Raw genomic sequence first — 72,089 nt, forward strand, 5'->3', positions numbered from 1 at the left:
ACATGCACAAGGAATGAACAATGACTACAAAAGTCTCTGCAGAAAGCAGCGGATGAGAGTGAGATGTTGAAATGACACCATCATCAAAGTCTAGTTTTGATGGGGTGGGGAGGAGGTGGGTGGGATCATTCTAAGTCTGGTTTAATAGCTTGATGAAGTTTTCTCAAGCAATAAAAGTGACTTTGTCAGTCTCAGGGAACCTACTTATAATTACCACTGGCATTTGATGCCTTCGGAAATGACAGGGATCACCTGCTGATGTTTTTCATCAGATCTTCACATAGATATTCCTTCACATTAATATTTAACATACTCTATTCTTAGCCCCATAGAAGGCTGTATAAAATCAAGAACAATAAAAAAAAATAGTTAGTGCTGGAAATAACAAGGCAATGCTTCCATGGAATTTGGACAAGGGTAGGAGATAGTATTATCAGTCAAATGATTGCATTGCTTTGGCATGATTTTTGATGTCTTTCCTGGCAAGCCACATTTCTGTACAAGAGCACTCACTATATCATTTAATTCTTCCTTAAACTGGAAATGATTGTTTAAAAAAAAAAAAGGTTAGTATCATTGAACACTGTTTTCAGTCCTCCTTTGTCAGTCATGTGATGCCTTCCTAGGATGTCAATGAGATCATATGGTGGGTAATGTGGGTAATATAAAAACTCACATAATCACAAAGAAATGCACAAAGCAAGAATGGTAATGTATTACCATGGAAGAAAAAAACAAAAACAAAATTGGAGTTGATAAATATGCAACTAAATTGGGGCAATTTGCTCCAACCGTAAGAACACTATTACATGTATATAGAACATATCTATAAAATACACACTAAATATAGCTTTTCAAGTAAATTCTGGCAGTAATGATAACGCAATGAAATTTACACAAGTCTAGATGCAGCAAATATACATCCACAGGATAGTATCCATAAATAGATAAAAACAATCACATTAACGGCCTTCTTACTTGATCACATTTTCTAGGACTCTCAAAGTCATACGTCAGTCCATGGTGCATAATTACGTCAAGGCCGCCAGCTGACATGTTAGATATTATTAATGGATAAATTATCAAACTCACACCCGTAGTCTACCACAGCAACATAAACTCTGATGCACAAAATTAATGTAAGCAGCAGAAGGGGGCAAGTCTTAAATTCCTGTTTCTGGTGTTGTCACCTTAATGTTCACATCTGGGTGAGGTTACTGGGTTTTCAGTGTGTTTTTAGAATAAAGAAAGTTGCATCCTTACTGGTATTGACCTTTGTTTTTAATACAGATAACATAGATTCATATCAAGTGTCATAAAAGGGGGGGGGGGTTCATGAGAATTTTGCCTCCTTGGCAAACAACTTCATCACTCAAGACACCACACTGTACTTTACACTAACTGCCAGAGTGTTAATCATTAACTCCAGAAAATTGTAAAACACAAAGGGCTATTACACCATGCAAGTTTCACAGCCAAGTGAGATTTGACCTTGAATCATGTTATCTTGAAAGTGCGGCTCCTCTATCTCCTACAACAGATGAAGCATTTTGCAGCTGAAGACACTATAACTTGGTAGTTGGGATGAAGTTTATTTTATATAATCCTAGAACCTTCCTGAGAATTTCTGAGATAGATCTCTATGATCCTATTATTTTTAAACCAAGCAACAAACCAACAAACAAAACACAACAACAGAAAGAAACCCTATGAATGTCACGTACAAACTCATATGGAATACACTGGTTTTTAGTATGTAACCAGAGAAGTAAATATGGATCAGGAGTCCATGTGACAAATACAAAGTTTTGTTAAGAAATTCAGAAATATCCAGACCTGCAGAATCACTATGATAATGCAGTTGTCTTTCTTTCCCCAACTTTTTAATTTCCTTATATACTTCAAGAACGCAGAGACATTGTATGATGCAATATTAACAAAAATTATCATGAAAACTCCCAGATAAGAGAGATGATACAAACAGAGTGGAGAGGGAGATATAAAAATCTAAGATTGAGTGCTTCTTGGGACATACACTAGCCCTTGGTCTGTATTTCATATCCAGAAAAAAATGATAAAATCATGCCAATCAATGAATAGATGTTTTGTACAGCATACTCAAGGTACATAATTATGCCAACGTGAATTCCATTTGGCTTGATCTGGTGAGATATACACATGCAATCTAGGGTTTAATCAGGTAGATAAGTTTCCCGTAACAGCAAAATATTAAAACAAAAAACACACAAACAAATAAATACACATTTCCTTCATATAATAGATGAACAAAATCTGAAATATACTTGACAGCAAATCCCTACCAAAGAACACAATGAAAATGTCATACAAATTATATGACTTAATGAGCAGGTATGCAATCAATGTAAACAATGCCAGCTTAATTGATTAAGAAATTCAGAGAATGAAAGTATGGGGAAATTCTTGCTCCAAGCTTTCCAAACTCAACACTTCATGCACAAGGATACAGCAGCATCAACAAAAAATTATCATTTTTTTTCACTAGAATCATTTCATTGGTAAGACATTGATTACATGGAAGCTTGGAGCTAATCTGCATTGAAAAATTGTCTTGCTTTTGGTCAACTTCAGCTGTCGGTCAACCAAAGGAAACATGCAAAAATGTACATCTGTCTGTGCCTATGGATGAACTATCCGCTATTATCTATGTGACAGCAGACATTCCTTATCACTCATTGCACATTTTTTTTTTCTTGAAAGTCCATCACCTCAAGGCCATATCATTACACTGACACTATTCACCTTATTTGACATATTTCTATGGTGTTACTCATATGTGACCGCCCAGCTCAAAACCCACAAAAAAACGGTCACAGATTACGATTCTATGTAACAGACCAGAGCATGTCATTTGAGTTGACCGGCTCAAATTTTTAAAGTTTGTCTTACCTGGGAGTTATCTTTTCTCTACCTACCTTCAATATCGAGTGGCTTAAAACAAAACTGATATTAAGATACTAGCTGTTTTTCTAGACTGTGTTTTCCTTTTTTTCAGACAGTTGTTTTCACTTAGAAAGAGAACATGTTTCCATATTACTTATGCACAGCATGCCTGAGTGACCTCAATCTTTAAATCCTCTTTTCTCCATTCTCTGTAAAACTACAAGTACATCTCCTAATTCTTTCTCATTCTAATCATTTTTTAAATGGGCTAGGATACCCAAAACAGACTAACCCCGTTGAGGACGAGTCCTGAGTGAACTCAGGCAGGTGTCTATGTGAAATGCGTGTTGTAGCAAAGTAAGCCCATCCTCAATGGCTTTAACATTACAAGTTTCAATACTTAGAGCTTTGATACTCTTTTAAACTATGTAAAAGAGAGGAATTCATTTTGGCCTAGTTTGGGGGATTTGAGCTGGATGGTCACTTATGAACTGTCTTTAAACTATCACACTATACACATATAATTCTACACATATAATTCTACATTTCCCAATATGCATCATGAGCTGTCATTTGACTAATGATTTCAAAAGCATACCATTTAAAAAAAAAAAAAAAAATGTTGGAACAAGGATGGTGAAACAATGGCAACGTATTACTCAAAATATGAGCTAAAATGAGAACATAATCAGATATGTACAATAATATAATCATATTTAGTAAATAAATTTGTTGAACAAAGCTTCTTCTAGGCAAATAAGGCGAGCCAATCTGGGTAATTGAATAGCATTACTCTTACAGATGCTCCTCCAAACATTTTTTTTTTTTTTCATGTGCATGAAGACTGATTCAAACTCCTCTAGTGAAATGAAGATAGAAAAAAATAATTCATTTTACTCTAACCATAATCGTGAAAAATTACTCCATTGAAGAGTAATGTGCAACATAGGACAAATCTAACAACATGATGTCACCATTAGCAGTTACATGATCAAATTGGTTGCTACATGTAACGGTACTGAATGGATGAAACGTTAAATGACCCAACAGCCTTGAAATGACCTGAACTTTGTCACAACTTCCTGAATTCTCTTTCACATGATTATTACATGATCTAATGCCTTGAATCACAGCTTTTATACAAATTATCTTTCCCTCACATTTTCATTCTCGTAAAGTGATAAATACAATGACAGCACTGGAAGGTGGACAATTCAAATCTATCAATCAGAACCAAACTCAATGACTGTCACCAAGTTTGATAATAAAATCATCTCTAGGAAGCAGTACATGAAAAAAATGTTGTACATGGCATGGTAATTTACCTATTTCAATTTTACTACCTATTTCAGATGACTTTAATCAAAATTATGCCTTTTGCAAAGACATCAAAATTCATCTATACACATGATCAACAACAAGCAATCTTTACATCCATATTATATTTGTTTTCATAAATAAAGATGTCCATACACAAATCTTCATGCTAAAAGGACAACAAAACAAAACACAGTCAGTATGATTGTGTATGCGAGGGTTTACATGTTTGCAACATGGGGCAAGTGAAATTCCTCAGTGGGCAAGTAATGTGAAAGAGCAAGAGCCTTTCATAGGGCAACCATTTTCTTTTATGTCAGGAATCATTGTCTATCATTCAGGAAGTACTGTATAGAATAAAATAAAAAACAAACAAACAAAACAAAACAAAACTTGCATTACGGTTCACTCATTCCAACGTACAGCACCATGTGCCTGGTTGGTACCATTTGCATGACTATTGCCGGTCACCTGGGGTGAACCGCAGGAGGTCAACATCATTCACTTGTTTTCTTGTGTGGGTGGATAGGGAGAACACTTCATGTGGTTGGCACCCTGCTCTTTGTGATGAATGAATGAAGCTGGATCTTTTGGTTCCGTGGCATTTGCCTCCTAAAGACAATTGCTCCCATGAAATATACGATGCTAAGCCAAACATAATTTCTTTTTTCCCACAAATATAACTCCAATCCTAATCCTAATCCTCACATCAAACCTAACCCAAAACCCTATCACAACCCTATCCCTAATCCCAACCCTAAGTCCTTGTAGAAAATAAAACTGGAACAATTGTCGCAGAAGCAAATGCCATGTCACCAGATCTTTTATATGCATGAGTCGTGATTAATTCTAACACAGGATCTCCGTTTCATGTCCTATCAAAGACACAGTGTTTTATCTCTTTAACAATCTTCAATAGGTATCTCCCCATTGCTTTAGGGTAATAAAGGACCCAAATAGACATTACTGGCTTTCAGAACTGTTCTGCCACGTAGCTGTGTGTTTACCATGATGTGTATGTGTGTTTCCTGAGGTTCTATGCATGCAGTACACACATGTACACACTACATATACATTTTGTAGGCAAAATGTGCACTTTATAATGCTGCAGATTCATTAATCATTTGGGAAAACTTCAAAGTTCTTGAAGTGATTTTGGAATATCAAGGCATATGTTGCAATGTTAAAGGCATAATTTACCATTTGCAGATGAAACAAAAACCCAGCATTAGTGCTGCAAAATAGTTCTAAAATTTGAGTTAGGGATATAAAGAACCAATGTAAATATTTGAACCAGTATACAAAACGTGAACAATAGTTATGATAAAAATGTTTCCAGACTAAACCGTCTACAGTTATGGTTTAATGAGAAAAATAGTGATATCTCCTTATATTTTTGGCTTTATTGCAAAAAATTCATATGGTAGGATGTTTTGTGATACAACTGACCTACACATATGCATCAGAAGTGATACCCTGAACATTTTTTAGATCACTGCTCCCACAGGTACATAAACAGGACCTTTAAACTAGAAACTTTCACTGTTATACACACAGTCACAACAAAAACAACACAGCAAACAGATGAATTATACTCTTTTCTCTGATAGTTAACAGATCTGGGAAGAAGACTGACATTGATAAATTTGCATTAAAAACTGCTGAGGTCAACATCGTAATAGATAACCAACAAAACAATGGATATCTGGCAAATGATGAACAATTTTGAGGTATGAGTTTTCATCACATACATTGACCAAAGCTTGTCATAGCTCTAATAACAAACATGGCGTATTGCAAGCATCTGCTGTACCCTGTAGGCAAGGACAAAGGTGGGGTCTAGACAAGAAACAGGAATGACATTTTAAGTCTGCACAAGAAAAATAAAAGCAATATAGGCAAATGTGGTCATAAATCAATATGAAAGTTGTACAAATATCAATAATCATAGCAAAGAATGAGAAAATCATCATCATCATATTCAATATCAGAATCATAATATCATGCAATTACATCAACCAAGCATAGAATCCAAACCCTAACTCTCATATTTTCTCTTTGTAATCACAAAATTACAAATATTAATGAGCATGTAAGCTACATGTATGAGTACTTACCAATTTCAAAATCATATATTAAAAAAAAAATGCTACTCTGCATGAAATTTTGCAAAGAGACTGTTGTTTGTCTTTTTTTGTGTGTGAGATAGTTAATGAGACTAACATTTTACTCTTTTAAACTAATAAAGTGTTGTAGAAAACAGACATTAAAGCATTGCATGTTTCAACTTTTGACAAGGTGCTTGATTTTGAAAGTACATGTACACGTAATTCTACTTCCATATATTCTTTATTCATGCTAAGGTAACTTGAAGTGCTATTAAATGCAATACACACATTTTCTGAATAAATAAATTTGCATTTACATATAAGATATACACAAGATGTGCAAATTAAGACAATTCTAGAGTACATGATCACCCTGTTTAGCAAATACTACACAAATAATTAATCTTGGCATGATTTCCTTTTTTTTTTTACTACTAATAAAAGATAAATATATATCATTACAAAGAGAACAGGGTGGAAAGGAGAGGAGATAGAAAAATAAAAATTACTGATACTTTATTTCAGATATTTGCCTTGAAGAACTCTAGGCCATCCTTTAGCATCAGGTTGCCAATCTTAAAGTTGATCCAGCCTTGCCAAAGGATGCCATGAAAACATCCTGCGTAGTTCACCCATTCAACATGGTTGCCGTCCTGCTCCAACCGCTTTGCGTACATGATGCCATCGTCACGGATGCAGTCAAAGCCGCAGGTGGCGACGAACGTGCGCGGCATGCCACGCAGGTCGTCGCGCATCAGTGGGTCATGGCGGGGATCGGAGAAGATCTCCTTGACCTTTTCCCACAGTGCCAGGTCACCCGTGTCGTTGGGAGGTGGCTTGTAAAAGTCTGGTACCAGCTCCTTGGGTATAAGGCTGTGGTTGATGTTCCGCTGGTATCGGGCCGACTGCTTGAAGGACGGCGCTGTGTGATTATTGGCCATCAGCTTACCCATGAAGTCCAGGTCTGCCCGGCCAAAGTGATACATACTGCCCAGCCACGCCAGCGTCTTCTGGGTCAGCATGCCATTTTCGCCAAAGACCGCCTTGCACTTTTGGTACGATGGCGTGCTGAAGTCGTACATCTGAGTTCCCGGGTAGAAAAGGATCTGAACCTTAATGTCGGGGAATTCAGGCATGTCATGGATTTGCTGGGCAATGACTGCTGCCAGGTAGCCCCCAGCACTGTCTCCAGAAACACCAACTCGCCGGGGATCCACCCCAAAGTCACTAGCGTGAGTCAGGAGGTATTTGGTAGCTGTCAGGGAGTCTTCTATCTGAGCTGGAAAGAGATACTCAGGTATCAATCGGTATCTGAAAAGAAATCAGGATAACACAGAACAACAACTTATTACCCTTCATAGGTGCTTTCATTAGGTACTGTATTCCAGAATGGAATGCAAACAAGTTTTGTAATACTGGCTGACCACACTGCCCTTTTGTTTCATCATTTTGTTATTCAAACTAATAAATTATGCAGAAATTTATAGAAGTTTATAAGGAGGGGGGAAAGAGAAGAAGAAGAAGATGAGTAGATGCAAAAAAAAAAAAGTTGTGGTTAGTCAGGTTAATTGTATGAACAATAGAGATTATCCATGAAAATGAATTTTGCTTCTATATGTGTAAGTTTTTAAAGTGTTTTAATATGAATATAATTTTATATATATATATATATATATATATATATATATATATATATATATATATATATATATATATTTTTTTTTTTTTTTTTTTTTTTTTTTTTACAGAGAAGAATATAACTGATGTTTTATTGAAAGTTATAATGCCCATGCACTCTGTGTTTTACTATTCAAGTTCAGCCTTTTGCAGGCACGCCGAAATTTTCTCTCTTTGATAAAACACTCAACTTTGTTAAAAACTGCATGTTGATTCACCATTGTTAAGGTGTTTTTTTTTTTTCTCTCTCTCTCTCTCTCTTTGTATTGATGTGTTTGAATATGGGCCCTCCATTCATTCATTTATTTCTGATTTTATCTCAATTTTTTCTCATTTGCCAGAATTGTTTAGTCTTAAGCAGACTTTTTAGATCAGTTTAATTACCATATTATGTTTCTGTGTTCTGTGTTATGTGAAATATGAAATTTGGTAGTTATGAATAATTTTATTGATACGAAACTAGTGTTTGGTATAATACTGTTGAGTTTCAAACAAGAGTCAATGAATCAGTCACACCAACATAAAATCATTGCATTTACGGAGAGAACATTTATTGGCGTCTTGACTTGAGGAGGACCAAATTCAGACTCACTCCCAAGCAGGAGTTTTAGCTTGGCATCATTCCCAGCCAAGTATACAAACAATTAACCAGTTAGCTACTTCCATAGTCATAGAAGAGATTAAATGAGAAACTAATACAGGTACAATCGGGCAATAGGGTGGTAATTGGAGGGAAGCATGGCTACAACAATAGGACAAAGAGACATAAAGTTGAGACTATTACAAAGGGGTGACATCAAACGTCTTAGCTACTAGGGGAGGACAAAGGATAGGAAGTTGCATAGTCAGTATAGTAAATGAAAAATGGGCTATACGATTACTGCTTTATTCTAGGCACCAACACTAAGCTTATACTTGTGTGTCTTGGTTCAATTAACACATAGGGGCTAACGAAGCTCTCCAGTTTATGACTTTAGGACAAAGGATATTCAATCTGTACAAGATATATGTGTGGGAGAATACTGATAAGAATTAGGACATTGACCCTGACTATGATTCAATATGAAGTGTAACCAGTATCCAGGACAAGTTACTGACCTTAACACTACTCCCCCCCCCCCCCCCCCCTTTGAAAAGCGGTATTGTCCTCAATACACAACCTACGACGGGGTGAATTTAGCAGTACGGATACATAACATGGAAAGACAGAGAGAGAGAAGACACTTGACAGAAAGAGAAGACAGAAACAGAATCAGGAGGTGTAACAGAATGATAGTGAAGATTTCGTACAAGGTGTTAGAGAGGTTGTCACATTTATCCAAACTATAATCAATAAATAGTCCAAAAAAGTAATATTTTATAACTCCCAAATAATGAACCCATCACAAAACAACTCAAAAATGTATTACAACTGACAGCGATGTATAATCATGTACATGTATGTACAAAAAGTAATGACACGAACAAACAGCATGTAACAGAAATAACAACCCAAATTTACATTGTTTACATTTTCACTGTACGTCCATCTATCAACAAATAGCGCTTACCTTTAATCTTACATTATACAGTTACACTATAACATGCACATTGAAAATCAGAATAACGGCATTGATTATTGAAGCTTCGACAATCTAAGTTTTGTAGAAAGAATGAAACATTGCAGAAGAAAAGATAACGAAGAAGTAATAAATTATTGTAAGAGAAGAAAGAGAAGAATAGACAGTACCTCATTCGAGGTAAAATATTAAACGGAAGAGATGCTACTTTGTAAACACATCGAGATCAAGAGTAAAACGACATGTACAGTGTACATACAATGTGGTCGCCATTGACAAGAAAATTAAAGGTTAACCACGAACAGGAGTTAACAGATCAGTACTGTAGGATATTAATTCATTTTAGAACCTTTTGCAACATAAGAGCATGGGTACTACACCAATTCCTGTTCATAATGCATAGGACTGGTGTAAACATTCTGGTCTCTCAGTGTACAATGTAATGAAATAAAATAAAAAACTAGAGTGAGGGATGGAATAAACAGAGACAACAAACCCTGATGTGAAACTTGGATCCTCATGCAAATTAATGCCAGCATCAACTGAACAATTCATCACAGTGTAAAACCTAAATTGGGTGACAAGTGGTGACGCAAATCTTGATACCCTTAGTCTACTTCAACATTCTATGAAACAACTACATGCAAAACTCTACAGGAATTTCTCTGCGGCCCGGATATATCCGGCTAAGGCATCTTTGTATAGATGCAGGGCAGATTGTTCCTTAGCCTCAACACAAGTTTGTACACTCTACAAACCTTGGAGCTTAACCTCTACAACACTGGCATGTATCTTTTGTACACAACTAGTCAACTCAACTAAAGGGGTACTGTAATTGCATTCACTTGACATATCCAACTAAATTCTATCACACATGTAAATGTTCACCTAATCACAAGTATGCCACGCCAGGAAAGATAAGATGCTGTCATAATTTTCCATACGGTTTACTGGTACAACTGTATCTATAAATATGTTTAACTACCAGCGACCCTTCGGAGAAATCGTCTTGTTATGTTTTCGATAAACTGTAGCTTTATTCACATACGTGTGCTATTACACGTTGGATCATTGCTGCCTGAAAATTTCAGCTAAGGCAACTTTGTATAGTCGCAGGGCAATTCACCAGTAAAAACACCCATATACGAACATCAATGCACATTACTGAATTATCTCTATAATTCATGACATCTAGGCACCTTTACTCACTATCTGATTGACAACCTCAGGGTTTCAATTTCATCTGTTGCTTCATTTTCGTGCCAATAGCAAAATTTCATCACACATTTCTTGTTTTGCACGCTTTCTCTACAGAATATCGAAACACAACGCATTACCTTCAAGAAGCAGTTGTGAAACTAACTGAATTTCACCAATATCTTTAAATAATAAAATTAATTACAAGTTACAAAGCCAAAGAGCATGTGTAGCTATGAGAAACGTACCGGAAAGGAGAAAAGCTATTTTGTCGATCAGTGCACTCATGTCGTGGTGTGGCCAAAGTCTCTTCGTTGTCATGGTGATATTGTACGTGCCGAGTGGTCTATCCAACGATGTGCTTCCCGTCCAGTCAAGATGTCTCTATGGTGCTGCTCCTACTTATGGAGAACAGCTATCTGCCCACGTTCCTGCCAGCGCCTGCCATATTCATCCAGCCAGGTCCGCGGTGGTTTGGCCCTAAAGCCGTCATCATCATCTCTGTCGCCATCCATGCCATCTCGCATCCAATGTAATCTCCACGAGTTAAGTCCCCGCCATTTCTCCCCATGTGCACTTCCTTGCCGCTGGTCCCTATCTCATAAAAACATTTTTCTGTGGTCATTGGTCCTGCCGACGATTCAATGATATTTCTGACATCTGATGACAAAACAAAGTACATGCAGACCAGAGCTACTGCCATCAACAGAAAAGTACGGGCCTTCATTGTCCTTGTCGGCTGTCATGCAGACCTTATAGCCCACCTAGAAGTCGCCAGCCTTCGCCTTGTGGTCCATCTCAATTTCAGGTCGTTGACATTTCATGATGTCTTTAAATTTGTGGCATTTCGGTTACTTAAACTACTGTATTTCTTTGGCGTGTATAAGTTTGGATCCCACCGCTGCCACCAGTGTTGTGTTTCAAACAAGAGTCAATGAATCAGTCACACCAACATAAAATCATTGCATTTACGGAGAGAACATTTATTGGCGTCTTGACTTGAGGAGGACCAAATTCAGACTCACTCCCAAGCAGGAGTTTTAGCTTGGCATCATTCCCAGCCAAGTATACAAACAATTAACCAGTTAGCTACTTCCATAGTCATAGAAGAGATTAAATGAGAAACTAATACAGGTACAATCGGGCAATAGGGTGGTAATTGGAGGGAAGCATGGCTACAACAATAGGACAAAGAGACATAAAGTTGAGACTATTACAAAGGGGTGACATCAAACGTCTTAGCTACTAGGGGAGGACAAAGGATAGGAAGTTGCATAGTCAGTATAGTAAATGAAAAATGGGCTATACGATTACTGCTTTATTCTAGGCACCAACACTAAGCTTATACTTGTGTGTCTTGGTTCAATTAACACATAGGGGCTAACGAAGCTCTCCAGTTTATGACTTTAGGACAAAGGATATTCAATCTGTACAAGATATATGTGTGGGAGAATACTGATAAGAATTAGGACATTGACCCTGACTATGATTCAATATGAAGTGTAACCAGTATCCAGGACAAGTTACTGACCTTAACAATACATTGCAATAGTATATTTTTATGAATGTATATTGATTGATATTTTGTGATAGAGAGTAAATAGTATTTTAATTTTTATGATGGAAAATAATAATGTGTGATTATGATAAGGATAATTTCAGGGAATAAGAAGAGGTTGAAGGAGTGAAAGTGATGATAAGGATGGTAAAGTTTATAAGGAGGGGAACAGAGAAGATGGAGGAAAAGAAGATGAGTAGATGAAAAGAAAGTTGATTTTTTTTAGTAAGGTTATTTATTAAACAAAAGGGATTATTCATGGAAATAAGAACAGAGATGTGAATAATTGTAATTGTATTTTTTTTTTAATGGTAAAGGTTGATTTTATTGTGCAATAGTTAATATTTCTAATGTATGTTTGTATATCTGAATGTATTCATGATGATCCTTGTAAAATGTCCGCAATCCAGCCTCCTGGCTGCAAGAGATGTTATTTAATAAATACCTTTCAATTCAAAAAATTATGTGACCCATGCAAAGAAATGTATACATTTTCACACACAGTGCTCAGACTTATGTATCACAACTACAAGCACAAACATTCAAACACACAACTTGGTGGCTGTGGAAAATTCATTGGATTTTATAGAGAGGAGTGGAGAGCAAATGTAACCTACAATGTATTACAAGTGTAATGATACGGTACAATGATTATGAGCTCATCAGTGTACGTTGTAAATGGTTATTACATTGCACATTTGACCCCATGTGTTCATAAAAATCCCTTGATGAAAATGATTGATTAATGAGTAGGTGTTTGTTGTTTCCATGGTATAAAAAAGGGAGGTGATGAAATGACCTTCCTATAGATGCTGCATCAGAGCAGTGCACATCAGTGAATATGTGACCGTGCATCACAAAACGAACAAAAAGTCGCACACATTGATTTTGTGTGACTGAAAACAGGTGAAACGGGTCAACCTAGCCAATCTTGAGATTTTCATATTTTTTAAAAGAGCAAGTCTTCTTCCACATTATACAAAGTTTAGGATCATAAAAACAAGAAATTGTGTTTTTAGCAGTTTTTTCTTGAATGCTTTTTGGTAGAATAGTGTAATGAGTTGTGTCTTACAGAGTCCCCTTTTCATTCTTAAAGACCTAATAAAATGCTTGCAAAATGTTTTAATATGCAAAAGAAATGTAAAATATATGTCATGATTATCAATGTAAATATGTTGTCAGTGTCGTTCCAGTTTTTATCGCTTCTAGAAACTCCCCCAAATATCACATTTTTGGAGGACCCCGTTGCAGCTTTTGCGAAAAAGTCACGTGACCAACACCCCTGAACCGATTGATGACGTATAAGCACGGAGTTGTGCTCAGTTAGCAGACGCCGCTCAGCACAAGCACTCAGATTACTAGCTTGGTACACGCGCGTACACGATAGCTAGCCCGGCCAGGCCCGGGCCGGCCCCGCGGGATGTGCGCTCCCGGTCGACACACTGACTGTCGACATACGCATTACCACGTACATTATCACTAAGTTAGCTTGCACAATACCTGGTACCTCGAGCATAATGTCTTCCACTATATGGGTAAACTTCGACATTGATGATGATGATAAAGACTGCAGCTCTGACGATAGCGGAGAGGAAGACGAGGCACATAAAGTTGAAGGGGAAGATGGGGAGGGAGAGGCAGCCGATGAACCAGAACGTTATTGTGGGGCTGCACCTTACCGATATGAACCAGCTGCATCTCCCCCGCTGCTGCCAGTGCAAGAGCATATGAACATGGCACCAAGCCCGAGAATAGACCTCACGGAAACGATCGCCTGGGAAATACAGAGTGGTATGTCTGGTATGCCCCCATATAGTTTAACGTTAGAAAGGATATACTGTATTCTACATGATTGACATTGTAAGTTGTAACTGTCTAGTAAGTAGATTAGAAGAACAGGCCCAGCTCGCTCACAAAGTGAGCGGCTACTCCGACCGCAGCAAGCAAGCGGGAGCGTCCCGGCCGTGGCCTGGCCCGTCGGCCGGCGCTTACAAGTTAAACTACCAGTAGTAGTCTAGTAGTAGATCTAGTACAGACTGTAGCAGTCTACTAGTAGTTATAGTAGTCTACTAGTAGTAGTAGTCTACTAGTAATACTACTACCACTACGGCACTAGGTCTAGTAGACTAGTAAGTAGTAATAGCAGAATCTTTGGTAGTAGTACAGAGGCCACACTCTAACGCCTATCACGGTTAGGGGGATATGTTGTTACAGGGTGGGTCGTGGCTAAAAAAAAAGAAAAGAAAAAAAGAAAGGCCTAGCCAGTTTCCCATAGTCAGTTTCTGCAATATGATCAGTAATTTAGATGCGTCATTTTCTAAGAAAAACGATACCAAGAATGATCGTCAATTTTGGTCGAGTAGTTTTTGTTTTATGCTAAAAATCATACTGTGGAAGGAAGCCCAAACGCCGTGCTTATCTACCGATGAATGCCACGGTGGGGCTGGATTCACGAGTAGGTCTAGGCCGCCAAAGAGATTATAATCTCTTTGGTCTAGGCCTATAAAGCAGGCGAGTCGCCGTAGTATTACTAGTACAGACACGCAGTGGTGGTGGGGCTATCGTGAAATAGGCCCCACCACAGTGCGCGTGCACCGTACCCGTGCGTTTATAGCAAGCAAGGGTAGGTCCTCCTAGGGTTTAGGGTTAGGTAGGGTTGTATTTATGGTTAAATTGGCCGTTAAATTAGTCGAGCCGAGGGCCATATTATGAAGTCATTTTCGCCGCATTCACGAGTATTCACTGTGGAAGGCAGCCCCACCGCCGTGCTTACCTACCGAGATGAACGCCACACGGTGGGGCTGAAACAGGCGAGTCACCGTAGTATTACTATTAGGGAGCTTTAGATTTTAGACGCGCGGACGTTCAAAGAGAAAAAAACATGATCTGAGCGTGCGCAGTAACTTGATCCGCGCTATTGCGCACGCTCAGATCATGTTTTTTTCTCTTTGAACGTCCGCGCGTCTAAAATCTAAAGCTCCCTATTAGTACAGACACGCAGTGGTGGGGCCTATTTCACGAGTTTGCCGAAAATAATGGATATCCAAGCGTACCACAGTTGTAATCTGTATTATTGGCAGTATTAAATCCGATACAGTTCATTAAATATTCTTTTGTCTAAAGGCTTAGCCAATGACAATAGTGCAGCGCAGCACCTGCTATGCGCTCGCTAGCTCCCTCCCCCGCCAGCGCTAGCCAGTGCAGCCGCCGGCCGGCTGTCGCTGCGCTGCGCTAGCATAGCCTTGCCAGCTCGCTGGCTACGGCTAGACTGGTCGTGGACGACTCCGTTCTTAGACGTCATCACAATTTAGAAGTGATAGTGCGCCGCATGTGGTGAAAGTATAGCAAGTTTTCCAAAACCGAGGAAATTGCATCCATTATGTTAACAAATATAGAACAAAATTCAGAACAGTAAAAAACCCCACACAACCACAGAATTACTTAGAATTTAACATTTAATATTATTACATCATTGAGAAAAAAATGTCTAAACCATTTTATTAGGTCTTTAAAAACCCTGTCCATACTCTTTAATTTCAACTCTAATAACTTTAGAAAGGATGACGCTACTGCTTTGAAAGTTAGCATCATCTACAGAATGTCTTGATAAAGCATGCTTAATTTCAGCTTAATCTGATAATCCCTTCATTGTTGTTGCTACGGTGGTTTACATCCTGTTTTTTCCTCCATTCATCACACAGCTAGCAAGGTTTGGTAGTGTACTTCAAAGCCTCTTTTCTCCTCAGTTCATACTTCCCAGAGTACTGTAATGCTTTCTTTCCAATGTTAGGATAGGTGAGGAGAGTCCATTTGAATTGAGTTACACATCGTTTTAAAGCTTAAAGTCTGCTCTTTCAGAATCTGCTCTTAACTGAAAATCCATGTCAGGCGACTTTTTGTTGGTTTTGTGATGCAGGGTCACATATACTCTAAACCTCTTAAGCAACAGACGTGGGTTCAAAACCCCAACACTGAATAGTAATCAAACAATATGTTTTATCCACTGTATATTGTATGTCCAGCTGAATTAATGCAGGTGCATAAAGTGTGTGTATGTTAGTTTCACCAGAATAAACTGCATGATTGTATGAACTGTACCCATTTTTGGCACTTAAAGTTTTGGTACCTCAAAAGTGTCCTTGAATTTCCTTGTCTTAGTTTGTGTTTCAGGTTAAAGTACCTTTCATATAACTAACACTGTGAGACTTACTCTCCCCAAAGTGCTCTCATGTCTTAGTAATCATGCAATTAACTGCGACCAGCAGCCCCATACGCATAGCGACCAGCAGTCCCATACGCATAGCGTACATGTGTGTAATGGGGCTTCGCATTGTAGCATTCAGGATCATGACAGAATTAGTATCGCGGGTAAATGTCAACTTAAAATCCAAAAATTTCTTCGATTTGAAGACTTACCAATTAAGTTGAAGTATTGAAAACAGGCTTCGGGCAACGTTTGGTTCTGCCTATAGTCCCTTTCTGTTCGAATTGATGACTGAATGTGATTCGGTCGACAGGACCTTAGGAGAGCTACATACAGTACACTGAATACTACAGCCAGTGCATGCGAACACATCACATGCGCACAAATTTCAAATCCATGAACGGATGAGATGTTTGTGTGCGCATGCGCTGGCCATAGTATCCAGTGTATGTACATAGCTCTCCCAAGGTCCTCTCGACCGAGTCACATTCAGTCATCAATTCGAACAGAAAGGGACTATTGGCAGAACCAAACGTTGTTCGAAGCCTGTTTTCAATACTTCAACTTAATTGGTAAGTCTTCAAATCGAAGAAATTTTTGGATTTTAAGTTGACATTTACCCGCGATACTAATTCTGTCATGATCCTGAATGCTACAATGCGAAGCCCCATTACACTATGCGTATGGGGCTGCTGGTCGCAATTAGCTATGCGTACAATGGGCTGCACGCTGCTGGTCGCAGTCAGTGGTTTCGTACAATATTTATCGACGCCGTACAGCGTCGGCTCTCTGGTACGAAACCATTATTGCATGATTACTAAGACATGAGAGCACTTTGGGGCGAGTAATTCTCACAGACAACATACTTTAACCTGGAACACAAACCAAGACAAGGAAATTCAGGGAAGCTTTTGAGGTACCAAAACTTTTTATTATCTTTAAGCTTATTATTTTGGAAAAAAAAATACACTGTACATTAAAAACGTGAATAGATACAAAGCACATGAAGTCAAAGACTCTTGACAGTTAAAAACCTGGCCCTAAAAACGCTCAAATTTTGTGTCGTTATTTAATACTGCATGGGAATGAGGTAAAACAACAACAACAACAAATATCAGGCACTGTCAAACCAAGGTGACATGTACTGAGGAGGCAACAGCAGCATTCATCAGTAAGCATACATATCTATAAAGAAATCAAAGTACAAAGAGCAGCAATGTAAATAAATCTGAAGAGAATACTAGTAACCTGGGAGAATAAGACAGTGTTGATAATTAAACTGAGACTATGTTACTGGTATTGTTGATGCTCAGGAATATTCCATTGCCCCCCAGGGAAAAAAAAAAAAAAAAAAAAAAACTTAATGACTGGGAGAAGGACCATACAGCTGTATGGCCTTGAAGTTTAGATTACACAAGTTTTGCGATATCTTGAATGAACTTGAAACACAGGCCTGATAAGATAGTCAATATTGACACAAGTCAAATATTCGGTCAGTGTGTAGTGTGCAGCGTTCACAAAGATAACCCATTTCAAACTTGAGTGTGTACAGTGTTCACAGTGATAACCTACATAAAACTTGAGTGCTGGCTCAAAGTATCAGAAACACTTACAAAAATTGTACGTTCATGTCAGGTATTTTGGATAAAGAGTCGCTTTGTTCAAGCCAATTGCATGCTTGTTTGGGGTGTTGTCATTGTAATATCGCTCAAATTGCAAGAGAGTTCCATATTTTTTCACTACTCTTTATAGCAATTCTAGAACAATTACCGGTACCCCTGGACAATTACTCTACAAAGTGTACACCCTTTACCTGATCCTAACCCTAATCCTAATCCTGAACTTCGTCCTAACCCTAATCAAAATTTAAACCCTAAACCTAACCCTTACCAAAACCCTAATCTTTACTATGAACCCTATCACTATAACTTGTGTTTGTTTGGGGTGTAGTCACTGTAAGTCGCTGGACAATTACCCCACACCCTTTTCCTGATACGTGTATCTTAACACTATCAATCCTGAATTTAATCCTACTCCTAACTTAAATTCACACCCTAAACTTAACCCATACCCTGGCAGGCCAGGCCTCGTCTACTATCTTTAATACTGTAAAATGAGGAATGTTCGTGTGCATTTTAATTTCGCAAATTTTGCAAGAGCCAAGATTCAGAGAGCCAAGATTTGCGGAATTAAAATGCACATGAAAGTTCTTGTCTGCACTTATTGTATATGCATTGAATGTTAGAAGCAACTCGCGAAAATGTCATGCTGCTAAAAAGGCCATTGGCTCCAATTTGCAAAAATTTAATGCCACGAAAACATTGTGTCTTAGAGTATTTGATAAATGCTTGAGGAACTTGTGATATTCTGAATACTGCAAAATCAACCAAAAATTAACCACAATAGGAACGTCAAACCGTCATCATATTTGCATGGCTTGCTTCATTTGACTGATTTCTCTTAATCATTAGACAAGTTCATTTGTTTACATTTTTGGCTTTACAGTATTTGCACAATTACTTCTGTACACATACTGTGTACAAGTATGTAGGTGATGAAATATGTGCATTTAAAGATACCATGCATGTTTTTCACCAAGAATGCAGAAAAATGGCAAGTACCATAGAGCATACACTGTATCACAGCTCTTAATGAACACTTGTATCCTTACACCTTTTCAGTAATGTCTTGCCTTTGCAGCTGAAATGTAATAAAATATTGTGGAAGGATACTGCCTTTGATCATAAAAAGTGTTCCATAGTTCTTGGTACAACATACATGTACACTGTACAGTGTACGTATTGGTGTTAATTCTAGTTTGGAACTGTGAGGGCACATCTCTGTAATAATGCAATACTGCCATACACAGTGCATAATCTTATGTTGTATACAGGATCAAATTATCACATTAAAACATATATTGCTGTACCAGTAATAATATCACATATATATGCCTAGATTCATCACTCAAGACAGACTTTCAAACACCTCCTCTGACAAAAGTTTCAACCAAGAATGATATCTAATATGATACATGTATATCCTGGTGGTCAGATGTAATTACACACTAAAAAGCATATGTTTCATATTTGTATTAGAATTATAAGGGGAAGAAGTGTATACACTGTAGGTGAAATATGTACAGTATGCAATACAACCTACATTGTGGCAATCCCTTGTAAGCAATATCAAAATCGTGGCATTATTTTCATCTATAGTTTCCTCTTTCTGGACTGCATGGACACCGAAACTGTGACTACATAATTCTATTGTTGAGTTTTTGTAGCTCATGCTTCATTTTTTTTGTGTGTGTATTATACAGTACTTGCTTTCTTTCTCTCCTTCCTCTTTTTCTTCTTTCTTTTTTCCTTTTTCTTTTATTTCTACTTCTCCTTCTCCTTTTTCTTCTTCATTTTAATCTCCTCTTTATAAAACAACCTTGTGAAGTTTCCTGCAAAGTTAGAAAAATCTCACACCGACTTGCAATTTTTTTGTGCAAAGTTTATGGTGGAATTTGGTACATAAAACTTTCATCAAACTGTTATTGCTGCAATTGTTCAAATTCAGAGTAAAATCATGAATATTGCTAGCCACAAACAAACAAACAAACAAATAAATAAAGAGATAAATAGATAACTAAATAAATAAATATGTGGATAAATAGACAGATAAATAAATGAATAAATCAATAAATAAATCAAAAAATCAATGAATAAATACAGAAAAAAAAATGTGCACACAGAAATCTGAGCACATTTAAGAGCATCTGTGTATGATATACGTATGATATGTAAAGTCAGCATTGTTGCATGAAGACTTTCAAAACCATTGAAATTCTCAGTGTTCCTAGCACTCTGTGATACTGGTCTCCATTGTGTAAGTAGATGCCAGGAAGACATCACATATGGACATTCAAAATAGCAACAACAACAAACAAAAGAAAAATCAGTGAGAAGGGAATATCCACCTCTCGGATGCTCCACATCGCCATTGGGTCAAACCCCCCTCTGCAAAAAGGTAGATCCACCCCTGGTACAGGTTGTGATTTAAAGGATACTATCAGCCAGTCACTCAGACACCAATATCATATCAATCTTTTGCCAGGTGGTCGCTCTGTAACGATATATCATTCCACGCTATCGATGTCAAAGGGAGTGATATCTCACTGGTCCTTGCATCCAGCCACCGCGCTTCCATGTTTGATAAAACTATTGCCACCTACTTAGACTTTTGTATGCCTCCCACACATTCATGCATTCAGCCAATCCTTTAATACACTGTACTTTTATCAAATGATACGATGGACACAATAATTTGGGAGCAATAAGCATTCAAGTACAACTATGCATACATGTACTGTATAATGTGTAAAGTGTGTATCATTAAAACACTACAACAGTCAAACATAAATTTACATTAAAAAAATTCCATATCAAAATGCCATCATTAAAGTCATGACTTGTCTTTCTTTTCTTTTCTTTTGTTCTCAGAAATAATGGCCATGATATACACTTATTTTGTACATGTAGATATTCAACTAGTGAGGTTACTGTATAATAGCACTTTTGACGCAGGGTATAAACCCTTAGAGTTCCAGTGATCATTTATAATGTAAACTTTACTGTATAAAACCTAAATTCACAAAGGTACATGTACAATGTAATTAAAATCAAATCCATGGTTTACGTTTGGACCATGGACTAAATAAAAGTGCAATATAGGTGTACAAATGTAATTGTATACATGTACACACATCAGCATGTGTTCATACATTGTAGCTTGATGTCAGCTGCAGTATATATGATGTGTCACACGCTCTAGCACAGCAAAAAATTGCATTTTTGGACTAGAATCAAAATAGCAACTGTTGTGAATTCTTGCTTTTGAGAGAGTATGGTTCATAGAGTGAATTTAGGAGATGCCAAAGATTAGATCGGAAAAAAAAAAAATAAAAGTGGAAGTTTCTAGCGTTTACCTTTTGGGAAATACATGCTTCCAAAAACAAGAGAAGGAAACACTTCACGAGTTTTGTCATGGAATCAAATCATCATTTCACAGCTAACATCATTCTACTGAGAAATGTGTTTTTTTTTTTTCTTTTTTGTGCAATGTTGCATTTTCTAGATACAGGTCAAGAGGAAGGACAATGAGGCGGTGTTCTACTTTAAATCAAAGATGCTGTTGGCACCTTCCTGATAAAATGTTGCATGGGGCTAAAAATTTAAAGGACAAGTTCACCTTCATAAACATAAGGATTGAGAGAATGTAGCAATATTAGTAGAACACATCATTGAAAGTTTGAGGTAAATGGGACAATCCGTTCAAAAGTTATGAATTTTTGAAGTTTTTGTGCAGTAACCGCTGGATGAGAAGACTACTGCAGTGTATGAATAACTTACTGTAGATGTCACATTCGTACAACAATATAAGGAAAATATAAAGAGAATTTCACAAAATTTCATCTTTTGAAAAAAAGTACACATTCCCTTGACTCGTTACTGACGTATGTTAGGGGTAATATTATTCCCCCTGCCTTTAGAAAGAGGCAAGTCAAGTGCTCTTTTATTATGCGGAAAAAAAAGTGAAAATATGTTGAATTTTCTTTACATTTTCTTTATACTGTTGTATGCATATGACTCACAAGCTGTAGTAGTCTCCTCATCCAGCGGTTCCAACACAAAAATTTTAAAAATTCATAACTTTTGCATCGATTATCCAATTTTCCTCAAACTTTCACTGATGTGTTCTAGTATTGCTGCATTCTCTCAATCCTTATGTTTATGAGGGTGAACTTGTCCTTTAAAGGCATAAAAAAATTTGCCACATTCCTTTACAGTTTACAACTTAACTAGCAATTTAACAACAACAAAAAAGAAGAAGCACTTGTGAGCACATATGTACAGTATATAGTACAGTTATCAACAGCACAGTAGACCATGTTTTAATCTGATACCATATATCACATTGACTCTTTGTCTATTACTTTGTCTATTACAAACAGAGAAATATGGAAAAACAGAGAAAGGAACTTACTCCACAGACACCAAGACAATGTCTAGCTCTTCTGCCATGCGACGGGTCAAGCGGTCATAGACATCTGTTTAACAAAGGTCAACAAAAGAAGCCTGAGTACAAATACTGACTCAAATTGCAGTGAAAGGGCAATAATACACAAGCTCTTTGATAATATGATGAGTAATTCAATAGCAAAACAGGCAAAATACATGTTGTAGTTTGTCACCAGCCAAAGCTGAACATAGTCTGTGGCCGTCACACAATGCTTCAAGTCACACTTTTCACTACATAAGGTTTTTGCGAATTGCCACTGGCATGCAATGCACTGTAGTGTAGACAAGAACTTTTGTGTGCATTTATGCTTTGACACAAGTATCTTGGCTCTTGCAGAATTCGCAAAACTACAATGTGCATGAAAATTTCTGGTTTTACATTATACTGGAGGAAAAAAATACATGCTAGGAGGTCACTTTGCCAAATTTATACAAATGTCATTAACATTTCAACTTTTCTTGGGGGTACTTTAAGCAGCTTTATAAACCAAAAATAGACATGACTTTTATAGACAGTCCGGTACTAAGGCAGTTTCATTTATACATAATTTAGAACATGGAACCCTACAATGAAGGTATCATTTACAGTAGAGTATGACACAAATATTCAAACACACACACAATTAGTGATTTTATCACGCACAATTACTCTTACACGGTGCATGCACAAATCAAACAATTGGGTAGTATGGTTTGACACTAATAAAACAATTTGGCCAGGCCTTTACCTCTTATGAAGGGCACAATGTATACAATTTGTACACATTCCATCTTTACAGTAGGTTTCAGAAGGCGTGAACAATCAATAGGAAGTACATGTCTAACTGCTGGGTTGAATTCGGTCAGGGCCTGATACAACCTGAGACAGGATTTGGTTGTCATGGCAACAAAACCCACGGTGCTTTGTGTTTGCAGCACATACACGATGTATGCATTTGACAATTGCACCAACACGTTTTCTGGTTCTCAATGTGATTTTGTCCAATTGGTACATCCATTGGATTACTTTCTTCACAAACTGGCACAGATGTTTACGATGTTGTAGTTCCTGCATGATCCTACTTTACAAGTACACTGTATTAAATGTTTATGAAAATGAGTAAAACTATAAAACAAAATGGAAATCTACTGCCTGAAATTGAATATTGAACATGAACACAGAATGCTTCACAGCGTTAACATTTGAGAGTGATGGGATTCCAACTTGCATGTGTACAACTGTATAGCATGTATGTATTGCATGCTCTTACTTTATAGTCATTCCAGATACAATTAAATTCACCAAGCCCTTGTAATGCTACAGTTGTAGATTTTTGTGACAGTAAGGTTCACAGCATTCATGGATTTGGTCATAAACTCATATATTTTTTATGCCTCCGCCAACGAAGTGGCCGGAGGCATTATGTTTTCGGGCCGTCCGTCCGTCCGTTTGTCCCGTTTTGTTTTTGTCGATATCTCAAGAACCGTGTGGTGGTTTTACATCAAACTTGGTATGAGGGTATATCCTGGGGGGATAATACTTTGTTTGGATTTTAGGGTCACGGGGTCAAAGGTCAAAGGTCACGCAGGTTATTTTGTGAAAAAAAGGGTTGAAAATTCATGGTTTTCTCCGTATCTCGCAAAATAATGGTTCAAGGTATCTTCATGGAACTTAGTATACACTTGTATGCTTGTTCCAATGGGCAGTGATTATCCAGGGAAGTTGGGGGTCATGGTTCAAAGGTCAGGGGTCAAAGGTCAATGTCAACTCCTCAAAATAACACTACTTTCCTTATATTTATACAATGCCTGAAGGTTTTTTTTTTTTTTTTTTTTAAACTTGATGTATGCATGTATTACCCAATATATATTCTGTGGGAAGTTTCTTGCCAAAAGGTCAAAGGTCAAAAGGTCAAAGGTCAAATGAAAGTGCTGAATTGCACTTTTTCCTCCATATCTCAAAAGTAACTGTGAGGTCAAAGGTCAAAGGCTAGGTTTAGATAATGCTATTTTCCCATTTGATAATGAAATTATACTTTTTCTCAATACCTTGAAAATTACTCAATGCATAAACTTATAAAAGGGTCAAAAGTCAAGTAAAAATCATCAGTTCCCCAAATACCTGCACTCTGACATTTTAATCATTCATCCAATTGAACCTAGTTCTAGGAAAGTGAACATTCAGCACATTTGTGGCAAACCTGTCATTTTAATATTTTGCCAATTGTGTGAAACTGTCATCACACATTGTCACGACATTGTACTATAGACCTATTAGGAGAACCATGCATTATGGCGGAGGCATGTCAGTCGCCGTAGCGATATATCTAGTTGTGCATGTGTTCAAGTTTTGCCATTCTTTCTTCGCAGTGTGGTCTTCTCTCTTCGTATCAACGATGCAGCAATGTGCTGTTCATCTCGCGCTGTCACAGCCTACTAGGTTTCTTATCAGCACTGTGAATGCCATGGCAATCTTTTGGAAAGTCTAAAAATCTCATCTGACATCCATGGCAATCAAGACCTGCTACTTTAGTCCATCCTGCCCCCTGCAGTGTCTCACATCCATCCCAGCTTGTGGCCTGAAATGTGATGCGCCTCAGCTGCCAGGAACATACAACAGTAATTATGTAAATTCAGCATTCAAGGAATGATTTACAAGTGTAACTGCTTCTTGAACTCATACAACTTTATGTTCTGAAAATAAAACAATACCATTGATAAAACACAGAATAACACACAAACAGACTAACATACTACCCCCTTCGTGCTTACCGATACTCGCCAGAGCTAATCCACCCCCATGCATGAAGATCATTGCAGGCACCTCCGCCTCCTTCCTCTTGATTGGCTCATAGACCCGAACTTTGACCCCGTCAAATGACATGACCTCTGACCTGATATTGGAGCCAGGAACGATCTCCTTGGGTCGATGCTTGCGGTACATTCCACGATACATCTCAATGAATGTTTGGTTTCCGCCGACAAACTGGTATTTGACAAATGCCTGTTTGGACACAAAATAGAGGAAAGAATAATGACTACAAAAATATCATTAATTTATTCATACCAAAACTTTATTACACATCCATGTATTGTTAATAATACTATTTCCATGGTATCATTTTCTCTGAGCATCATGAACATGGTACTCTTCTGGAAAACAGGTTATTAAATCAACATTAATTGTATCAACTTGTACAAAAAAGGGCTGGCATCGTAGTGTTGTATTGGCTGGAACCTTATCATTTATTCAAATCCTTCCCCCCCCCCCCCTGCATTTTTGCTGAAAGGGTGTGTTCGTCAAAGCGTCATATCATATTGTGTTGACTGCGACACAATGCCACATAATGCCCTGCTACATAGTGATAATGTATTCCAACTGGATATTACATTGTACTCCCAGTAATTGAAACTGGCTTTGAAATACTGAAAGTTGCTACAATTGCTGTTACCATAGCAATGACTCTGATATATTGGATTAAATTGCTGCATGGCTGCTGCCATACAGATACTACAATTATTGCACTCATACAGTAACTAAGATTGTAAAAGAGCCTTATGAAATGTTGCCCATTTGTACCATAGTAAGTGAGTATTAAAGATCTACCATAAAGCAAGATATTTTCAGGACATAACATTTTCCTGAATGGGAGATGACAGCCTTTTTCGTGGCATGAAATTTCACAAATTGCCACTGGCATTTAATGCGTACAGTGAAGACAAGAGCTTTTGCATGCATTTTACTAGTAATTTTGAGTATTAAAGATCTACCATAAAGCGAGATATTTTCAGGACATAACATTTTCCTGAATGGGAGATGACAGCCTTTTTCGTGGCATGAAATTTCACAAATTGCCACTGGCATTTAATGCGTACAGTGAAGACAAGAGCTTTTGCATGCATTTTACTAGTAATTTTGCAAATCTTGGCTCTTGGCAAAATTTGCAAAATTAAAATGCACACAAACATTTATTGTTTTACAGCGGTCTACAAGCAAACCATTCTGCCTGAATCCATTGGTCCCACCTCACAGTCGACAGTGCTGGCATGTTTTCTCCAGTCTGTCATTCTTCATCCCAAACTTTCAAGGTATCTGATCTTATTTCCTGTGCTTCATGACCTGATCAGGACAATCTCAAAAACTAATGAATCCAAGAGCCAATTGTAGGAAAGATATTGTCCCTCAGAAACACTGATGACATCTTATATGTAGTGAAGTTGCTGGTGGCAATTGACAAGATTGGTGGATTCCTTCTCCAAGTTACAGGGTACAGAACTTCCCTTGACATGGGCATGAGACTGGATATCACAATACAGGCATCATTCTTTTACCTGCCATTATTACCTGAGCTATCAAGGGCAAGGAGGTTGTGTTTTTGTTGGCATGATTGGTTTGTCTCGTTTGTATTTTTAAAATAACTCTATAAGCTGTGAATGGATTTGGATGAAACTCACTGGAGAAGTAAATAAAAGCACAAGGAGCAAATTATTTAATTTTAGATAGTAATCCAAGAGTTTTTATGAATTTTTGAAGGATTTTTAATCTTTTGGCAAATATAGTCAATGAACTTGTGAGTTGGGGCTACACATATTTGAGGTTTGCATGTGGTGTACTTTTTGAAATATCGAGCAAAATACACCATGTGCAGTTCTTCTTTAATCTGTCTAAAGTTTGGGAACATAAAACAGTTGGAAATTGTCTTTTCAGGAGTTTTCTTGAACACTTGTCTTTGTTTCAGTCTGAGTGATTAAAGGATGTCTTAGATTCCTTAGAGGTTAGTTTTCTTTAAATCTCTTCACACATCCTTTCATTTCACCTCGAATAACTGTTGAAAGGATGATGCAAGAGATTGAAATTCAGCATAGACATGAATAACAAGCTGTTGTACTTTAAATCAGGTGCAGAATTTCAGCTTTAATACATGTACCCCCCCCCCCAATAATCCCTTCAAAGAGGCTTCTATATATGCATGTACATTGTAATTTCGTATCCCCTTTTTGTCCCATTGATTGCACAGAGCACAGCTGGGTAAGATTAAAAGCTTGAAAAGAATCTTCACTTCAAAGCTTATTTTCTCTTCCAGGGGTACACTTTCCTTTCTCTTCATTTATTAGTCATGTTAGGAAAGTCTGCTTGCATAAATGTCATTTTGCACTTCTAAAGTAAGCTCTAAAATATCAGAATCTGTCCTGAACAAAATAGCCATGTCTGGCAATGTTGTGGTGGCTTTGTGATACAGGGTCACAAATACCGATCCATTCTCCAAAATGATAAAACAGAGTTCCCAGATTACCTGTATGCATCCTTGGTGCTTTCTTTGCCTGTTGTTGTCAATGAGAAGGGATCAACACTAATCCTGCCATTCATTAATTACCAGGGCTGGGGCCATAAACTGGCTTTATTTTTCTCAGGTTGTACAAAGTACATTGTAGGCCCTTTTACATTGTAATAATATTGTTGATAATCTTGCATACAAAGATTTTAATGAATGTCACTAGTTTTTGTTTTTGATTTTTGTTTGTAGGCTGTTTATGCTTCACCAATTAATGTCCATTCCCATATTTTAACTGCAAACATGTGACCCTGCATCACAAAACCAACAAAAAGTCACCAGACATCGATTTTAAAGGGGAAGTCCCTGCAATTTTAATAATTTCATATCATGCTGTACATACAATAAGGGAGGGGGTCTCTTCCCACCTCCCTGATACAACGTAAATGATTATGGAAATCGATACCTCAGTATCTAGATTTGTGGAATTAATTATGATCCTTGAGCAGAGAAACCAATATTCTGAAAATGCCAAACAAATTACACTGAACAAGGATGATGATATGTAGGAGACTTCAGAAATGTACCAATGTATTTCCACACAATACCATAATTAATATGTTATAGTTTCACCTGTCTGGAATTTACGTATGCTTTTTCTTTTGCTCTGCTTCCTTGAGCCCCACTCCTGCATTCTTATGGTGAATCTTCTACATGTACATTGTATGTCATCATCCTCGTTCATTAGGAACTGTTTAACAAAAATTTTGAAAACATTCTTATTCCTAACCGCAATCACTATAAATTCTGAAACTCTCTACCCAGTATATAGTAACCAGTTTAATCGTTCAAATGTAAGTCCGAAAGACCATGTGGAGTTCTCCTATTAGTTTGAGGTACCTTAGTTATGGGTAAACTCAGACTGGCAGGCAAACTCGGCCCCCAGCGCGCACATAATACAAGTGGCCGAGTTTACCAGCTAGGCCTACAATTGTACATAAGTATAGGTCGAGTTTACCCATAACTATGGTACAGCTATACATACACACGTGTACAACTACATAGTAGATTCTAAAAGAAAAGACTCAAAGTCTCAAGCTTTCAGTACTCCATAGTTATCTCCTACGGCATGCATCAAACAAGGTCAAGGAATACTGCCGCTGTGACATGTTTTCTACACTTGAGTGAAATGTCAGAATTCCTAGATGCTACTAATATTACTATAATTGTACACACTGTAGTCGTACAGCAGCTACTGTAGCACTGACGCTTTTCACATCATGGAGGACAAGTACACCTCCCTACATACTACTGATACTACAGCCTACACAAAAGATGGTCAAGTATAGACGCACAAATTTTACATGGCCACAAATAGTGAGATGGGATGGATTCCCGCTCTGTGCCATGCGTGGCTCTTTTTATTGTCGATTAATACTGGGGGAAAAGGCCCGAGTCTACACCCTATCTTGCGATGGGGTTTGCAAAATATTAACTCATCACCCAAGATAATCAAGTTATTCGTAATAGGGTGTTGTGTGCGTGTGGCTTACCAACACTCGCGTTATTTTGGCGACGCCTAGCACCAGTCTGTACTTCCACGGCTCGGCCAAGCCCTTGGGCACCGGCGGGTGGAACAAGTACCCAGAGAAGGCCCCGACGATCAGGACAAGAACGAAGACATACCGCGATACGCCCATATTGTCGCTGATTCTTTCCGACACCTGATGAAATTCAAGTCGACAGGTAACGCATGAAGTTTAGATTGTGTGAAATCACGGCAATCATAAATATCACTTTTATCGTCTAATTTCACAGTAGCGCTGGAAGCCGCCTTTAGACTTAGAAATACCGGTGCAACCGCAGCGTTTGATCTAGTATACCGGGATGTGATACCGACCACTCTCGTATACAATGTGCATTTGTGCCGGATCATCACGGGATGGAATGGGACGGCATGCGGCCAAGTCAACACGCTTATCTCCATTAATACTCGCACACTCCGAATGTAAACATAGCGTATGTACAATGTACTATGGATACTCATCACACTGCACGCTACTGAATGTCAGCACAAAGATAATCTAGTCTGCCTTCCAGACTTCTTTTATCCATCTACATTGGTCACTGCATGAAAACTGGTCAGTGGCCAGTCTTACACATTTACCCTCTCTCGAAATCGCTGGCCGCACTGCAGAACTCAGGACTTACGGAATTCTCCATACAAAATCAAATCAAATCAAATCAAATCATAAACAAATAAAAAAAATCCGAAGGTGTTTTTTTTTTGTGTGTGTGTGTGTGTATAATAACAATTTGATTTCTTTTAATAGTGTTTGATCGCACAAAGTGTTGTATTATGATAAGTAGACTCACTAGGGGACATCTCAAAACTCGAACAAACACTATGTAGGCCTATAGTAGTCATAACAGATCCCATCTGATTTGAAGTCATCAAAGCAAAGTTGTGTTTAATGACTTCATGAATAGTAGTTTTGATGTACACAATGTCATGATATGTGTAAATAAAATTTGCCTTTACAGTTTACAGCAAGTTTTGATTTCAACAAGGATATTTAAAGACGTGATTATGGCTAAAAGGTCACATATTCGATCTTTGCATATTTTTGCCTGGGCACAAAAATTCCATGGTCCATCAAATCCTTCATTTCACCAGATAAGCCCTATATAGACTGTCATCTATCAGGGGCCTCATGTGTATGTAATGAATCCCTTTTCTCTCATATAGTTTAAACTTCACTTTCACTCCGGGGTTTTCTGCTCTTAGGATAGGCCTACCTCCGCTCAGCTGTCCTTACATGGCTCATATCTTTTTATGTCAGTGTTGGTTTGTTAAGAAAAAAAAAAATGATGGGGATATATTTGGGCTGGTCCTTCCCATTTTATTTACAGGACTGGTGTGAAACCTCTGAGTGCCTGCCACTATGTTTTGAAAATCTGATTCTTGCATTCTTTATAATAATCAGCTTAAACAGATCTGAGAAATTGACTGAAATGGGTCAAATAATGCGTCATATATCACAATTATAAGCCTATATAGGTGATCTAGCGAGTCAGGTGATCAAAACTGTATCTTGTGTTAGTATTTAGGTCTATTGCGGAAGTGAGTCATCTTTGCATGCCATTGGATGGCACGATCGCATTATTGCATGTGATTTCTGAGTAAGGCTAAAATGTGATGTGTCATCCACTAGCATTGAAAGCCATTTCGAGTCAGGAAAATGATTCTTTGGTCTTTGGCAGAATAAATTCGCAAGATGCTAACAGAATAGGACATGCCAAGGGCTCCACTGTGAACAGAGGTCCCGTGCGCTCACAGACTTACATACAAAAAACTAGAGTGCGCATTCTCCCTTCATTTCAGGCGCGCGTGCACCAAAGAGGTCAACTCATGAACCAGGAAGTGCCCATAGAAATGCACATAAAGGATTGATTTGAAGCGGACTGGGGTTGGCAAAAATCATTATAATTAATCAATATATAATTATATATCCACTGCCGCGATATTTTTTTTTTCTCTAATAGAGAGAAATTTTCACCACATGTTTAACACTGTGTTTTGATAAAACAAAAGACTTGCTCTAGATGTGTAAAACAAGAATGGTATAATGAGCCGCCAAATGAGGGCAAAAAGATAATGCAAGTACTTCTGATTCTCTTCCTGCACCAAGAGCTTTATCCGTATTCTTTCTTGTGTAAAAGCTTGTTATATCTCAGACAAACATTCTTTAACCATTGTGTACAGCGCTATGCCATTTTTAATCCCACGCGTAGTAATGGTGAACTCTGCCCTGTTTCCTTTCAATACAAAATAAACATTAGACGCATATGCAAATAACTCACTTACACACACTTTTTTTTTGTATGCTTGCATGTTCTTGTCTGCATAATTTTGAGTCCTTCACAAAACATTTTTTTTTAAGTTATAATGGAAATGATAAAGTATCTCCCGTAACTGCAGTGTTTCGAATGAACTATCAATGGAGGAAGTAATGTTTAATAAGTATTGTTTCAATGCAGTAAATCAATTAACGTCAATAATTGTGATGAGTATCATGACGAAATTAAATTCTACATATCTAATGACATATGATTTTAAGATTGCAGAAATACTGTTGGTTATTAAGTACCAGTTATACACACATGTACTATAGAACAGTTTACACACCCACCCACACACACACACACACACACACACACACACACTACATGTCCTGGAATCTAAACATTACTCAAGGCACAAATCGGGAAAGCACTAGGATACAACATTTGAATATTCTGGAGGCCTTGTGATAGGATGACTGTATTATTATTTTGGACTGTCAAGAATGTGTGATTCACAAATAGGCACTATTATTTTTTTGTGTCACTTGCATATGGCAGGAAGGAAAAACAATGTTTCATGAAAATTCGTGATGAATGAGGTTTTCATGATAATTACTGATTAAATAGTAAGTTTGCAAGAACCATTTATGTCATTATTCAGATTATAGTAATGTAATGGGGCTGTATTGTACATTCATTCAGGCTTTCTTATCTCTAGCCGCTTTCTTTCGCTCTCTTCCTCTCTCTCTCTCCCTCTCTCTCTCTCTCTCTCTTTGCTAATGGCGGCGCGGCAGTCCGTTCGATTAATCCCGGTTCTATGCGCCCGGTGCGTATTCTATGCTAATATACAATCTCTTTGGACTCGCTACACTACGTACGCAGACAAAGCGCACACAATTTATATAGATTTGGCATCGCGCGCTTACACCCACGGGGATATAGCTCAGTGGTAGAGCGCTCGCTTCGCATGCGAGAGGCCTCGGGTTCGAACCCCGATATCTCCACAATACCCAATGCACGAAAGGTTTTGGTGCCACTTTTGAACTTTATATCAGTAATAATTTTGATAACTCACTATAATTACCTTCTATGCATTGTACAAAGAATACCGTGTGCAGAGCATACCGGTCTGAGAAAACGGAAAGACCATAGTTTTATCGAAGTTACCCGATGTGATAAGAGTCTAGCCTTTTACCACTTTATGCTCGCCATCATCACACTGCACTGCAACTCTCGTTAAACTGCTATGCCCCGGCCATTCCAATAATAATTATGAATAACATATCAAACAAATTCACATAAACATTCGCCAACAATAACACAACACCAACAACGCCAGCAAGAATTGCATGAATACGTACAGCAACTTTGATTTAGCACATCATAAATCAAAATGATTGTGAGTAGACAAAATTTATTTCCACATCTATTATCACAAAGGATACATTCGTCCATATTTTAATCATCATTCATAAAACCGTATTACAGCAGGGTGTCTTATTCGCCTTTGTGGTAACAGAAAGATATCCCATTAAACATATCTCTTTGCCATTACAGCGAAAATAATAACATCGGGTTGACGAATAAAGAATACCTATAGCTGTCAACATCGACCCTTTTATCCCAGAAGAATCTCTCCATAAATAATAACTATAATTAATATGACAATGTGCTGGCAATCTCATGTGTTGTTATGCACACACACACATATATACACGCATACAAACCACCATCACCACCACCACCAACAACAACAATCTGAGCTGTTACCTAGAAAGTTCCCCGCCCCCTTCAGTCGGTGACATCACAACGGAATTGCTCGAGTATTTTTAATGTGCTAAGGTCACTCTGATCTCGGCTTTACGTTGACAAAAAGGAGAAACATTGATGGAGGCCAAACTGTGGCACGCTATATTTGGCCTTTTTTTTCTTTTTATTTCTTTTTCTTTTTTTACGACAGCAGCAAAATATAATACTGTAAAACAAAAGCTACGGGATCGGTGGGATCAAGCTGTGGTTGTCTTTTTTTTTCTTGCATATGACTTTTCCATTTTCCAGAGCAATTTGGCCATATATTCGCAAAAAAAAACAAACAAACAAACAAAAAAAAATCTACTCTAATTATTCACTGATTAAATTTTGCTCCATAAACACTCTGTGCTAGTTGTTGCAGCTGCATTATTTGTTTTCTTTGGTTTTGTGGACCCTTTTATTGTCTCAACTTTAGGGTACACAAAATCATTACATACAATGTAGCAATACACATTGATCAGTGGAAATCAATCTCAAACCATATTGCTCTTTTCTTTAATCCATTCTGTAAATGATTATACATTTTTTTTTTTTCTATTGCTGTGGCTTCATGAGATCGAAAAAACTCATCATTTAAGCCACTACTGTAAAATACTTTTTTTTTTTTTTTGGTTATCAAAAAATCAATTAAAGAACTTTTTTTTTTTTTTGGGGGGGGGACTGGTCGTCTGACCTCCATTTTCCTGGCATAATAGAAAAGCAACTCTTTGAGAATGCCAGGGGAACAATGTAACCTGAACATGTTTCAGCAACAAACAGGATAATTATATATGAGAATTTCATTACAGTTGAAAGGTAGTCTGAAAGGAAGTAATTTTTTTTTTTCTTAACGCAACGATGAAAATTTTGATCAAAATCGAACGTAAAATAAAGAACAACCGTGCATCACAAAACTAAAAAAAAAAAGTTGATTTTATGTGAGGACTCAAAAACAAAAAAGGTGAAACAGGTCAACCAAGTCAATCTTGACTTTTCCTCTGAAAGAGCTATCCTTTTTCTACATTATTCATAAGTTTTGTATAATTCAGCATTTTTTTCTACAACCCCCCCCCCCCTTTTTTTTGGGGGGGGGGGGAAAGTAGCGAGATCGGGTATGTCTTAGAGGCCCCTATTCATTTCTCAAAATCGTTTGCACACTCTTCACTTTCAACTCTAATAACTTTTGAAAGGATAATGCTATACTGCTTTGAAAGTTGACATTAACTATGGACTGAATGTGTTGATAAAATATGTTTAATTCCAGATTAATCTGATAATCCCTTCAGTGTTGTTGCTCCGATGGTTTTTTGTTCTATTCATCTCACAGCTTAGCACTGGTTTGGCATATACAGATTAATCTTTTTAATAGACCCTGTACTTTAGAGCCTCTTTTCTCAGTTCACACTTTTTCAGAGTGTGTATTTTCTTTCCGATATCTAGAGAGGATAGGAGAGTCTATTTGAATTTAGTAATAGACCCTGTACTATAAAGTCTCTTTTCTCAGTTCACACTTTTTCAGAGTGTGTATTTTCTTTCCGATATCTAGAGAGGATAGGAGAGTCCATTTGAATTGAGTTATACGTCATTTTAGAGATTAGAGTCTGCTCTTTCAGAAAGTGCACTTAACTAAAAATCCATGTCTGGCGAGTTTTTGTTGGTTTTGTGATGCAGGGTCATACATGCATTTTTTTTTTTTTTCAGGAAACACTTCAATATCCCAGTAGTGAAGAAATGATGTCATCCCCTCACAACTTGCCATACATAATGCAATACGTTGCACATAAAATTTTGAAATTCCAAGTTTTCATTCAAACGCAATATCATTACGCCCCAGTCTCGAATCCTGATATAACTGAACATTATTTTGAAGCTATTCAACCAGGAATAACACCATGTTGTACACTTTAAAGGGACTGTACAGTACTGGTTGAGGTGGGGATTCATGTTTTGAACATTCCTTTTGATACCTTTTGTTAAACTTTTGATACCCCTTAGATCTGCATGCTCTTTGACATCTCATAGAGTGGTTTCTGAATATCTCGCAAAACGTTAAAAGCTAAATCCTCACCTCGACCAGAACTGTACACACCCTTTAATAACAGAAACATTGAATTTCTGTTTTGATTTGTTTGTTTGTTTGTTTATTCTTTTTTTGCACACGATCAGTGGAAAACTGCGAGGTGATTACATCATTAGCTCACTCATTTGCATTTTTCTATCAACTGTACGAGAACTGTTTTGCAGAAATTAGCGAAGCTTCATAATTTCATTATATTTCTTTGATTTTCATCTGATTTGATTAAATGTTCACTATTTTACTTGAAAGATTTTACTCTTTCTTATCAGACTAAATTATAAACTTTACTGGAATTAAATTCCTCTTTTCAAAAAAAGGGAATGGATAGGAATTTTCTTCATATTTCCACTTCTGCGACATCACGAATTGTTTTCCAACTTTACTATTAGGTTCTACAATGATAAACAGAATCCACAAAAATTGGAAAATTTGCTCTTTTCACAAAGAAACTTATAAAATATGTCTGTGGAATGGACGGAATGTAACTTACGAAAATGAATAAATAGATCCAGTATAATATAGCTGCAATAAAGGAATATACGCACTTAGAGCTGCGTAATGCCTGCAGACCAATGACATGATTAGAATTCAAGAAAAGTCAACCACATCATGACTAACACGTGAAAACAAAATACAGTTCCCTATAGTATGTATTGCACAAAAGGAATGTTTTTAAAAAAATAGATTATTCCTTTTTTTTTAATTAAAATTAGGAATGTTAAATGAAACACAAAGTATGCGTTTCAGTTAAAGTCCACTCTTTAATCATCAGGACTCTTTCTTCAATTTTCATCTTGCTCTTCATTTGGCACGTTTTCTTCCACATCCTCATCACCAACTTCCTCTTTCTCCTCGACCTTCTCCCCCGATGATTCCGGCACTTCTGCACCTTCCGTCTGTCCATCCTCGATATCACCTGCAGCATCAGCCGCTTGGTCATTGTTCTCATTCGTTTTGTCTCCGTCAACGACCTCATCTACGCCATCATTGACCTCAGCCGAACCGTTTTCGTGGTCATCGACATTGTCCTTGCCTGCAGCTGTGTCATCGTTATGCTCCCCATCTTTGGTTTCCTCAGGGTCACCTCCATGATCTTCTTCCTCTTTGGTTGCGCCCTCAACGTCAGCATCCTTCATGACTTCGCCTTCATTTGCTGCAGTTCTATTTTCAGTTTCATCTTGAGCGGTTTCATCACTGTTACAAGCATCGTCTTCTTGCTGAATAGCTGCTGTATCTTCCGCAATAGCGTCGACAGTTTGTTCTTGACTTTCCTCGTTAGCTTTTGCCTCTCCTTCCTGCAAGCCGCCTTTATCATCTTCCTGTAGAGCCTTGTCACCATCCTGCTGTTCAGGTTCAACAACCTGCTGCTGCTCTCCGACCGCTGTGGTTGCTTGCCCATTTTCACCGCTATCTGTAATATCATTCTCAACAGCGCCCTCTGCCCGTGACCGACCCTGAGTCTCTGTAATGAAAGTCGATGCATTAGGTTCGAGGACATCAGGCCGCTGTCCACTACCTGCGTCGACATCGGGTGCAGCGGTGAGAATTACTTTTGGTTCACCATACGGCACGCCAAAGTTTGCTGGAGTTGGGTAAGGACCATCCCTAGGACTGAATTTCTGCAGGAAATTTCCCTTCGATTTGGATTTGTCTGAAACGTAGAGAGAAAGGGCAAAGTATGATGAAATAACTTTCATTTGAAACGATTTTACTTAATGATTTTACCACTACTCAAGCGATGACTATGATGATGGCGACGGCAGTGACTTTTTTTTTTTCGTTTATAAAAAAAAATGTAATAATGGTAGATTTGTTTCCCTTCTATATCCAATTTGTGAATTAATCTATCATTCGAAAATGCTGAAACTTGTATTGACAGGCCACACAGCATCACTGAAATCAAGGTCTAAGCTGTTTGACAAAACTATTTAGTGCGCCCTTTGTAGGAAGAAGAGAAGAAAAGGAGACATCCGGGCAAATCGCCTGGTTGACGTTGCATACGCCTTTTAGCGACCAGTTTAGAGGTATAGAAATATGACAAATTGTTACCTTTGACACATTCAAAATTCAACGCTAAGGTGCGCAACCGAAAGTTTTGCACATTGAAAATACCTGTCGGCATTGGCAAATTTGCAACTATGGAGCCTTCGCAGCATCCATGCACCCTGATAAGCTTATACTCTCATTCTAATTCTAGAACGGTGCTCACGTCACTGGGATTATAATTATTATCAACTATATAGCGGTATTCATCACGACATGTCCCTCATGTCCTCCACCACTTCTAGTTAAATCACTAGGACTTTGACTTTTCAAAACTACTAGTATGTTAATTTGAGAGGAGAACGTGACACATGCTCTCGTATACAGTTGGAAAATTCAAATACCATTAATGACGAGGTTGCTATGATGCAAAGAAAAGGAAGACTGACGAAGAAGAAGGAGAAGAAAGAGAGGAATATAAGATGATGAGAAAAAGAAGAAGAAGAAGGAGGAGGAGGAGGAAGAGAAGAAAAAAAAATGAATATAGAACCGCTCTTACGCTTTGTATGTTTCTCCTTCTCGCCATTCTTGTTGACACGCCAGGCAAACCACTTCGTGTCAGGTCCAGGCTTGAGTGGCAGCAACATTCTGGGATGCTTCGTTGATAGGGACGCCGATTCCCAGTGCAACTTGTTGCCCGCTATGAGACCTGGTTGGTTGTCGGTCGGTGAGGGCTCACTCCAACTCTTCGGTTTCTTACACAGGTTCTGCATTAATCGTATTGAGAAGGTATGCAGAATGGAGGAAATAGAAGGCTCAATCAGAATAACAGCACTGACAACAACAACACACACTTTACAAAACTACAGCCCCTTTCACTGTTGGTAAAATTTACAGATCTATCTCCTTGCAAATGTGTCTTGTTTAAATTCAAAAGGATGATAAACTGCACTTGTAGTTTGTCGAGCATATTAAAAAGTAATACAGTTCACTGGACATCTTTCACGATCTAGGTCATAACATTATCATTCTGTTTTACATACGACAGAAGAGCTTGCACCCAAAAGGCGCTAAATCCATTGAAAAATGATGAATTAATTTTGATGAATTATTTGATGAAATTTGATGAATTAATAAAATTTAGCGCCTTTTGGAAGCAAGTTCTTCATTGTTATAAAAATTAAAGTTATATCTCACCTAATGATATAACATCATAACACAAAATATCAGCACGTTATTCTTTATATCATTTCATATCATATAATATTCGTGACCTTGCATGCGATTACAACCGTCGTGTACCTGATAGCTCGTAGTACCATCCACGTTCCGAACGGCGTTTCGTAAAAAGGTGATCTGGGCGTAAAAATCTCGGGCCGAGTCATCCAGTTCATCAATCTCGCCCCTCTCGGCAAACTCGCGAAGATGGAGCACCCTGAACGGATTCAACTCGTCCACAGGTCGCGTGTACAACGGCTTGGGATTTTTCGGCACGTGCAGAGGGGGCATACGTTGTGACTCAAGTTCCTGAAACAGCGATACGTATAATGGAATAATTGACTTCGGCATATTAAATGGGCATACAAAGTGAAAACACGGATCATACATAACTTCGCTTCACAAAGGTAACAATGGCTGTCAGACAAAATTTTGCTTTCGTTTAGATCAGCTATCATAACCTGGTCAGGCCTATAAAAAGACAAGAGTGACAGCTTTAACCCACTGTGTGCCACGTTTATTTCCTTCCGTAGGTATTTGTATGAAATTTGTGCATCTCTGACTTGTTGGCACAGAAAGGGTTAATTGAGATTATGATATTATAGAACTCTCCACAATCGAACAACCCTAGACTAGTGCAACATAATCAAAGCAAAAACAGAAAATCAAAGAGTTATTTGTGAGGAAATGGGCATTGTCAACTAATTCAATCATCCATTTTTTGTAAGTGGCATTTCATCAAAATAATATCGAGTACTGTAGTGAGTTTGGCGGAAAAAAAAAAAACGAGTTGATGTGTTCTTCTTGACCGCTAAGAAGCACTGAATGCTAAACAAGCAAACCACGGGACCAGTTTAAGTTCGCTCCGTAGTTAGTAAGTGAGGATAAAGTGCCTTGCCTAGCATGCCTAGTGGTAGAACCGTTGCAGCTAGGGGACTCTATCCAAGGACATTGTAATTGATAAGCTGTCTTTCATCCACTGAGCTACAACCTCCATGAGGTCGAAGTCTGTAATACAACGGATTATACTCTCTTTAAGATTTTTGATCCACCGAAGGGTGAGTGAAATTTTCGAGAAGAGAAGGAAGGAGCTAGAAGATGACATTTCAACGATCTCAAAATTATAACAATATTATTGTCATTATTATGCTCAGTAGCATCTAATTTGGGGATTAGATTGCATTAGATATTTCAATAAACACAGATGGCACCTCTTCTGCTAGAAAGAAATCGATGTTAAGTAGATTAGAGTCTCTACCTGCTGTATGACGGATCTAATCTTGATTGTCTCGAAATCTTTCCAAAGCTTCTTCGCACTGTGTGCACTACGCCCCGTGGCGATCTTTGGAAGAATCGTCGAACCCCTCTCACCACGTGACGACATGGCGGACGTGGCGGTCGTGTCGACACTTCCCGTCGTGCGAGTTCGGCGATGGGACGCGAGTCTGGCAGAAGGATGGCGAATGGTTCGTAGGCCGAGTTCGCCTGTACTCTCATAGAGACGAGGTTTCGATTTCTGGTCATGGGGAGAAAGAAACAGCAACAACAAAATGATACAATGCGACATGTATCAAGGCTACATGTAGGTCTTATCGATCCGAACATTTCACAAACAGTTCAATATAATAACCACAGATGCCGAACAAAGCAATGTACTCTCCTCGTCGTTTCCTTCTGAATGAGCCATGCGAATCAAATTTGTATCTTCAACTTTCCTCATTATGCAACTATAGTGTGTATCACTTTATTGGCACTTTGAAGGAAAACCTGCAACAAAGAAAGAAACTAAGAGCGAGAAAAGAAAAGGAAGAAGAAAAAGAAGAGAGAGAGAGACAGAGAGGGGGGAATACAGTTTCAGTGAAACAAGAATGACCAGTGTAATGCAGCAAAGATGGTTTTTTACAAAATCGGAACACTTTAGTATCAAAATGTTGCACTAGCTTGCACTATATACTTTGTAATAACGCCAGTTGACCTTGGAATTTCCCAATTATAAAGAAAAATAAGATCTTAAGGAATTTCAAGCATTCAAGTCAACTACTCATCAGACACTGACATTACAGCCAGTATGATTCTTTGTTTGAAAAGAAATAGTAAGAAGGATAAAATTGATGTGAATAATTATGACGAAAAAGTTGAACTCACCACCCATTGATAGTGGTCATCATCCACAGGTCCTCTTGATGTAAACGGGACGCTCTTCATTCTTTCTGTCTTTATTTAACAATCATGTATTTCTGTTTGGACCCTCGTGTGTCTGTCTCCGGACAAGAATCTCAGTCCTTATGAAGTATTCTGCAAATGAGAGAGCATTATCAATCTGTGTGAGTGTGTGTCTGTGTGTGTGTGTGGGGGGGGGGGGGGAGGGGGACCACAACAAAATTGATTAAATGTGTAGGCTGTCAAGGATAAGAACTAAAAATCGTTGCAGCTCGATGAAATATATCGATAAGTGACAAAATATAGCAAACAAACATACACCCCACATGTTGTTGTATACTGTACACACACGAACAAGCAAAACTCTATAGTAATTTCTTTGTTTACAATATCCGCAAGGTACCCAACTTTTAAGTTTATAGCATGTGTGTGATAATATGTGCAAACAAAACGAAGAAAAAAAATAACAACCCAAAAGGTACAACACTGCCCTGTCTTTGCGATATTGCACTGGCAGTATGGGGCAATTATATTGACAATCGTGGTGTGTGCGAATTCAAGTAGCTGATAGACGTAAACGTAGTCGTCTGCGTGTAATTGAAGTGATTTTGACCTTAGACATGACAAGTCACTACAATGATGATAATCAAATTAAGTGAAGAGTTTCATCGTAAGATTATCTAAGCGCCATTTTCAAATATTTTAAAGTAAGTTTATTATTAGATAGAGAAAAGCAGAATCTTTCCATTGGTACCTCACTTGTAACATATCAAGGAATATTCTTGGGATTATTATTGTAGGTATCCCATATTATTTTCTTGATAATTTCTTTGGGGGGTTTTTTTCCAGCTTTAATCGCAAATATCTCAACTTCAAAAGAATTGAGTTAAGTCAATCAAAATTTTCAAGTATAGCTCATGTTTGATCGGGAACAATGGAGTCGGATGTCAAACATTTCACATAGCATCAATGATGGCGCCCTGAGATTGAAAGACGGATAACTTTTGAAAACAACGAAACCGTTGCAACTGATTGACAAATTGCCCTACATCGACGTAAATAAGCACTGAATTGATCAGTGTTTTAGTAGTAGCCATGATAAAAAATCATGGGCGTACATACTCGAGCAGGATTCGAACCTACGACCTCCTGATCACCGGACAGGCGTCATCTCCACTAGACCACCGAGCTTTCGCCCGACAGCAAGTGTTGGTTCTAATCCTTATAGCATGCAGCGGGTACTGCTTTTGTTATTCAATTTCATGAAAATTCTTCCGTCGAGGTGAAGAATCGGTGGTCTAGTGGAGATGACGCCTGTCCGGTGATCAGGAGGTCGTAGGTTCGAATCCTGCTCGAGTATGTACGCCCATGATTTTTTATCATGGCTACTACTAAAACACTGATCAATTCAGTGCTTATTTACGTCGATGTAGGGCAATTTGTCAATCAGTTGCAATGAAAACACCTCGACGGAAGAATTTTCATGAAATTGAATAACGAAACCGTTTTTCTCACGCTTTCTTTGGTGGAGGAGAGACCTCAGAGAAAATTGTACCAGACAACAATAGGATGTTGCCTCGATGTCCTGCATTTGCTGTTGTTTTTAGTATATAAATAATTGAGCAAGCCTGTAAAGTACGCGATATTCATATCAACTAACAAATTTGCAGTTTCCAAAATACTGTATAAATTATAGATTCTAGATTTGAAGCTTCCAAAAATAACGAAAGAGTATCGCTTTAATTTAAGATTCAAAATTCAATATTCGGGCTTCTCTGCAGTACATAATCATATCACAGCTGAGTGTAATTCTATATGCGCTGATATGCTGCAAGGTATTAGTATACTTTCAGAGACGGCAAGATATGGACCCTATGAGCTTAGCGGAGAGAAAGTTGTAATAGGTTCTCATGACTATTTTTATATACCAATATTCATAATGTATCACCCGGTATTGCATTATCGAATGCTGTCCATGATTAATTATTCTTCGATCGTTGGAAACTGCTAATGACTAATTATTGCAAGCGAGTTGTATCGCCAGCCAGACAGAGTCACATCCTTAACGATTTAATCAAGTTTTTGTTTTTCTTTTCCTCTACCAGCTTGTGTACGCCATACACTTTAATTAAATAAACGACATAGCTGCGCAAAACAATGTTGAAATACTGCGATACTCTGTAAGCCTACAGCCTCTCACTACAAAGGATAGCGGACAAATAGTAGTACTTCATGGTGAGTACTGGTATAATAAGTAGTGATTGTAGTAGTAGTAGCAGTATTTAGTAGTATATTAGTAGTGTATAGTAGTAGTAGTAGTAGTAGTAGTAGTATTGTAGTAGTAGTATATAGTAGTAGTAGGTAGTAGTAGTAGTAGTAGTAGTAGTAGTAGTAGTAGTAGTAGTAGTAGTAGTAGTAGTAGTAGTATGAGTGTAATAAGTAGTAGTAGTAGTAGTCGTATTGTATAGTAGTAGTAGTAAATAAGTAGTAGTAGTAAATAAGTAGTAATAGTAGTAGTAGTAGTAGTAGTAGTAATAGTAGTAGTAGTAGTAGTAGTAGTAGTAGTAGTAGTAGTAGTAGTAGTAGTATAATCATGGTAGTGGTATGTTCAGTAGAATTAAGTATAGACGTACAAATTGTACATGTAATGCACCTACAATAATACTTTTTGCGGTAGGCTACTTATTGCGGTAATAATGACTGCAGCAGTGGGAGTATAATAGCAGATGTGATGTTTAGTCGTATAGAGTTAGTCTGTAGTTCTTGCACCTGTTGTAGTATAGTTTTGATATCAACGTCATCACGCTGTGCACATGAAGTGTGTGGTTCAGTTCTATTCTAGGCCTACAAATACGAACAGAGATGATGTCAAAGTCACAGCACGAAAAACGAAGCATTCCATACGACAGATAATATGCGATGTACTTACCATGTGAACTCTGCGGCTATGTCTCTTTTGCTGCAATCTCCTGGTACATTGTTACGTGCTATGTACACGCCATGTAGATTTAGTTTCCTTTGAAGCGAAAATGGAAACCTAATGAATTACATCACTTAGCGGTGTCATGTCAACATAGGGCAGTGATCTGTTGATTATAGCCTCGTGTAATCATCCGAAGTCAGAATTATGGACTTGAAGAAAAACACTCCGAAGGAGTTTCTCTCTCACAAGACAAACAACTAGGGGCAGACTCCGAACTTGTAAAGCTATAGGGATATCCGTTTATTGCCCTTAAAAGTACTCAGTGCTGTTAGAAAACTGCGGGTCAAAAGAACGCTAAATTACTAGGGCAAATAAAAAACGTGGGACGCTACAAATACAAATCCCATGCTTCGACTGTCAATAGAAGCTCGTTGGTTAGGATAGCCGTGGAGGGGGTATTCTTTTATAAGGCTTTTCAATCCCGTATACAATGGGACGTTGCTATACTGGGGAGGGAGGGACTGGGTATAATTATTCACAGTCAGCGGGCTGCGGGGTTGAAGTGAGCGGCCATACAATAGCGTCCATAGCAACCGTTACGGGTCTAGCCCTGCACGGAGGGAACGCAAATCAGCCGTCAGTATGTGACCCCGCGGGACCTCACCCACGAAGAAATTCAGAGCGCGGGACAATAGTACATGTAGTATGTTTTTGTTCGTCTGTATGTGTGTGTTTTTCTTCTGCACAGAACTGTCCAAAACGCCGCATGATAATGTTTGACCAGGGAGGTGGAAAGAGATGTTTGACATGAAACGTTATATACACCATTGTCAAGTTTTTGCAAGACTTTTGATAGCTTTGTGTTGTGTTTGATACTGAATCAGTCCAATGAGATAAGGGACATTTTTAGAAGGAAAATTACAGTAGTCCATCATGTCCCATACACTCCTTCTCCCCTCCACCTCCTCTCCTCTCCCCTCGTTTCTTCTACAATGTAAAAACATCGGTGTTAGATTTAACACCATGGGTGTTAAATCTAACACCGATCAAGCTTCAATAAAGGACCACACCCACAGGTGTAGAAAATGTCTTGTGACGGTGTTAAAAAGTGTTCACCGGGCACTTCGTGGTGTTAATTTGACACTGTGGCTGGTGATATTTTTGACACTGCGCTAGAGTTAATTCATTAATGACGCCGCATGGTGTTGATTTAATATTGGTGGTCTTAATTTCAATGGTATAACACCCGTCCAGCTTCAACAGGAGACCACACCAACTGGTGTTACTGTGGAGTAAATGTGTTCACACTTTTTTTTTCAAAAAACAAGTGCTTTATCTGAAAATTCTTCATCGTCTTGTTCAAAATTAACAAGAAATTCAGTCTCTAAGAAACTACTAGTATTAAAAAAAAAAACTTATATTTTGAAATGACACCCGGAGGTGTTAATCTAACACCATGAATGAGCACCGGAAATGTAACACCAGCTCGGTGTTTCATATTTAAAGGACATGTTCACCTTCATTAACATAAGGATTGAGAAAATGTAGCAATATTAGTAGAACACACCAGTGAAAGTTTGAGGAAAATCGGACAATCCGTTCAAAAGTTATGAATTTTTGAAGTTTTTGTGCAGTCACCGCTGGATGAGAAGACTACTGCAGTGTATGATGTCACATGCGTACAACAATATAAGGAAAATATAAAGAGAATTTCACAAAATTTCATCTTTTGAAAAAAGTACACATTCCCTTGACTCGTTACTGACATATGTTATGGGTAATATTATTCCCATTGCCTTTAGAAAGAGGCAAGTCAAGTGTTCTTTTATTATGCGAAAAAAGTGAAAATATGTTGAATTTTCTTTACATTTTCTTTATACTGTTGTACTCACGAGCCTTAGTAGTCTCGAGCCTTAGTAGCCTTATCACGAGCCTTATCACGAGCCTTAGTAGTCTCCTCATCCAGCGGTTCCAACACAATTTTTTCTTTGTCCAATTTTCCTCATACTTTCAATGATGTGTTCTACTAATATTGCTGCATTCTCTCAATCCTTATGTTCATGAAGGTGAACTTGTCCTTTAACACCGGACTTTTCGCAGTGTATCCTTCCCTTCCTCTCCCTAACCTTGTTCCGTCCCTCTCTTCACTTTGTCTATCTCCATCTCCATGACATAGCAGCAATGAAGTATTTCGTGAGGGGGGGGGGGGGGGGGTGACGAACCTATATTAGAATTTCCTAAGAGACAAACATCCATGAATTTGAATGTAAGCCTATACATTGGTCTTTTGGTTATGAAGAAAATACCATTTTATGCTTACCCTGTCACAGAGAATGACCATGCAAAACAGAATGGAGGTCCCGTGTGTGAGAGAGTCACAACTCATGCACGTAAGAGATCCCGCTTCATTCATTCATCGCAAAGAGCAGAGTGTTTAACCCTGTGAAGTCCTGCCTCACATCCAACTGGACCCCATGGAATACCAGCTTAGCGTAGCTGAATATGGGATATCCAGACATCTAAGATGGAAATGAACAAACAAACAAACAAACAAACAAACAAACAAACACACGAACGAATAAACGAACGAACGAACAAACAAACAAATGTTTACGTCAATTAGAACGGGAAAAAAAAAGAAATACTGAAGAATTCACAGCCCGACATGTTCCCCTTTTGACCGGGCTTCACTAGTAACATGATATTTTGTTTTTAACTACCTCCCGCCTGGATGCTTTTTTTTTTTTTTTTTTTTTGGTCGAGTGTAGACTGTTAACTTTGATTTCTTTCGTATAATTAAAACGCTCAATGCCTTTCATTTTTGGCTATTATTTTGTGCAACCTCATCATGTTTTCCATTGTTACAAAGAGAAACTCATCGTCATTCTTTACCCTAGAAAATCATGTCTTTTTTTTCTTTGTTTCAACAAGACTATCCTTACAAACGGTATTAAAACTGGCAAAAAAAGCCCCATTGATATCATAGTGGTTCTTGAGGCCGAATTCAGCTTGACCTGTTGACTTCTGGAAATTGATGGATTCTGTGAAAAGTGTATGGAAATTTCAGAATCCTGAGAATGTAGCAAGAGAGAAGAAAATAAATGTAGACCCTAGGCTCGCGTCCATTGTTCCTAAACCAGTTTCCTATGAAGTTCCAATTGATTGTGGCACATGTCAGACCTACTTTTCCACACTGTTCATCATATCTATATTTTCTCATAGATAATGTTGAAGGATCCCAATAATAAATACCTAAAAATATCTCAGTGCAGAAACACGAATAAAAAATGAAAAGAATCTTTACGTGACGTTAGACTTTATATGTTAAGGCTTTAAAAAAGAGACGCCCATGTTAGATTGAGGAAATAATCGATTTTCTGGAATAACCCGTAAATGATGATTTGTATTCTTTTTCTTTGCACTTTCATAACACAAAAAGATGGAGTAATTTGGTTTCATTTCCGACAGGCATGAGTGATATTTTTCAGCGCAAGTCAACGGTTTTAGAAGAAGACTAGCACATAGTCCCACAAGTTCTGCTTGGTAATGTGCCACAAATTTACATTATATTACCCTCTTTAATCCCAGGGTACCTTGCTTTCTTCCTATTGAAATCAAATCCCTGGTACTTAAAAAAAAAAAAAAAAAACCAGCATCATATCACGTTCATCATAAAACATGTGAAACCCTGATGTTCTATCAAATTCCTTGCATCGCTTACATGTTTCGACACGCTCGTGGAATTCCAGCTCTCAGCTTTCCTTATCATTCTATGATCCTTCAATAATTAGAGTTGATCTGGGCCTAATTATTATAGTTTCATACAGTTGAGATCAAATATAAGTGAGAAAGTCAAACACGAATCGGTGAACACTCAATCGTGATTGGCTGATACCTCAATCATGTTTGATTTTCTGGCTTAATAATATCTGCTTTATTGCATTTTTTCATGCAACATGGTGCTGTCGCCGAATAAGTCTGGTTTTGCTTCAGTCAGGTTCTCTTACTTCCTTATAGAAAACCTCAAAATTAATTTCTCGAATTGTGTTCGATTGTTCTACCCTAATGAATGCTGGAACTGTCTTTATGTATTCACAATGAAGTCTCGCCGGCGTGACTATATTGTTTGACCAAATTGTTAATAAACTTTGTTACCGTGGGGATATTCGTGAACACTATTTGATTATCGTGTTTTGTGTATGTGTGTGTGCGCGCATTAGGTATTAAACTTCGTTTTACTATTAACAATCTGTTTCGTCATTTTTCGTCATGGATACATTACAGCAAACTCTGAGGATAATTAGTTTGGATCCTATTCTTCAAGCCTTTATACTTTGTAGTATATTACACGCTATTCATATTTACCTACCTGCTATGTAGATATTTCTTCGTCTCGAGTTTTTAGTTTCAGATATTTCGTTTTTATTTCGCCACTTGTACAAAATAATGAAATCATTGTGACAAACTCAACAATTTTCACATGAAAGTGCAAACAAGAGAACTCAAATTACCGAAACAGATCCAATCATAGAAGTATACATACAGTACATAAATCCTATTGTTTCATCGTATGTTAAGGGAGGCAGTTTGAGGAGACCGTTAACGATATGAGTAATTCGCTTGATTGGGTTTGACGCGTGATATCATGGGTTCTGTCGGTGCTTTGTCATATTCCTCTTACAATATTTCTCTTAAAAATGATGTTATTGTATTGATTAATCTGTTGTTGTTGTTGCTGCTGCTGCTGCTGCTGCTGTTGTTGTTGTTGTTGTTGTTGTTGTTGTTGTATTTACGTCCTTTATTTGCCGTGGATGGCAGTATTAGAATGTCAGGACTCAAGATGATTATATGATAAGCGGTCCCAATGATCATCCAGTTAGCAACAGAAAAAAATCGGAGAGAGAAAACGGACTAAACACAATGAAAAGAAAATAAGAAAATAAAGATTATTAATTGCCTTTCAATGAGCAGTGCTTATTTTTCACATTATCAAATGCCCACATTGCGTTTGTATAACATGGAATAAAAACGTGTGTGTGTGTGTGTGTGTGTGTTTTAACCAATACTGTAATCATCATCACTCTTATATCTCCTTCTGAATGTGAATATCTGTCGTTCTTTGTATCTATTCATCTATCTCTCTACCCTTTTCTATAACTCAACCTCTATCATACCGTTCTTGCTTTCGGTGGTTCTCTCCCTCTTATGTGTACCTGAAAATGCAAAACGAGGATTTTTTCCATCTTCACGAACACAGTGACTAAGTCTATGTTTCTTAGAGTTCATGCTGATTCATTTAGTGTAGATCGGTAATTTCAAGAATTGATAATTATTTTGTTTGAGTAATTTGTATTGCATTTCAAGTGACCCCTGTCATAACTATTATGTTTCCTATCCTTATCGTAAATTTTATTCCAAATTGTAGTTTGATTTTCTGAATTGAGCCTTAGTATACCGTTATTTCTTTATTTCAATAAAAATCTGCTAGCCATTTTTCATCTATTCTCCTTCAGTCTCGTTATTGCACATCACTAGACTAATCTTTCCCAAAGTGAGATAGCTATTTCTTGTTCTTCAAAGTTTGAGCTACTGTATATGTGTATTCGATTCACTTTTTACGGTCTGAATATTGCATTTCAGGTTTTGAGTGTTTTTGAGCGTTAAACTCAATTTTGAATGTACTTTTTGTTTGTATCAGAAATTGCTCACATTTCACACGATGTTCCTAACAAAGGGCAATAGTACCAATGATGCTATAAACAGTAATGAATGTTCAAACTAAGGATATCTTATGTATTTATTTATTTGTAGAGCATTAAAATTCTCAAATCCGAAGAAAAAAACGACTCATTCTACAAGGAAAACGTGTTATTGTCAAAAGTGAAGTTGCTCATACGATGTACCAATTATCTTTTGTAATGTTCCCCATGCCAATTCCCCTCCCGTTTCTCTCTCCCCAATGCGTGCTACATCTAAACGCTTCTTTGTTCTGGAATTGTATTACCTCTCTCTCTCGTTACACCACTTTCCTTTCCGGACCTAATTTCTGATACATGTATCGGTAAATTAAACGTTTCCTTCCACAGACAATATATATATATATATAAAAAAAACATTCTAAAAGAAAACGGAGGTCGCGTGTCACAGGGGAAACAAAAAAAAAAAACCAAACAAACAAACAATGTGAAAAATGCCATGAAATCTCTGCTAGGAAATTCAAAAAGACACTTCATGTTACAGATTTATCCGGCAAGGGAGTTGAGAACATGGTGACCGTGGAATAGATATGATATTTCCGTTTTTCTTTGTCCTCTTCTGTTCTGTTTAGTTCTTCTGACACAACAGTCTGAGGGAAGGTGCCTCACACCGAATTGTCAAAAGCAATTTGGAACAGATTGAGTGATGTCGAGGAAATTACTACGCATATCTTATATTTTTTTTCCATAGAACTAGCTTCCCCATGGTTCATCAACTCACTGGTTTGAACTCATGCATTTATAGAAACTTTCCTAAAAGACAAAACATTTTTCATTTCATTTCATCTAGTTTTCATATCATCCAAAAAGTGCAAAACTAGTACCAAGTTAATATATCTATATGTATAAATTTGGTTAAAAGACATTATCAAATATACTGTTTACCATTGGGAGCAGTGATTAAAAAAAATGTTAAAGTCATCACATTTGATGCATAATTTGTGTAGGTCTGTTGTATCACAAAACATCTTACTATATGAAAACGTCTAAAGCCTAGAATATAAGGAGATATCACTATTTTTATCAATGATCAATAATACTTAACATTGATGATATACTGATTAACATTTTTCCATTGGTTGTTTCAAATTCCCAACTCTCATTTTAGAACTATTTTACACGTTTAAGCTAAGCTTTTTTCATCTGCAAACGATAAATAATCTATCTTTATGATGATTTGCAATTACGAAAATATACATGAAATATACGTCAATATCCTACGAATATACAAAATAATATTTCTACACATGCGCAAAGTGTGAAAACATTTTCATATTCGTTAAAAACAAGGCAAATTGAAATAGTGTGGAAGGAACTTGCAAGAAAAAAAAGAATTTGTACCATTAGCAAGCTTCCTAGACGGAGAGAGAGAGAGAGAGAAAACAGAAGTTTTACATTCACACTTTGCCAATACGTATATAAATATAATATGAAATTGAATAAATGAGCAATGAGGTGTGGTTACCGCTGTAACCACACCTTTGACAACAAGGACGTGATCATCTTAAGGGCTTTTTACACTTGTAAATTTTTGCTTAGCCCCGGACTATCGGTGGGGCTAAGGGGGGGGGGGGGGCCTTAGCCCCACCGATAGTACGGGACTATCCTTAGCCCACTTTCTGTTTACACTCGTTTTTGCCAAAGTGGGCTAGCCCCACCGATAGTACGGTACTATCTGGCCCTGCAAAATAGCAGGGGTTAGCACCGCAATTGCGGTGCCAAGCAAGTGAGTGTAAACAGAACGAAAAAATAATCCTGGGCTAAGCGACGGAGACGAAGTGCGACCCTCACTGACCAATCAGAAACGAGGTAATCAAGTGCTGCCGGTGCGTGCGTGTACGTGTACAGTACACAGCGTAATTATGAATATTCATGTGGTTTGGAAAGTCCGGGGCTAAGAAAGACGAGTGTAAAAAGGTCAGTTTTCTCCTTAGCCCCGGACAAGAGATAGTACGGGACTAATTGGCGAGTGTAAAAAGCTGAAAAAATTGGTACGGGACTAACGATAGTCCTGGGTCAGAGAAAGTCCGGGGTTAAGAAACACAAGTGTAAAAAGCCCTTTAGATCGCGAGGCACGGTGGTTTGAGAGGGGTTGACTCCACTTATGTCATTCCTATATCTATTTGTCTATATTTCCTTGTCCTTTTCAAGCGTCCCATTATTCTTTTTTTCTCTCGATACACTGCTGTCGAGGATTTCTGGATCTGTTGTATCTTTTTGTCTACCGTGTTGTCTTTCCGTCAGGTTTAGTCTTGTCTCATTCTGTCATGTCTCTTTAATAGTCTTCCTTTATTAGGTTCATTGTTTCACATGTTTTATTGTCTTATAAGCTGTACTTGACAATTCATCCAGGCTTTTGTATTGTGATGTTTATGTTTTATGTATTTCTTGAAATGTGGAATATGGAACAATAAAAAAAAATTGTTGTTCCAGTTCCGTTTAGTGTTCATTTTTTTTTTTGTGTATAATGTGTGTCTGTTTGTTACTCTGTCTTCTCAGTGAGCTTTCAGACCCCCCCCCCCTTTTTTTTTCCTCAGACCCCTTTTTCCTTGTGCATTAACTTATTTTTCTATTGACGTCCTGAGGGACCTACTCTCTACAAGATTTGTCATTTTAGTGGGTCCCTGCATTTTTTGCATGCAGTTTGCGTACTGTTATTTCATTTTCATCACTTCATCTGTCATGACAATATGTAATTACTAATATTCAACAATTATTGTATACTCTCCTCAGTTTGTTATTTTGCTTTGATTATGAAACTCTATTCTCTGTTTCCAAAGAAAATGAAGTGTCCCTATATGTTTTCGTCGAAAATGAAATATGAATTTGCTTGAATTGACTTGAAAAGGGGGCTAAGCTTTTTTAAAGGTTACTATTGCTTTGAATTGAATATTACCATTGCACAACATGCAAAGAGAGAGAGAGAGAGAGAGAGACAGAGACAGAGAGAGAGAGGAAGAGAGGGAGAGGAGAAAGAAGTGATGACGTCATTCTCTTACAATATTTGCACCGACCTGCACTCTTCATCGTATAAAACGATCATTCCTGCTTAACCCTCTATGTGCCATGGAATTTGGACAATGTGTACAAAGCTATGAGGTTTTCTGTTCCAATCGGCACTCAAATCACACAGAGTCTATGTTATCAGTTATGGTCGGTTACAAATCATTAAGAGAAAGTTGAGGTTTATTATTCTTTAACCCGTTCCGTGTGGGAACCTGGAAGCCTGCGTATTAAGTCTATGGGCATTTCAGAATTCAGTATAGAGCAGGTTAAGTTTATACTGGGCTTTTTTTTTTTTGTCTGCATTAAGACAGGCCAGTGAACTGGAGCAAGGAGTGTCGTGTCACTTTAAGGGGTGTCTGAGCATGTGAAATCACCCCGAACTACCTCCATTCAGTCACCAGGGAGACCCCATCGGAACGGTATGCGACACTCGATTGAAAACAGCGGGAATAAAGTGAATAAAATATATTCTTGGGAGCTGCTTCGTGATCTCAATCCTAACCGCAGGGAATTATTTTTGGCTTCCCGAAATATTTACGGTACACGTCAGATACATTCACTGCAGCTGTTTGTAGTTTTTATAACGCTCGTCCCACTGCACTCTGACTGAAAACATCCTACCTAAAAGGTTTGAATCAGCCCTTTGAACACCGTTTTTTTTTTTTTTTTAACCCATGTCTACGAAAAACATTTGGCTAGTTAACCTGATAATATTATGATAGTATCTAATTACTTAATTGTCTTGATAGTAAAGGAGCAAGACGTGATATTTGGGGGTTGTGAAGGTGAAACGTAACAAGCACGGTGATAGAGCGTATTAAAATAATAACATTCGTTATAGATATTAGTAGATCAGTCACAAATTAACGAACACCAAGTTCTTTAAACTCCACATTGAAATGTTATGAGGTGATGAAAGACATACAGGGCAATGAAATGAAATGAAATAAAATGAAATGAAATGAAATAAAATGAAATGAAATGAAATGAAATGAAATGGAATAAAATGAAATGAAATGAAATGAAATGAAATGGAATGACATTCTGTAAGATGGACTGAAGTGAAATGATAATGAAAAAATGATAAGATTGAAATAAATAATGAAGTAACAACATTGTACTGAACATCGCCATAATATTTACTCTCTATAATACTGTCTATCCCTAATTTAACCCCTTTATCAAAAATTGATGATCATGGAATGAATTGCTGGTACTTTCATATTTTCTGTGATTGTATTTATTGTCTTTTCACACGCTCTGCATGCAATGCTTCGCTTGCCTCGTGATCATGTTTGCATCAGCACCAGTGACATTATAGCGCCCTCCAAAATAGATCTTAATGTGCTATACGTGCTATGACTCACAAATATGAGAGAGAAAGGGGGGGGGGGGGGAGCGCTGAGACGTGATAGAGAGAAAATCCATTGTGACATTATGTGTAAACATGTTATCAAATTTAATGATAAACAGTAATAGTATACGAGGCAAAAGTACAAAGTCCAAGCAAAAACACGAATAGGTCTACGTGATCCTTGATCTTGTTTGTTTGTTTGTTTGTTTGTTTTAATGCTGTTTCTCTTCCTCTCTCTCCTCTCCCCTCTTTCTCCCTCTCACTCTCTCCTCTTTACACACACAGACACACACACACAGACGTACACACACACACGCGAACTGCAAATGGGGCACGCATATAAAACATTAAAAAACCCCAGGAGTATATGCCTTTTAAAATGCCCTATTCGGGAACATTTGGCAGCAATCTTGTGTACTCACGTGTCGTAAACACAGCGTTGGGTGAGATAGGCCTACATCCCGCGCCCTTGATCCTTTTTGGTCTCCGATAGGGTAATAAACATCATCCAAACGAGGCAGATGGCGTTGGAATTGGCCTTCATGCTGGAGTGGTTTCTCTGCCACTGTGGCATCGTTTTGTTTTAGATTTTGAAAGTTAAGTGTCTTTTTTTTAAAAACTTGATTGAAAGCGCAATGTTGAGCAAACAGTTTCTATCGCCAGGTTAAACACGGCTAGAAACTATCTCTTGCACCATGGTTTAAACTCTGAAGGCAAACGGATTTGGATAGACTCTCCCGCACACTTGTTGGGGGAAAAAAGATCGGGAGAGTCGTCCCCCTTCATGTCCTTGTTTCCAAGTTTCAGGTAGGACAAACCCGAGGTCAGCTTACCTGGTGAGTATTTTTACAAAACTTACATCTGTAACTGCTCGTGCTTTGTGTTTAGATATAGAGGAATGTATGTGTGTGTGTGACGGATGTTTGGTGTTAAACCTCCACCTGACATCATGACATGCCGATAAAGCGCTAAGAGTTTAGAAGTCAGGCTATTGAATAGGCATGGTAGGCCTATACCGTATGTCCCAAAAAAATTACAACGGGATCCTCCGCAATGATAACTTTTAAAATAGTGAATCAATCCAAATACAATTTCAGGGTACGAAAATATAACTCATTGCCCACATCTTACACAAACCCCCATCTGATTTGCTTCAGTGATCAAGGAGGAATGATGAATTTTGTAGAGCATATCAGGAATCTCTTCCCTCCAAGTTCTGTCTATTGTGTTCACACACAACAGCATCCAAGTACTAAACTTGGAGGAATCAGACTCATGGCGTGCTTTACAACAATCCACATTTCTCTGTGACCGCTTAACCAAATTGAATGGGATTTTCTGCAAAATAGAGCTAAGATGTTATATTTTAAGACCCTGAAGTAGCATTTAGACAGTTTAATCATATTGGATGTTATCAATGCAAAAATCTGATTGTAATTCTTGTGGGACATACTGTACATGCATGGCTCAGTGGTCAACTCTAAAGGTCCTCGGATGGCAGTGGTCACCATCTGACCACCCATGGTCCTTGGTCAGTTTAATATCATGCTTATGGACATCTAATACAATATTATTGTTCCCCTTGCGGGCTCTTGAGATTTTTTTTTTCTTTTTAAAATCCATAGAGATAGTATGAACACAGCCCATTTGATTCGGGTTTCGGTAATTATTCATGTAACCAATTGTAGCTCTGTCAACATGGGATCTTTCTTGAAAGGACCGATTGACCCCGAAAGTAAAGGTGTGTTACTATAATATGTGACCGTGCATCACAAAACCAACAAAAAGTCGTACGCCATTATTTTACCTGATGACTCAAAATAGATATAGTACACACTTTTAACAGTACAATTATAGATAGGTTAGGAGAGTTCATTTAGATTGAGTTACACGTCATTTTAAAGCCTAAAGTGTGCTCTTTCAGGAGTTGCCCTTAAGTAAAATCCACGTCTGGCTAGATTCGAGTCTTAAAAAGTTATGATATCATCAACAACAATGACACACTATATGACCTCAAATAGAAACTTACCATTTTTATCTATCGTCATCGGAATAAAAAAAAAAAATGTGTTGCAGTTACAAGTATTGCCTGCATGTTATATTTTGGTATTTCTGGACGATTTCACAATTGTAAGAATAATTATTGTATGTTAATCTATTGTGATTCGATTCTAAAGTCAAGTGTATAGAAGACCAATTTTAGAATGCAATTCAGTTTAATGATCTCACATGAGAAAAAACTAGAAATGTCGCTTTGGCGACTGGTATAATGCCTCCGCCATAATGCATGATTTTCCCAATAGGTCTAGATAGTACATGTGGACAATGTGTGATTACATTTTCACAAAATTGGCAAAATATTGAAATGACAAGTTTGTCACAAATGTGTTGAATGTTCACCTTCCTTGACCTAGGTTTAATTGGATGAATAGGAGAGCATGTATCTAGGGATTTAAGGACTTTAAGTCGACTTTGACCCATTCATACATTTAGGCATTGAGTAATTTTCAAGGTACAGGTGTGGAGAAAAAGTGCAATTTCTGAATTGAATAGTAAATTGTTACCATTTTCATCTGGCCCTTGACCCTAAAATTCATAAGATAATCACTGTCAGGTAGAACATGCATAATATGTACTAAGTTTCAAGATAACTTGAGCCACTTCCGAGATATGGAGGAAAAAGTTAGTTCAGCACTTTCACTTGATCTTTGACCTTTTGACCTTTGAGGCAAAAAAAGAAGAAAAAAAAAACTTTCCAGAGAATTTCTATTAGATTACACATGTATGCATACACCAAGTGTAAAAAAAAATAACCCTGCTGGCATTGCATGATAGGAGGGAAATAGTAAAATTTTGAAGTGTTGCACTTGACCTTTGACCCCTGACCTTTGACCCCATGAACCCTACATTCTCTAGATAATCACTTCCAGTCAGTATATGTATATACTATGTTCCATGAAGATACCTTGAACAAAAAAAGAAGTTTTAATATTTTTACTTGACCTTTTGACCTTTGACCTTTGACCTCATGACCCAAACTTTCACCAGGGAATCTTAATTGGGTAATACATGTTTACACTAAGTTTCAAGAAAATATCTTCAGGCATTCAATAGATATGGTGGAAATAGTGAAATTTTATGTATTTGACCCTGACCTTTTGACCTCTGACCTTTGACCTCATGACCCAAACTTTCACCAGAGAATCTTAATTGGGTAATACATGTATACACTAAGTTTCAAGAAAATATCTTCAGGCATTCAATAGATATGGTGGAAATAGTGAACTTTTATGTATTTGACCTTGACCTTTTGACCTTTGACCTTGAGCATGTGCACCCAAAAGTTGATAGGCACAACTTCACCCCCTAATACACATACATGCCAAGTTTCATTAGGATATCTCAACAGGTTTTGATAGTTACCTTGTCCACAAAATTCATTACGGACGGACGGAAGGACGGACGGACGGAAGGACGGACGGACGGACGGACGGACAACCCGAAAACATAATGCCTCCGGCACCACTTCGTGGCGGAGGCATAAAAATATCAACAATGCACAGGCACAAACCGTATCTCTGTCGATACATTTTTACTCAGACGAAGACCTTAGTAGTTGAAGTACTTCTTGTTGCTCTCTTATTTCTCAGCAAGACTCCTCATCCTGTTCACTATGTTTTATAGAGTCTAGAGAATTATGATCTCGTTTGTTTGTATTTTTAGTGATGTACCTCTTTACCAAGGTGTTATACTGGAGGTGAAGTCCGTTATTTCGAAGAAAATGAAGTAAGGTTCGTTATTCCAAATTAGGTGTGCTGTTCCGAAAAATAAATGCTCAAATTCCATGTACCTTTCTGTATGATAGGCCTAATAGATGTTTGTTGATCCGAAATGGAAATGGTTTCAAATTTTCTTCCATTGTCATATCAATGAACATTGTTTCATTTTCTGACAATGTCGAACCTTCGGACTAATGAAACTTATTTCATTTTCGGATAAACGAATCTTCGAAATTACGAACCTTATTTCAAAAGAGAATATTTACTTCTTAAATGTCTGGTATTTAGAAAGTTGCTTCGTGTCTAGTTGTCTAGGGTCGCTCGTTTGGAGACATGGTAACCTCTTATGTGATATTTTGGTAGGGTCATGAGTGTGTGTGTGTAGGACCCGTCACCACTAAAGCCTGGTAGAGTCACCAAATACAATTTATAACTACGGGTATTACATTCTAAGAATTCATCATGTCAAGAATAAGAAAAGTTTAGATGTTGTCACCAACGGTCAAGGTTAGGGAGCCTAAGTGACCCTCCCCTCCCCTCCCCTCCCTTCCCATAATTCAATAAGTATATAAATAAATAACATAACTCAGAGTTCCCAGGTAAGAAAATCCTTGATTTCGTTTGACCCGAATGACCTACAGTCCGTTGCACGGGAGGCTTAGGGGAATTTAATCCCTGCGGAATAAATTTGATCGAAATATTCAGGTTAAAGGTGGGCGGGGACTGAACCGAAAAAAATCTACTTAACTCACGCAATTTCATCATTCTATCCGATTCTGTTTGCCAAAATTGCCTTTCCCGTTCGAGAAGGTCGTAAATGAGTCAACAGTATAAACTGCAGAGAGCAAAAACTAGGCAAAAACAAAGGCAGGTTACCATGCTTCCATGAACTTTCCTACTCTTCTAGTGTTCACACTGGATTCTTCTTTTTCTTCTTATTGCATTATTAATATCATTATTATCATTATTATCATTATTATCATCATTATCACTATCATTATTATCATCATCATTATCATTACTTTCATTGATTTTTTATCAGTATCCTCATCATAATCATCATCATCATTGATGTTATTATCATCATTGTCATAGACTGATTAGTGTCATCGTTATAATGTATCTTTTGAAATCATCATTATCAGCAGCATCAGCTTTACCATTAATCCTATTAAGCCCAAGCTATTTTGACCCTTCCCAGGCCCAAGGGGGGGGGGGGGGTGCCCCCCCCCCCTATATAACTTTGCTATTGTTTAATGTTTCATCTTTATATTTGGCACATGGGTAGAGCAACTCATAATCTACATGACCACATACTTGAATTTTTTCAAGGTCACCCATAGAGGACGCTATTTACCAAAATATAAAGAAATAAATAGGAAATATGCTAAGAACATGATTTTTCTGTATAATTTCTTTATCCCCAGTATGTATGTCTTATCATAGACCAATATTTTTCATATTTGCCACAAATGATGTGCAAGTCAAAGCTCATTATTTGTTATGGTTGAAATTTCTCAAGGTCACCACATGGGGGCGCTATTCATAACAAAATAAAGAAATACATTATGAGATGTATTGTTTGGGATAGGTACGTGCATAGTAATCATATTTCATATTCCCATAATATTGAAATTTTAAGTTTGCAGATTGACAATGTGATAAACAAATGATATCAGAGGTATAACTTGGGTGAAGGAATCAAAATGACACAAAATAGAACGGCAATCTTTGGAAAATACTCTTATTTCAAGTATCTCTATCATATCTGTTGTTTTATGCTGTTGGCACAGAAAAACAAAAACATTTCAGGGCCATAACTGCTTCACATTTTGCTTCTTCAGCAAATTTTAGTCAAGAAACGCCCATTTGATACATTATAATATTGTAAATAGGAATTGGAACAGAAAAATACGCAAAAATCTGACTGACATGATTGTCAGTTTATGGTTGCCATGGCAACCAGCAATATCCAATATAGCTAAATTATATATCAAAACATTTGGAATAAGATTTCAGGAAAAGTCACCAAATTTGGTTAAAATTGGATAAAGGGCGAAGGAGTGGCGAATGAAAATCTGGTAGGGGGCACAATGTGTCCCCCCCCCCCCTTGGGCTTTATAGGGTTAATCCTTAGTGATCCTTTATTTATAGTGTCGTTATGATAAACTCTGTACGGCGAAAGTTAGTTTTTGTATTGAATGAACGCAAAAAGGAGGAAATATTAGAAAGCACTTCGAATCAACTTGCCTGGGACTATCGTTAGCAGGTATATGATTACATGATATACCTACAGCATGTATGTCCCACACTCAGTAATGATGTCCTGCACAAAGGTAAAAATGGTAAAAAAATATCGCAATAAAATGCAGCGATGTTATTTTATTGAAATAATGTATGTAAGCCCTAACGCTTTACGGCTTCAGGTTTGAGCATTAAACATTTATGTTCTGCATATAAGATTATTTTTAGAACAGAAAAAAAAAACGAAACAAAAGCATGAACAGAAATAATAAGTCTCAGTGATGCCCCTTAAAAGTCACTACTTTTTATGAAGGATGTAATAATAATGTTTTATTTATCCAGGGTAGCCTCTTCAGTGTTGCCACTGCTCTACCAGAGGGCCCTGCCATTATTATTACCCCAGCATTGCCAGGTCCCCATTTATACACCTGGGTCGAGAGGGACAATTGTGGGTAAAACAACTTGCCCAAGGATGTATTACTTGGATAACCATTGCTATACGAAATATTACAACTTCAGTGGCTTTATCACATTTTTATCGCATGCACGTGAATTACAACAGGTGGTCTAATTGCGCTGTGTCAGCTAATGTACATCAAGAAAGTGATGAAGTAAGCGTTTCGAACCACAGATCTATCCGAAAACGGATATCCGGTCCATCTATTATGGTATCTAAGTACATGTATTTTTTTTTTTACCAACTCTTTGAATAACTGTAATCACGATGTTTGCTTCACTCAATGATGCATGTGGCAGTAATTATAACGGTTGCCTGGAAATATAAAGAATTTAGCCTTTTAAGGGTGAATCCGACCTTTGTTCATGTAGGAAGAGAGAAATCATAATACGTTTCGTCCCATAATTATAGATCTTTCTCCTACGTTACTTCCGGTGTTACAATGACCATGCCCTTTGATCGTGGAGAGGACTCTATACATATTTTCATAATAACCGCAATGCTACTGTAGATGATTAAAGGGAAAGTATCCCCGGCATTTCAGTGAAACATTTAGTAATGCTTTCAAAAATAAATGTGTAAGTCTACAGAAAGATGATTGATAATTTCTTTATACTGGTTTTCTTTTTCAGTATTTTTTATCTTTTTTTTTTAAATAAAAGTCATAAAATGTTCCCTCGTTTTCCTAGTGGTATAATGTTATGTTCGAGCAACTATTGGAGGAGGTATAGGTCTAGTGCTGTTTTTAATGTTCGAGCATTTTTACTTGTATATCATTGTTTATGTTCATTTTCTCAGTATGGCGATGTAGAGTTTGGCACATGAACATAAACAAACTTTCAAGTTATGAACGGAGCCTTTCACAATTACTATATGTACTTCACACTCCTTGAATCTTTACATCTTTTTATTTCTATTTGTGTACTGCATTTCCACATTCATAATCTATGCTCCTCATGAAAAATCTGCAATGGGCTATCAGACAAGGCATAACATCTGGGATGGCTGCTTGTGTGGTCGGACTCACAACAGCATTGGTGACCACTACTTAACCAGTCAATTACGTGTAGATCAATGTGTGGTGGTTGTGAAAAAGAGAGTCCAGTCTGTTTGTGAAGATCTTGGGAAAATCCCCTTTAATATCACAATCCGAAAAAGGGCGCCACCCCGAATGCTTTGTTCTGCGTAACCGGATGACCTTTGACTCTTGTTCGTCACTGATCTCGAGCAACTCGATACTTTACTAGCCTATATTTCCGATCTATTCACTAGTGTTATTCACCAACAAGCATGATAAGGACTAGCCTTTTGTCAAGGCCCTCTCGCTGTAATGGGCGAGCGAAGCGAGCCCAGCCGAGCGCGCCAGCGCGAGGGCCTTTTGAGATCTGCTTCACACATTATCATTCATGACACGTGAACCCTTCTGAATACTCATTTTATTGGCTTCCGGTCAACCAATGGAATGGCGCGCTCCCCGCATCCTCAGCCTTAATGGTCATGCCTGTTCGCATGCATTTCTGACCACCCGAGGAGGTCTGCCACGGAACTCTACACTCTGTATGTAGAGTTCTGTGAGGTCTGCGGCAGCGGCGTGCATTCGCTCTATTCAAATCGGGTTCGAGCAGACAGACACGCTGATTGGACCCCGACTTTTGCTCCCGAAATCGGGGAGCAAAACTCGGTAATTCAAAGGGCTAGCAAAAGGATGCGAAGCAGATCTCAAAAGGCCCTCGCGCAACCCCACTCAGCTGCTGGGCTCTCTTCACCATACAGCGAGAGGGCCTTGACAAAAGGCTAGATAAGGACCTGTTTCAAGGACTTCAGCTCGAAATAAATGCAAACAAACTCACAAACAAAAAACTGTAAAATACCCGAAAGAGACGACTTTTTTCCTACAATAAAATCACTCTACTTTACATGAATCATTTCGCTCGTGGGGTGCTTCCACTGATACATTGGTATCAGTGGGTGCTTCTGATAATAAGCCCCACATACAGGTTCTTTGTCGAAAGAGGGCGCGTGTCTCAATCCCCCAGTCCCTCAGAGCGGGTTGATAGATAAAGTTGCAACACCGGAAGTTCTTGCTGATTGGTCAATCCCTAAAAATAGTTCCCCCTGGTCGTATGATGTCGATAAGACCCAAAGAGATTTTTCTCCTCACCAGTCACTGGGGAAAATCTCTTTGATAAGACCTTAGAAAACCGCGTACCCTATTATGACGCAAACAATGCATCCATTGTTATTTTGCTCCGTGGCTCGCGCAAAGTAGAGTTACGCGCTCCGCGCATGGGTTTTGCGCGAGAGTGCAAAATAGCTTCCCCTCGTCGTCATAACAACAATAAAGACCCACAACCCGGGATTTTGAATTACAACAACAATTGTAAAGGAGTGGGACTTCATGATATTTCCGTCCTTACATTTTGACGTTCACCCATCAACATCATCCAGGAGTGTTAAAACAACTCTGAAAATATTTCATCCTTTCCGGTTGTTTGCATCCGTTTCCTTAACTTCGACAGTAAGTATGGTAGGGGTCCAACCCACCGACCGGGTCCATAACGACCGACCGCGCATTATAATGGCATTGCGCGTACAGAAAGAAAATGTACGCATGGGACTACGCGCAATGGTGTTCGATTCTTCACTGGGCTACGCTACCGAGTAAAATGTGGCGAAAACAACTAAGCATTCCCTCTAAATTACCGAAATTTAGCAAAATTGAATAAGGTTTATCGTGTAACTACATGTAACTAGGCCTACCTTTGCTGACTCGTTGTTAGATGTAGAGTATCCTTCCGTAATAAATTTGACGATTTTTACCGCAAAATTGTCACCGCCGCTTGTACGATCGTGCACACACGTTACACATATATATGACATGAACATTTTGTCGCCCGCTACGACCGTACGAGTTGATGCAGAAACGAGAAATGAATGTGAAAAAACAAACCGACTCATCTAATTTATTTCAATTACGATGAAAAGTTTCCTAATGAAAATCAAGTCAAATTCATCAAACAGTCCTTCAAAAGTAATATCGAAGGATTCAAAATATATTCAAATATTATTGGGGAAAAAAATTACGACTAGAAAAAAACAGCAGCTTGTCGAAAAAACGCGTTTAAGTACGCTTTATACGTATTGTCAATAGAGGGCGGGGTGGTCGGTCGATATGAGCCCGGCAACTGAGTGCGGAAAAAATGACACCCCACGCGTTCGAAGCCGCCATCTAGAGCGCGTACCTCAGATCGCATTTTCAGTGCGCGCTTGTGAATCCGGAGTATTTTCTCCACACGTGAGTAAAATTTCAGGCAAATTGTGAGATTTTTCACGTTTCTATTGATAGAAAAACGTTAGGTGTCCGATATTATGAACACCCAACCATACTCCTTTCTCTACTTGATTATGTTTACATGATTGCCGTAAAAACAGGACATTTTTCTCAACAAGTCACACTCCCGTCGCAAGCAACAATGGTATCTCACACTGCCGCTGGGTCAGGGTACTGCGCGCCTATGTGAAAACCCTGTAGAAATATTTCGTCGACATCGACGACCAGGGGGAACTATTTGACGTGACCTTTGTACCCCAGTGTCGCAACTCTATCTATCAACTCGCTCTGCAATCCCCTGTCAATAAGTGAGGAAATAAGCGTTTACTTTCCTCCCCGTCATAATTATCATTCATCATGAATGTAAAGGAATTCATTCTCCTCAACCCGTGTACCCAAAACATGTAAGGCTTTATACATTCCTTCAGTTTTACAGTGTTTCCTTGATTGATAAGAACTTTTCTGTTTTTTTTTTTCCCCAAATGATAGGCCCTCATTTAGTCATTGTCGTTTGTTTTGTAATTTTCAGGTTTTCTAATATTTTTCTGTTTTTTGTTTCATCTTGACGTAGATTATTATTTCAGATGATGACCATAATGTGCTTTCCCATTTATTTTGGCCTGTTTGTTTTGTTACTGTTAGCTCGATATGATATTTGTCTTTAAAGCCCAAACAAAGTTCTGGAACGCCTGCAAAAGTTGTCAAATTTCGCTCCCAAATGTGAACGTATGCCTAGGAAAAGTGCGGAATAAAGCTGTAATAATAAGATATTCGATGGGTAACGACGAAAATGCGAAATATAAACCAAACAGGTTCAGCTAGTGAACTTACCCGAACTGAGTCAGGCTAAACTCGGACTTACGGGGATAACTCGGCCTCGCTTTGACGGCGGGCTGAGTTGTATTGGTTGTCCCTCTGGGCAGTGTTGTACTATGGGAGCGGCCTGTATAAACTGCGTTGTAGCTCTTCGCGTTCTATGGCTACTCGCAGTAATGGTCCGAATTGTTACAACGCGCGCATCAAAAACCTCTTTGGCGCGCGTGCAAAATTAGTGTGCGCCTATCAAGCACCTCTAAAAACAATCAAAGACGCTTGATAAACAACAACAAAAACTTCAAAGACCGCGCATCTCAGCAGCTGAGGTGTTGTGCGTATAGGCTTGAGGACTGTGCGCTGTTCATTTGTTTTGTACAGGATTAGCAAGCACTTTCCTGTCTGTTCAGTTAGGCCTCATTTGGTATTATACAGTTAAGAGAATAAGGCGATCACGAACTGCGTGTAAATTGTCTGAAATAGGGTCGAGTTCTCCCTGAGACCGAGTTAGTCTGGAGCCTTCTTTGGAGTGTTTTGAGTGTTCTCAAAATACTCCAAAACGACTCATCATTCCGGCAAACCGCGTCAGCCAGGTAAGTTTCTTTGTAGACTCTTTCGATATGTTGCAAGCAAAAATGGTGCCAGACGGGTTCTCAAGCCCTTACCAGAACTTTGTTTTCACTTTAAAAGACAATAGTCAAGCTTCCCTCGCAGTATTCCCACACAGGGCTCGCTGCAACTTAAATTTTGCTGTATGATTATCAAACCTCTAAGTGTTGCTAATGGTTCTGTTGATGTAGGTGCAGATCATTGGAAATTGTTATAATGCGGCAAAGTGGAATATGAACTTGGGACGCAATAGAACTGAGCTGGGAAGTGCGTTGAGAGAACTGATCAATGAATACTTTTACACTTCTACGATACAGCGCCCTCTATCAATATTAAACTAGTTAACTTCAATTAAAAAAATAATTGAATTGGATTGATCATGTCATATCACTGTTAGCGATTATATCTGGCCGATTAGTATCAGGCTCAATCTGTCAGTTGTTATTTACCTATGCTATTTCTTGTGACAATAAAATACGTCGCCCCCCCCCCCCCTCCCCCCGATAAACGCATGTATTCCTTCAGGATTGCAACCATCATGACCATGCTATTAATTGGCCCTACTTGTTTTTATTGTGATTGACCAAACATGAACAAGTTAAATGGATGGTTTTCTGAGGCACATTGTCTTGTATGTGTCTGTTGTAATTAATGTGCACATTATTATTATTATTATTACTATTATTTATAGTGCGCTTTTCCCACAAGGCCCAAAGCGCTTACAATCAATACCATTCAAAACATGTACGACAGTATGTGTAATTGGATTAATGTTACAGCTACGAACTAGTTGCTACTAAAAAGATGTGTTTTCAAGGCTTTTTTGAAAACACTAACTGATGGAGACTGTCTAACGGTAAGTGGTAAATAAATTGTTCCAGTGCTTTGAAGCAGCCACAGTAAATGTCCTATCACATGACACCATAACACTGGATGTCTCGTATCATAGGGAGATATCATCGGAAGCAGGTTTACAAATTCCTCCGTCGTATAAATAGAATTGAACAGCTTAGTCTCGGGTTAAATGGACATTTAGATGTTCCACGCTAACACGTTTAAAGGTTATGTTTGTCGATCCCTGGTTTTTCTTTCCTTTATCCTCTCATTTTATACGTCACGCTCTCACATAAAATGTGACAGGAGTATCATAAAAAACAAAAGAAAATAGACAAACGACCACATATGTCTCTTTTCGCCGGAGAGACTTTTAGCCTCATAGCTTGGATTACATTCACGGCATCAATGCTTCAGATGACGGTAAAAATCCGCTCACTAAACTATACAAATCAATAATAATAACTAGAGGAGCACTTTGCAAGAGCGGACCTCCACAAGCAGCCATGATTAACATATCGCTATTTCGTAGGCAGCATCTTCAACACAAATACACAGATATAGGGACATCTACACAATACATTTGGTTTTAATGAAAATATGATCTTAAAGGTCCAGTTTACCTTTGGGAGCAGTGATTTTCAAAATGTTCAAGATATCAAATTTCATCAATATGTGTAGGTCTGTTGTATCACAAAACATCCTACCAAATAAAATTTTTGCAGTAAAGCCTAAAATATAAGGAGATATCAGTATTTTTCTCAATAAAGCGTAACTGTAGACGGTTTAATCTGGAAGAATTCTTATTATAACTATTGTTCACATTTTGTGTATTTAACAATACTTAACATTGATTATACATATTCAAATTTTTACGGTGGTTGTTTCTATCCCTAACTCACATTTTAGAACTATTTTAAAGCACTACTGCTGGATTTTTGTTTCATCTGCAAATGGTGAGTTATTGAGAGATTAAATGTAAGCTATTTATATTCTTTTTGATCCCATGATCTTTAAACTTTGATCTCATGACCCCCAAATTGATTTTTTTTGGTAACTTTATCGTAAACATACCTTGCAAATTTACTGAAAATTCGTTTAGACGTTCTTGAGTTATCTTGTTCAAAGACAGACAGACAGACAGACAGATAGACAGACAGAAAGACAAACAAACAAACGAAGAAACAAACATAGGGAACCGACACTTATAGATTAAATAAAAACGGATACGTAAATATTGAATAAATACATCAATTGATTCGGTTAAGTGATGAATAACTGAACTATTATAACAGTAGTCAGAGCCTAACACCGATAAAAATAACATACAATGCTTTGGTAAGCAGCTTGAGCGTAGAGCTTTGAAACTGTCTGAACGCGATCTTTTATTGTCTCTTCTGTCATAAAAAGGAAAAAGCAGCAGAAAAAAAAAGACTTGATATTTATTTTCATTTGATTGTGGATACGAACAATCAGACTCCAATTGCGCTCCGTCTTTACCTATTCCCCTCCGATGTACGTTATATGGCGGGGGTATGGAGTTAAAAGTGAAATGCCCTCTGCGTTAAAGTTGGGTTTTTATGATCAAAGTGTCATTGAGTTAACGGAAGTACAAAAAATTAGACTACGCAGTCATGAAAAAAAAAGTGACATTTGTAATTTCGTATGATTTTACAAAAGCGTAAAAAACGTTGTATATTGAAATGAAGTGATGATGCCATAACGACGCGTGACTATAAGTTGCTTGCACACAAGCAGGCAAACATGATTGCTATGACCGTCATATGCCAATAATAATGATGATAAAACACACTGTTACCCCAACCTATAATCACATAACACCCGTGCCCGAGATATAATCGCTTATTGAGGTTTCAACAACGGTTCAGTGAAAACACGAACGGGTTTAGGATTAATTTGATAAATAATGTCAGGCCCGTAGCCAGGATTTTTCAAGGGGGGGTGCGGTCACTAAAAAAACGGACCTTCGGTACCAATACCAATGATGACACACACACACACACACACACACACACACACTATTATATATATATATATATATATATATATATATATATATATATATATATTCTTTGGACGACCGAACTACAAAAGTTGTATAAGAATTTGCGCGCGAAGCGCGCCGCAAATTGTGAATTTTGACTGTTTTAATGACGTTTTAAAGTCTCGAGGAAATTTGTATTTTTGTCTGTTGCATGCAATCGCGTTACGGTATTTCATCTAGGAAATAGTAAAAACTCATTTTGCCAGGAAGTTGCAAAGTTTAATTGTGTTCGAGACTCTGCGCGCGTAGCGCGCCGCAAAATTGAGAATAGTGATTTTCCTGGTGTTGTTTTAACTTTTATTTTTTCTATTGTATACCCGCGTTAGCAGGCCTGAAGCCTGGTATGCGAGTTTGTCAAAAACGAAAATAGATAAGAAAATTTTTAAAACAAAATGAATTGTAAATGTGAACCATTTATATTTTGCCTCCTTGTGGTAGGATATTTCCAGCATTTCCGAACTTTCAAATAATCATTTTAGATTAATAATATTAAAGGTAGTAGATCCGATTCGCAAACATCTCCAATATCAGTCAAATGTCATATTAACCATAATCATCATGCTAAGAAGGTTTTCTTTGTGAAATTTGGAGGTCAGTGAAATTCAAAAATTAAACATCCGTTAGCCATTGGAAGAAGTTGAGTGCAAATTCAGACCTCAGGCTTAGTGCTCAGATGTTTTCCTATTTGATTTGATCTGTCTTACTGTGCACACTAAGATACATACTGGAATGGTTATTTCTTATCTATTAAATTATAGTAGGTTATTCGGTTACTAGCTGTCTCTGGGCATTTTCGAATTTGGGCTGCAAACAGTGGCGTATCTAGGGAAAACGGCGCCCGGGGCAAGCACGAAAATTGCGCCCCTAATTTCTGAAAAAAAGTGTTCAACCCCTATCCCATCCCGGTAGGGACTTTAAACAAAGTCCGCATGATGCTTTTTCAAGCACTTAAAAGGGATCTTTTTGAGGGTGATTTAAATGTAATGAATTTTTGTATTTCAGCTTACAAAACATGGAATTTTTGTCATTTTTTGCTTACCAAATCTTACAATTCTAATCAAGATATAGTGACAGCCTTATAGATATCGATTTATACCAAAAGAACTGAGGACTTAAAAAGAATACTCTAAATTAGTGGGCGCGAGTGTGCTGAAATTTGTAAATGTCCTCGTCATCATCACGTATTGTTCTTATATTTTTTTATATAAATTTTGGCGAGCGAGCGCAGCGAGCGAGCCGAAAATTTTTGTATTTCAGCTTACAAAACATGGAATTCTTGTCAGTTTTTGCTTATTAAATCTCACAATTATAGTGACGACCTTATAGATAACGATTTATACCAACAAACTGAGGACTTGAAAAAATACTCTAAATTAGTACGAGCGAGTGAGCCGAAATTTGTATATTTCTGCGTCATCATTACGTTTTTTTCTTATCTTTTTTGATTTTTTTCTTGCGCCCCCCTTCCCCGTATGTTCGAAACCGTTGGCGTCCTCTTTTGATCCAATCGGCGATCGCTTCAGAACGAATGAAATTGCAGTCGCTGCTCCGTGTAACATTTTTCCTGCTAAATATAAAATGACATGAGTGAACACAATAGACATTATCATTTTGTCCGCGTCATCGTCGCGTTTTGTTCTTATCTTCTTCTCTTTTTTTATACAAATTTTGGCGAGCGAGCGCAGCGAGCGAGCAGAAAATTTTTGTATTTCAGCTTACAAATCATGAAACTCTTGTCTCATTTTTTGCTTATTAAATCTTACAATTCTAATCAAAATATAGTGACGGCCTTATAGATAACGATTTATACCAACAAACTGAGGACTTGAAAAAATACTCTAAATTAGTACGAGCGAGTGAGCCGAAATTTGTATATTTCCGCGTCATCATCACGTTTTGTTCTTATCTAGTTTGATTTGTTATTGTTTTTTGCGCCCCCCCCCCCGTATGTTCGAAACCGTTGACGCCCTCTTTTGATCCAATGGGCGATCGCTTCAGAAGGAATGAAATTGCAGCCGCTGCTCCGTGAAACATTTTGCCTGCTAAATATAAAATGACATGTGTGAACACAATAGACACTGCCATTTTGTCATCATCACGTTTTGTTCTTACCTTCTTTTTTATACAAATTTTGGCGAGCGAGCGCAGCGAGCGAACCGAAAATTTTTGTATTTCAGCTCACAGAACATAGAATGTTTGTGTGAATACAATAAACATTGTCGTTTTGTCCGCGTCATCATGTTTTGTTTTTATCTTGCTTGATTTGGTTTTCTGCCCCTCCCCCCCCCCCCCCCCCTTACCATTCTCCCTCCCCCTTCCGGGCGAGTTTTTTTTTTTTTCTTCTTCTTCTTCTTCTTCTTCTTCTTTTTCTTTTGTTTTTTTCTTCTTCTTCTTCGTTTTTTTTTCTTCTTCTTCTTCGTTTTTTTTTTTTTCGTTTTTTTGCGCCCCCAAGGAGTGGCGCCCGGGGCACGTTCCCCCCTTGCCCCCCCCCCCCTAGATACGCCACTGGATGCAAAGAGATCCACTACCTTTAAGTTAGAAGAGAGATAAGTAAATAATGATAAAATAAACAAACAAAAAAGAATGAGTTTCTTTTGTAATACTATCTGACAAACTTTTTACTTAAACATTTTACTTCATAGCTCAGCACTTTCCATTCTCTCTCATACCCTCTTACCCATTACATTTAAATGAAATACAACTAAAATGAGTTTGCGTGCCTGCATAATACTCTTTGGAAATTATAAGTGAAAATTTTTTTAGGTTTTGGCTCACTTTAAAATGAGAACCTATAGAACTGTCACAACATGAGAAAATGTATAAGTAATAATCAACACTACATTTCCGAATTTGGCCTGCAAAGAAATCCGCTACCTGTAAGTTAGAAAAGAGATTAGTAAATAATGATAAAATAAAAAAGAAAGAAAAGAATGAGTTTCTACCGCTGTATCCAGAACAGAGCCTGAAACGGTGCAGGCTCAAGAAATCGTTTGTACTATAATACGTCTTGAAGTACTGTGTGATACTGTTGACTCAGACTTCTACAAAGCTGTAAGTGAGAATTGTAATCCAATCCGACTCATTTTGTCTCTCCTGATCGTTCGTAAGAAATGCTAATTCATGACCACCTTTTCACAATTTGATTGGAGCATGCATTCATAATGGAAAATAGTTGACATAAATAATCTCTCCCCAGGCTTCATCATGCCAACATGTACTTATACATGTACTATATCTTTGTGAGACGTAGATATAAAATGTCTCAGGTTTTCGATTATAGTTATAATTTCGAGGAAATTTCTTTAATTTTTATCATAATAAAAACATTATACGTAAACTTGAGGCTATTAGATTTTCATCCACTTACCTCTGTTCCTGTGAAAAAATGCAAGTGTCAACCTCAATGTCATCCACGAATCGCACGTACTCGGGCGGCCAGTGAAAAAAAAAAAAAAAAAAAAAAAAAAAAAAAAAAAAAAAAAAAAAAAACCACCGGTCACACGCGCCAAGGGCCATGGCATGCAGTGCCAATATAATAATAGCTCGCACAAATTGATACATAACATTTGTGTTTGTGTGCATGGGGACGATCCGATGGTTCATACAACAAAAGGGTTTCGTACAATTATTTTTAACATTGTTAAACGTACTCTTCCACATTTACGTAGCATAATAATGTGTCTTTATATTTATTTGGATTGTTATCTTGAGAATTGCTAAAAACCGTTATTATGAAAAAGTGGACCTTTCAGAATTTGGGGGGGTGCGTACGCACCCGACGCACCCCCCCTGGCTACGGGCCTGAATGTTGTATTATTTCATCTGATTGTGATGAAATTGCTACACGACTATTATAATTTTGTTTGTTCGCTATCATTCTGTGTATGATTTTGTTAATTTGCACTTTTCTGACTGATTTTAATGAAATTTGTACATGTCCAATTGTTTGGTGTTTTAACTCAATCAAAACCAACGCTGAAG

General features: G+C 37.8%; 1 protein-coding gene and 1 non-coding gene across 2 annotated transcripts; one reads left to right on the forward strand and one right to left on the reverse strand.

Annotated features, from left to right (window-relative positions):
* Positions 1-6,868: 6,868 nt before the first annotated feature.
* LOC140244945 (neutral cholesterol ester hydrolase 1-like) lies at positions 6,869-29,562 on the reverse strand. Its single transcript, XM_072324552.1, has 4 exons — positions 29,416-29,562; positions 25,362-25,593; positions 22,576-22,639; positions 6,869-7,658 (listed from the first exon to the last, which is right to left on the reverse strand). The coding sequence occupies exons 1-4, from the start codon at positions 29,560-29,562 to the stop codon at positions 6,869-6,871; spliced, it is 1,233 nt and encodes a 410-aa protein (XP_072180653.1).
* Positions 29,563-32,640: 3,078 nt separating this feature from the next.
* On the forward strand, positions 32,641-32,712 carry Trnaa-cgc (transfer RNA alanine (anticodon CGC)). The gene has a single exon. It is a non-coding gene; the product is annotated as a tRNA-Ala (tRNA).
* Positions 32,713-72,089: the final 39,377 nt, after the last annotated feature.

This window comes from Diadema setosum, chromosome 21 (assembly GCF_964275005.1).
Source record: "Diadema setosum chromosome 21, eeDiaSeto1, whole genome shotgun sequence".
NCBI classification, from domain to species: domain Eukaryota; kingdom Metazoa; phylum Echinodermata; class Echinoidea; order Diadematoida; family Diadematidae; genus Diadema; species Diadema setosum.

Excerpts from the sequence above, each read along its gene's own strand:
- LOC140244945 (XM_072324552.1), bottom strand. The coding sequence starts at position 29,562 with ATGGGCGTATCGCGGTATGTCTTCGTTCTTGTCCTGATCGTCGGGGCC. Across the intron at positions 22,640-25,361 it reads ATTAGCTCTGGCGAGTATCG|ATGTCTATGACCGCTTGACC; the intron begins GTAAGCACGAAG and ends TTTGTTAAACAG. Across the intron at positions 7,659-22,575 it reads ATTGTCTTGGTGTCTGTGGA|ATACCGATTGATACCTGAGT; the intron begins GTAAGTTCCTTT and ends ATTTCTTTTCAG.